General features: G+C 37.8%; 4 protein-coding genes across 4 annotated transcripts in view; 2 read left to right on the top strand and 2 right to left on the bottom strand.

The window, feature by feature from the left end:
- Positions 1–20,585, bottom strand: part of LOC115926134 (elongator complex protein 2-like) — a 33,907-nt gene extending 13,322 nt beyond the window's left edge. Inside the window, exons 1-8 of the mRNA XM_030990651.1 lie at positions 20,437–20,585; positions 18,520–18,696; positions 16,641–16,935; positions 15,528–15,659; positions 14,345–14,482; positions 13,490–13,585; positions 10,506–10,609; positions 9,024–9,143 (exon numbers count right to left, since the gene is read on the bottom strand). Coding sequence (XP_030846511.1) covers positions 9,024–9,143; positions 10,506–10,609; positions 13,490–13,585; positions 14,345–14,482; positions 15,528–15,659; positions 16,641–16,935; positions 18,520–18,696; positions 20,437–20,562 — 1,188 coding nt within the window. The 5' untranslated portion in view covers positions 20,563–20,585. The remainder of the gene's footprint in view (positions 1–9,023; positions 9,144–10,505; positions 10,610–13,489; positions 13,586–14,344; positions 14,483–15,527; positions 15,660–16,640; positions 16,936–18,519; positions 18,697–20,436) is intronic.
- Positions 20,586–27,022: 6,437 nt separating this feature from the next.
- LOC115926133 (carbonyl reductase [NADPH] 1-like) lies at positions 27,023–36,433 on the top strand. The gene is made up of 6 exons (XM_030990650.1): positions 27,023–27,226; positions 30,629–30,895; positions 31,480–31,586; positions 33,504–33,632; positions 34,933–35,077; positions 35,705–36,433. The coding sequence occupies exons 1-6, from the start codon at positions 27,194–27,196 to the stop codon at positions 35,909–35,911; spliced, it is 888 nt and encodes a 295-aa protein (XP_030846510.1). The 5' UTR covers positions 27,023–27,193; the 3' UTR covers positions 35,912–36,433.
- A 4,343-nt stretch (positions 36,434–40,776) lies between these two features.
- LOC755815 (glycoprotein-N-acetylgalactosamine 3-beta-galactosyltransferase 1) lies at positions 40,777–44,832 on the top strand. Its single transcript, XM_001191962.4, has 3 exons — positions 40,777–41,370; positions 43,245–43,945; positions 44,416–44,832. The coding sequence occupies exons 1-3, from the start codon at positions 41,121–41,123 to the stop codon at positions 44,527–44,529; spliced, it is 1,065 nt and encodes a 354-aa protein (XP_001191962.3). The 5' UTR covers positions 40,777–41,120; the 3' UTR covers positions 44,530–44,832.
- A 7,731-nt stretch (positions 44,833–52,563) lies between these two features.
- Positions 52,564–62,823, bottom strand: LOC115918790. The gene is made up of 5 exons (XM_030990649.1): positions 62,003–62,823; positions 59,855–60,028; positions 56,071–56,135; positions 54,437–54,581; positions 52,564–52,922 (listed from the first exon to the last, which is right to left on the bottom strand). The coding sequence occupies exons 1-5, from the start codon at positions 62,804–62,806 to the stop codon at positions 52,623–52,625; spliced, it is 1,488 nt and encodes a 495-aa protein (XP_030846509.1). The 5' UTR covers positions 62,807–62,823; the 3' UTR covers positions 52,564–52,622.
- Between the last annotated feature and the right edge of the window lie 9,266 nt (positions 62,824–72,089).

Raw genomic sequence — 72,089 nt, 5'->3', positions numbered from 1 at the left:
CAATACTTTGACATAAGCATTAATCATTGCAATAACAAAAATCTTTCAAATGCTGCATGGATATTCTTCAAACTGGTCATGAGGAATATCTTGGTTTTATTTTTGACGAAAAAATTATCAAAAATTCAAGGAATGCGATCTGCAAAGCACTTTCTCAAAAAGGTATACAAAGGATGCCAGAGACCAAAAGACGGTACCTTAGCAGCATCTTTGTTCCCGACATCAGCATCGACAGCCAATATAGGTTATTAAAGGCTCTATTAAGCAACCTGGGAGAAGTTGTGACACTGGACTGTACATGTATTTATAAAACAGATAGAAAGTGTTCTTTTTAATCTTAACAACGTAATTCTAATAATAGTAGTGAACATTCATAATGCGCCATGTCTGTTGTCAGAGTAAAATGGGAAATTTGTTCTTATTTTATTTGTTTTCCTATTTTCAAGGTCATCTAGACATTAGAGGGCGTTAGTGATAGAAAATATTTCGCTTGTCTGAATATATGCAAATTAGGGTGTGGTGCCGAGAATGCTTAAAGGTGTGTACGTGTGGACTTAAATCAGGGCAGTTGACTAGAAGACGAGGTTGTAGCTGGACGTGTGAGAGGTCTTGAACATGTACCCTTATGTGTGTTGTGGAAGTTGCTACCAGAACCTTGATTTTGTATTCGGCGCAAGCAGTCCTTTTCCTCAGGCGACACCGGTACGAGAGGTATCCTCCATGTAGCCCAGAACCTCGATTTTCCTGCCATTGGCAAAATTTTGTCAACATAACTGTAACAAGAAAAGACAACTCTTCCCGGGGCCCCGGCCAGTGTCTCCGGGCTCGTTCGCTTCGCAGCGTTCGGCCGCCGCAAGTAGCTTTCTATACATAACCTATGTGTGATAATGAGATTCAGATAATTTACATGTTTACAGTGTGCAAGAAGCACCACGTTAGAGCAAATTAGCTCGTATGTGTATCAAAAGTAATTATTCACGAACACGTGACGAAAGAGCCGTTCATGAAATATCGTTCTCCTGAGCGTCGTTCGATAGGGATAATTATATACGTTTATTGATATAAATGCTTTAACGCTTCATGCATACATTTTGAAATTATATGTAAAAGAACATTATATTTTGTGTTAATGAATTAACGCAGTACAACCTAGTAGTAATGATGAGAAACAAGTTATTATTGAAATTATTGTGCTAGAAATGACTTAATTTCTCTAACGAATTTTTATTGACATAACGAAATTCTTATAATGATTGATTAAGTTTGTGGGTCATCATCCTTCCGACACAAGTCTCCAGGGATCTATTCCTCGTAGAAACCATGTCGGTTTTGGATCTTCTGATATAGCAATTAAATCTATTTTTGCCCGGGTCAGTTAGATTGGTGACCCTAGTTAATAATGAAATGAAAGTGTAGTGGAAGGAAACCATGTTGGTTTTGTTATAACCGGATAAAGAAAGTCTGGTGAAATAACCTTTATTATTTCATCGTTTGCTTTATTCGAAAATGAGTATTAGAAATAAGCGTTGAAACCGTAGAAATTAAATATCATGTATTTTGAAGGATATATTGATAATTTCATTTATATCCGTAAGAGCGGACAAGAACGTTCTTCACTACTAACTAGTAGCACGCTGAGCGTCGTCAAATAAGCATCCAAGCATCGAATCGTCGAATTAGCATCCAAGCATCGAATCGTCGAATTAGCATCCAAGCATCGGATCGTCGAATTAGCATCCGAGAACCGCCGAGTCAGTATATCCGGGATCTTGAAGCACGTGACCGATTGCCGTAACAAGCGATTACGGGACATCAACCTTCACAAGTCTCCAAGCATCGAATCGTCGTAGGAACCATGTCGGTATTTGATCTTTTGATATAGCAAATACCAAGCAAAAGGCTTTCGCCTTATTTCGGACAATTGTCTTAATTTCGGACACTTTAAAAACTGGGAAGTTAACTTGTACGAATTACACTCGTGGGTATTGGAATAATTAAATGACTGTACGTATTTGTAATATTTGTGTAACAGCAGATTTATATGAATTGGGAAATTAACTTTAGACGGGATTACACTTTTGGGTATTGGAGTAATTAAATGACCGTACGTATATGTAATATTTCTGTAACAGCAGATGTCTATGAATTTAGATGTTGGTGTAGTTGTCAAATAAAAGTCTGTAAAACTCATTTATGAGAGTCGTTGTGGCTATTTTGTATATCTTGACAATAATTGGCGACCTTGCCAGGACTGGCGAAAAAAAAATTAAAATTGTTGGGATTACAAAAGGATATGATATTTAGCTGGGATTTCTAATATTTGAACGACTATAGGATATTTCTGGAACTTGCATTTAATATTTATAGTATGCATATGTTTATGTATAATATTTTCTTTGTATGTTACCTACTGTATAACAGGTTAGAGTTAATCAACTGGAGGTACATGCAGGATACCTGGTGACTGGTGCACGTTCGCCTTCCACATCGTCGCTCTCCACGCGCTGCTAAATTGTTTCTGGCTCTGGTGGTAAGTTCTCATTTGAATGACTGTGAGTGTTTGACATGGATGTCGAAAAGTTAGTAACAATTGGGGAATCTTTGGGTCTCACAGGTTTAGAATTAAGGGATTTCTTAAAGGTAGAACAGGACAGAGAGAGGGATAAGAGAGCAGAAGAGCGTGAGCGATTGAAGGAGGAAAAAGAATTGGCAGAAATTAGGTTGAAAATAGAAAGTGTAAAGCTTGAGCAACGAGGTAACCAGGATAGTAATAACAGTACTCATAATATTCGTCCCCCTAAACTTCCCTCATTTGTTTGTGGTAAAGACAAATTAGATGTTTATTTACTTAGATTTGAACGTTATGCGGTTGCGCAAAAGTGGCCGTCAAATGTTTGGGCTGTAAATTTAAGTGCTCTGTTAACGGGAAAAGCCTTGGACACTTACTCCCGGTTGAGTGAAGACGATGCTCAAGATTATAATGTAGTGAAGACAGCGATATTGCAGCGGTACTCGCTTACTAGTGACGGTTTCAGAAAGAAATTTCGGAGTTCGAAACCTGATTCGGGTGAGACAGCCGAGCAATTTATCATCAGGCTCAGGAGTTATGTTGATAAATGGATTGAGATGTCGGGACGCCAGAAGACGTTCACCGATGTAGTGGAGCTGTTCCTCATAGAGCAGTTTTACACTACCTGCTCGAAAGATATGGAGACTTTCATAAAGGAACGAAAGCCGAAGGGACTCAAGGAGGTCATAGAGATTGCCGACTGCTTTGTAGAAGCAAGATCGGGATGGCAGGGTGGGACTGGTAAGTCACACACCATTAAACCCACTTCTCCTCCTCTGCATGCAGGCTCGAAACCAGCAGGCTCGAAACCATCAGACAGGTCGCAAAGCCGTCCTGGGGGTTGTTTTATCTGTGGGAAACTAGGGCATCAGGCAAAGCATTGCACGCAACGGAAGAGGAAAGAGGTTGCAGCTGCGGGAGCTGAGATTCAGAGTGAATCGGACAGGACGTCGAGCATGCCGAAGCAACCTCAGAGACAGGTCCATGACAGAGATACAGATTCACTTCCGGAGTCGACTGGTCGGGATAAAAGAAGGGTGAATCGTCATGAGTCGGAAATGTACGATGTTAATGCATGTTTGGTAATAGTGTCTTGTTTCTCATGTACAGATGTAGAAGGAGAAGTCACTGGGATACAATCGGAGTTGGCATTGCCGATAGTTAGTGTTGCTGGTGGAGCTAAACCCCTCCAGCTTATGCCAGTCAAAGAAGGGATCATCAACGGCAAGCGTGTCAAAGTCTTGAGGGATAGCGGATGTTCCACAACATTTGTGAAGATGGGACTTATCAAGCCAGACCAATTTGCTGGGGAAGAAAGGAGGTGCCTCATGATAGATCGTACTATGAGGACGTTCCCCGTTGCTAAGGTAACGCTTGACTCTCCCTTCTTCATTGGTGAGGTGGAAGCATTGTGTGTGGATAATCCTATCTATGATGTAGTTCTTGGGAATATTCCAGGTGTTCGAGAACCGAAGGATCCGGACGAAGACTGGAATGGTGATACATGTCTAGCTGTAGAGACAAGAAATCAGCGGAAGAAAGAAAGCAAACCTATCCAAAAGTTGAAGGTACCAAAGCAGACTGACGTTGCTACCGCTGAAGAATTCCGAAAAGAGCAAGCTAATGACGCAACGTTGGGGCGTATACGAGAGCAAGCCGAATCGGGAGTAGTCAAGACGACTAGAAATGGGAACCGGTCACTCTTTCGAAGAAAACAAGGATTGTTATATCGCGAGTTCCAATCCGCATCAGGTGATGTCACCCATCAGTTAGTTGTTCCTTGTAAATTCAGAGGACAGATTCTGCGGCTTGCACATGAGTGTCTATTGGGTGGGCACCTAGGATCACATAAAACCGCAGAAAGAATCTTACAGAATTTCTTCTGGGGTGGTGTAAGAGCGGACACATCTCGATTTTGTAGGTCGTGTGATGTGTGCCAGCGCTCAGTGTACAAGGGTACGGTAAGGAAAATACCATTGGGGGTTACTCCCTTAATTGATGAGCCATTTCACCGTGTGGCTGTTGACATTGTTGGCCCTATCGCTCCTATGACGTCACGAGGTTGTCGGTATATACTGACGCTCATGGACTACGCGACAAGGTATCCTGAAGCTGTTCCACTTAAGAACATAGATACAGTGTCCGTAGCGGAAGCTCTTTTCAGCATCTTCACTAGAGTTGGATTTCCCCATGAGATGTTAACTGACCGTGGGACACAGTTCGTGTCAGATGTGATGCAAGAAGTGAATAGACTAATGTCAGTACGCCACCTTACTACAACTCCCTATCATCCGGCCTGTAATGGTCTCGTTGAGAAGTTTAACGGGACGCTTAAACAGATGCTTAAGAAGATGGCGGAGGAGAGACCCACTGACTGGGATCGATATATAGATGCACTCCTCTTCGCATATCGCGAAGCACCTCACGACAGCACAGGATTCTCTCCATTCGAACTTCTCTATGGACGAGAGGTGAGGGGCCCCTTGATGATCCTGCGGGAACTTTGGGCAAATGATGAAAGCACGGATGCTGAGACAAAAACCACATACCAGTATGTGATGGATCTGTGTGAGAAGTTGGAAAATACAGTCCAGCCTGTGAAAGAGCAACTGACGAAATCGCAGTCTGCGTATCGAGCGCAGTACAACAAGAAAGCCAAGGCTAGGTCTTTCAAGGTTGGAGATGAGGTGTTACTACTACTTCCTACAGACAGGAATAAGTTACTGATGCACTGGAAAGGCCCTTTCAAGGTAGTAGGTAGAGTTGGTAAACTCGACTACAGAGTTGACCTTGCTGGAATTCGGATGCTGGAATAAAATATCCAGCAGTAGCAGGTGTATCTGTCATTGAAGAAATTGACGAGGTCAATGATGACGAAGATGCACAGACGACAACCAAGATGAGGGTAAACGAGCAACTCATCGAAGTCCCCAGCCTGAGACAGACTCAGACAGTTGCTGATGTCTGCATTGGAGACACACTTTCTGAGGAGCAGAATAATCAGCTGAGGCGACTTATCGGTAATTATTCGGACGTTTTTACAGATGTTCCTAGCGTGACCAGTTTGGGTCATCACGACATCAAGTTGACAGATCCTCGACCGGTAAAGTCCAAGCCATATCCTCTTCCTCACGCTCTCCGACAGGTGGTTGGTGACGAAGTCAGAGATGCTCGAGCTTGGGGTGATTGAGCCCTCATCATCCCCATATGCCTCTCCGGTGGTTTTGGTCAAGAAGCCGGACGGGTCTAACCGATTTTGCTGTGATTACCGTAAGCTGAATATGAACACAGTATCAGACGCAGAGCCCATACCTGACCAAGAGGAAATCTTCACTGCGTTAGCGAAGGATCACTACTTCAGCAAACTGGATCTCACTAAAGGATACTGGCAAATTCCCCTTACTGAGAATGCCAAACCCCGTACAGCCTTTATCACCCCTAATGGCCTTTTCCAATTCAAGACAATGCCATTTGGTTTGATTAATGCCCCGGCCACCTTTAGTAGAGTTATGCGAACTTTACTTCGTGATCTTGATGGAGTTCATAACTTCATTGATGATATCTTGGTACACACAGTTTCTTGGGAGAAACATCTTGAGGTTCTGAAAGAACTCCTAAGTCGCTTACGCACAGCCAATATGAAGGCAAAGCCGAGCAAGTGTAGTCTTGCTCAAGAGTCTCTAGATTTCTTGGGACATAGGGTTGGTGGTGGAAAGCTCCAACCAATGACGAATAAGATTCAGGCGGTACAAGAAGCACCAAGACCCGAAACGAAACGACAGCTGAGGTCATTTCTCGGCCTAGCGAGTTACTATCGGAAGTTCGTACCTTGTTTCGCAGAAATAGCCGTACCCCTGACGAATCTGACAAAGAAAGGCAAATCAAACACCGTAGAGTGGGGAGAGACTGAAGAGAGAGCTTTTCGATGTCTCAAGAGCAAGATCTCAAATGCTCCAATCTTGCATCTGCCTGATGTCGACCGCCCATTCATACTTCGAACTGACGCCTCCGAGACTGGTATAGGTGCAGTCTTATTACAGGAGTTCGACGATGAAAAGTTTCCGGTGGCGTTTGCAAGTAGAAAGTTGTTGGATCGAGAAACGAGATACTCTACCATCGAGCGAGAGTGTCTTGCTGTAGTCTGGGCAGTACAAAAATTCGAAGCCTATCTCTACGGTAGGGAATTCGTACTCGAGGTTGACCACGAACCTCTTCGCGCTCTTCGTCGAGGGAAGCTCGCGAACGGACGTGTACTCAGATGGGCGCTTGCCTTACAGTCTTACAGATATCGCGTACAAGCGATAAAGGGTAAAGAAAACGTAGGAGCAGATTATATGAGTCGTATTTGCTGAATATAAAGGGAATGTAGAAATACACATTTTGTGTTGGTTAGTGTTAGAGTCCCAAAATATTTTCTGAAAAAGGGGGTAAATTGTCAGAGTAAAATAGGAAATTTGTTCTTATTTTATTTGTTTTCCTATTTTCAAGGTCATCTAGACATTAGAGGGCGTTAGTGATAGAAAATATTTCGCTTGTCTGAATATATGCAAATTAGGGTGTGGTGCCGAGAATGCTTAAAGGTGTGTACGTGTGGACTTAAATCAGGGCAGTTGACTAGAAGACGAGGTTGTAGCTGGACGTGTGAGAGGTCTTGAACATGTACCCTTATGTGTGTTGTGGAAGTTGCTACCAGAACCTTGATTTTGTATTCGGCGCAAGCAGTCCTTTTCCTCAGGCGACACCGGTACGAGAGGTATCCTCCATGTAGCCCAGAACCTCGATTTTCCTGCCATTGGCAAAATTTTGTCAACATAACTGTAAGTAGCTTTCTATACATAACCTATGTGTGATAATGAGATTCAGATAATTTACATGTTTACAGTGTGCAAGAAGCACCACGTTAGAGCAAATTAGCTCGTATGTGTATCAAAAGTAATTATTCACGAACACGTGACGAAAGAGCCGTTCATGAAATATCGTTCTCCTGAGCGTCGTTCGATAGGGATAATTATATACGTTTATTGATATAAATGCTTTAACGCTTCATGCATACATTTTGAAATTATATGTAAAAGAACATTATATTTTGTGTTAATGAATTAACGCAGTACAACCTAGTAGTAATGATGAGAAACAAGTTATTATTGAAATTATTGTGCTAGAAATGACTTAATTTCTCTAACGAATTTTTATTGACATAACAAAATTCTTATAATGATTGATTAAGTTTGTGGGTCATCATCCTTCCGACACAAGTCTCCAGGGATCTATTCCTCGTAGAAACCATGTCGGTTTTGGATCTTCTGATATAGCAATTAAATCTATTTTTGCCTGGGTCAGTTAGATTGGTGACCCTAGTTAATAATGAAATGAAAGTGTAGTGGAAGGAAACCATGTTGGTTTTGTTATAACCGGATAAAGAAAGTCTGGTGAAATAACCTTTATTATTTCATCGTTTGCTTTATTCGAAAATGAGTATTAGAAATAAGCGTTGAAACCGTAGAAATTAAATATCATGTATTTTGAAGGATATATTGATAATTTCATTTATATCAGTAAGAGCGGACAAGAACGTTCTTCACTACTAACTAGTAGCACGCTGAGCGTCGTCAAATAAGCATCCAAGCATCGAATCGTCGAATTAGCATCCAAGCATCGAATCGTCGAATTAGCATCCAAGCATCGGATCGTCGAATTAGCATCCGAGAACCGCCGAGTCAGTATATCCGGGATCTTGAAGCACGTGACCGATTGCCGTAACAAGCGATTACGGGACATCAACCTTCACAAGTCTCCAAGCATCGAATCGTCGTAGGAACCATGTCGGTATTTGATCTTTTGATATAGCAAATACCAAGCAAAAGGCTTTCGCCTTATTTCGGACAATTGTCTTAATTTCGGACACTTTAAAAACTGGGAAGTTAACTTGTACGAATTACACTCGTGGGTATTGGAATAATTAAATGACTGTACGTATTTGTAATATTTGTGTAACAGCAGATTTATATGAATTGGGAAATTAACTTTAGACGGGATTACACTTTTGGGTATTGGAGTAATTAAATGACCGTACGTATATGTAATATTTCTGTAACAGCAGATGTCTATGAATTTAGATGTTGGTGTAGTTGTCAAATAAAAGTCTGTAAAACTCATTTATGAGAGTCGTTGTGGCTATTTTGTATATCTTGACATCTGTCAAAAATGACACTCCTAGCACAGTTTTTCTAGGGGCTATAGTTTAAACTGCACCATCATTAATTGTTCTATCCAACTTAACCTCTGCTTTCCATGATGTCTTGGGTGCCATCATGGTCCAGAAATGGAAAGTTTTCTTGCGATCCTTCGGAGTCGTTCTTTGGGGGATAAAGGTAATGGTACAAATTGTACATGTATGTTTTACTACAAAGTGTTCCATCAGACTTACCCGTCCTTCCCCTGATGCCTTGGGCGCCTCCTTGGTCCAGAGATGGAAAGCACCCTGGTAGCCATGTGATAGGATAGCCTCACCATCCGGGCTAAACTGACAGCCATACAGCCCCAGGGTATTACCTCCTACTTCTCCCACTCGAACCTGTCCAAGGTTAAATAATAATAATAATAACTTCTACTTTATATACTTGTATATCAAAGTGCTTTACAATATTGATGCAAGTAAAACTAAACAGAGAAATGACAAGAGAACACAAGTGAAATTATCACACATAAGATAATAAGGTAAGGTAACAATTTAAGAACTACTGGTAGGTTGAATATGCCTTTTCCATTAGATTCGCTTTTAGTTTAAAAAAAAAAAGAAGTAATATCAGAGATGCAACAAATGGAGGCTGGAAGAGAATTCCACAAACGTGGAGCAGAGCATGAAAAGGACCTATCACCAAAGTATTTTGTTTTTGCTTTTTTAATGGTCAAGAGAGTTTGATTTGCAGAACAAAGGAGCCTATTTGGCCAATGACAGAGTCTTCTCATTCTACACTATATCCCAAGTTGGCCACCCAATATTAAAATGTGCATCTTCTTTTTTATCTTCATATATCAAATTGAAATCCAACTACATTGTACCACATACATCTGTAAATCTTGATGCACACCCCCTCTTTCTTTCTTTTTCTTTTCTCTCTCTCTCTCTCTCTTTCCCCTTTTACCAACATTTGTTCCTCCATATTCGTATAATTATGTATCCATTGAGGGTAGTCATGCTATCAAGCTTTACTTATTTTGTCAACCCTCCTGTTTGATTTTTGTTGTTGATTAGTCACAGTCAGCCTTACTTTATTCGACATTATATTATTTTGAAATGTGTAAAATTTGCAATGGTTTGTTTGTTATATATTTGTAAAAATGCAAAAGAAAAAGAAAATCAAACAGAAATAAATCAATCAAATCAAAATCAAATTATGGCTTGTTCACACATGACTCAGGAAGTGAAGGATTCTGTTTCTATTATTTTTTTATTTTTTTTGTGGGTTTATACTAGATAATTGGGAAGCAGGGATGGAGCTGCACACAACAAATTTTCCTACACGTACTCACTGTGTTTTATAGGATACAGAAATGTCAAGCATATTATGCTTACTGTACATGTAAATCCTTATAAAAATAATTCACTGCGGCTTACAGCATCACATGTTTATCCATAGGAGATTAGAACATTTTCTTGTAACATTCTTTCCTGATTGTTTGATACAAGGTGTTCTTGGACTATACACAAGAAATTAAATGTAACACATATATATATGTACAAACAGTCATTCGAGTGTCATGTATAAGATTAGGTACCTGCATACAAATACATGTAAACAATTCAATTGCAAACAAATTTTGGAAGATGTTGTGAAACAGCATATATGAAAAATCAAATATTTAAAAGGAGAGGAAATAAATATCCACTGATGACCCATGAACTGCCTTCATGGAACCAAAAGTTTATTCTCACCTCGTCGATCCACATTGCATTTTGGTCATCAAACCTCCAGATAATCATGGTCTTGTCCATCGAGGCTGACAATAGGCACAAAGGCTGGTGATATTTACCATTTCCTAAAAGTAAGAATAGAGATAACCAACCAAATAGATTGAAATATTTCATTGAGTACAGGAAGGATTTGAGCTGACATCTCCAGTCTTGTTTTTTAAAAATCTTGTTTTGTTTGACTGTGTTTTCGGTTCGGTTACCATTTCCATAGAGTAAATTCACAATGTGTAAGCTAAATGCATCAATTACATGTAGGTGGTTGCATCTTAAAGTGACTTGGTAACATTGTTGAAGGTTGATGAAAAAATTGCTTAATTTTTGTATAAAATGTTACTTACTATATTCCTTCTACTATACTAAACCTCTGACATGCAAAAAATCGTGAAAAAATTCTCAAACCACAGAGATATCTATGGTTTTCTTTGAAGGAGTCGATGTATGACACCCTCTAACAGTGATTAACAGTAAATTCTCCCAACCATTTTTGAATTTTCCTAACCGTTTTTTCCATGAAAAAAAGACATAAAACAGGCTATAAAAAATCTGTCAACACTTAAAGGTCTGGAATGGAATGTAGAGCCATTTTATTGCTTTGTGACGATTTCCTTTCACCTAAAATGTAATTAAATTATAATAATATAGTTGGGAGAATTAAGGAATCAATCAGATCAGTTTTTCCCAATTTGTACCATGAATAATGGTCCGTTTTCACTCAAATTTTCAGATTATCTTTAATTGTAAATCTAGCATTGAAGTCACTACCTTAGCACCACTATCTCTCATCTGAATAATGTTACCACGTCCCTTTAAGAAATCCACACAGAAAAAAAAATACTGGTTAACAACGACTACAACCAAACAAAAACCCCAGTTCATTTAATAACTTTGCCTCTTGATTACTGAATTCTTTCATTCTAATGTACATATAATACAAGGACTAACTGGTTCTTATGAGCAATGGGTTCAAGCCAAGCCATTTTGTTGTAAAAGTAGGTTTTTGTGAGATTGATATCCATCTAAGACACAGGGCACTTACTCCGTTTTGTGTCATGGTTGGTAAAATTCTCGCAGTGACGTAGCATATATACGGTTAAAGGGAAGGTTGAGTTCTGTTGCAGAGGGTGCTACACAAAATAATTTTTTTTGTGAGATTTTTTTTAATGACAAAATCATATTTGTTTGATCAAAATCGGTTCAGAGACGGCTGAAATATCCATAAATATAACGATTTCTAATACTTGTCAGGGTGCTACAAGAATTTTTTTCACCACTTGCCCTGTCGGGCAAGTGGGTTTTCAATTTACTTGCCCAAACAATATTTCCACTTGCCCAAAACTTTAAAGCGAAAAAGGACTCGAGGTTAAAGCATTTATTATCTCGTAATGATAAGTTAGTGTTTTAGATAGCAAATTAATGCACATACATGTACAGTGTAACTGTACTGAATAATAACCTAATATGTCAAAGAAAATGGTCAACAAAGGATGGTTGAAGGTTTAAAAAACGCATTTTATTGATTCTCCATAAATAATCAGATTCACATGAATCTCGGCAAGGTAGAATGGTTCAAGCAGGTTTAAGTTTTTAATATTCAGTCATGTAAAAAAGCATAATGACCCTGTTGTAAAAAATATGATACAAACATGTCATTAATGGTAGCCACATGTACCATGGTGCAACATCACATGATCAGCAGTATGACAAGGATTCCACATGATTGTGTATTGAAATTTGTAAATTCTTACTAAATAATAATATTGAAGATATTTTACGATAAATCTCGGATAAGTATGCGAAAACTAGACTAAACAACGTCGCTAAAACCATGAAAACAAAACAACAACGGCTTATATTCTGGGGTCTCGATACTATTATCAAAATGACTCGCTCGGTCGGATCTTGAGACCGCAGTAATAAATTGAAAACGAGACAAAAACATTCATCTGATTTATATGAGCAGCGAGTTTTAAATAATATGTTCACAATCATTAACAGTCATTATGAATAAATATCAAACATTTGACTTTTTGTACTTACTAGAAAATCCCTGTTGTTTATTCCATTCCGATTCGCACGTGTTCATTTCCCTAGAATAACGACGTCATATTTGGCGTGATTCAACCAATCGGCAATCAGAGAATAGCAAAGGCCTGTCGGTGCGGCCTGCAGAGCTAGAGAGAGAGAGCGCGAATAAGCTTGGAGCTGGTACGATCGCGCTAGCTGTCTCTAGCTAGCTCACGGCCGGCCGTGCGTGGAGGCGGAGCGGCATTCATGGCTTGAAGTGTCACTGTTGCATGCGCGCTGAGCTAGCTGAGCTGGCTAGCTGTCTGTGAAGTTTTTTCGAAATCGGAACGATCGCTTTTTTGCTTCTGGATTTTGACGACGGGTAAGAAGTTGACGGGTGAATGGTAGAGTTCTTGGACACTAGGAAATTACTGTAAAAGTATCACTTGCCCGAATCGGGCAAGTGATAATTTGATTTACTTGCCCGACGGCTCAATTTGGTTGCCCCGGGACGTCGGGCAAGCGGGTTTGTCGCGCCCTGCTTGTGTACCACCACAAATATTAGATAATTTGAACCAGCCGTTGAAAGCCGTTGAAAAAACAAAATAGCGCCTTTTATGTTGTATTTCAGCCAATGCCGATGTTGGGTTTTTTGTTGGCTTTTTCGTGTTGGTTATATTACGCACAATCAGCCAGCCCATGTATTATTATTATTAATTAATTAATTAATTAACGGTCACCATATTTTTTGGATCGTATTGGCTAAATTTCACACATTTTGGGGTCTAAAATTACCTTCTTAGCAATTTTAGGTCATAAAAGGGCACTAGTAATGTCATAGATAAGAATAAGAGCAATATCCATGCAATTTGAAGGCAATTGCGATCTGAAAACAGAACTCAACTATCCCTTTAATAAAATCTTCATACAGCTTTACGTACCCTTCCTGGATGGCTTTTGCCAGTGTACTGCATAGATCCACTGCTCATGACCAGCTAATACAGACTCCAGGCTCACAGCATACCTCTGCTCTGAAACTACATAGATTGTACAAATTGGTTAATGATAAAGTTGAGTACTTGATCTAAGTGCATGTCACAAGCCTGATTGTAATTTGAGTAAAATCGCATTGCAAAAGCCTGAATAGCAACTAGCATTGTAATTGTACATGTATCTGTAAACACTGCATTAATAATTGATAATAATAATTATAGGCATTTCTACAGAAATTCTATTCCGAGGCGCATTAATTATTACACCGACTGTAGCCCAGCTGCCATTACAGCGCTCCAGCATTTCAAGGAATTAATTCCTGCCAGGTACCCATTTTCCTCACCTGGGTCGAGTGAAGCAAATGAAGACTAATGCCTTGCCAAAGGACATTAGCGCCGTGTCGGGGATCGAACCACAACCTTCGAATTTCAAGTCAAGTGCTTAAACCACTCGACTACGACACTCCTATTAACTGTAAACACTGCATTACTCAGGTATGATAGTGAGCACTAAAAAAAAAGAATTTTTTTTCCCCCTCAACCACACCCCCCTTGAGTAAAAAACAAAGAAGAAGAGGAATAGGAGGGGGGGGGGAATAGCATCTAACAACATTCCCCCCTTTGAGTAAGAAAATTGGGGGGAAATAGGGAAAAATAGAGGAAATAAGGGGAAAATTGGGGAAAAAAATATTTTTAAAAATCAGGAAGAAAAAAAATCTGGTAACAAATATCTGGATTTTTTTTTAGAAATCAGGAAACAGATTTAAATTGGGTAATTATCAGGCCTGATTACTGAAATCTTACCTTGATGAAACACGGTGAAGGTATTCTTCTTGAGTTGGATCTCTGTATCTTGAGCAGCTTTGAGTCTGCTTGCTGATATCCTCCACACCCTGATGAAGCAATCTTGGGCACATGACGCTAAGAGAATATCACCATCATCTGAACACCACCAAAGCAAAATACAATCCATCTATTACTGGTACTCCATTTATAGTAAATGCAAAACAATACAGAACAGGGGGGTGTTTCACAAGTTGGACTTAAAAAATATGGAGAGCCATTTGTAGCCTTAAAATAAAATATATTCAAAAGCAAAAATTCAAGTATTTTAGACTTTTCATAAATTCCACATCAAGAACATGAAATTTCACATGATAAATGAAAATATGAATGATTTGAATCAACATTTTAAGCTTTTTAAAATAATTTTAGAAAATTTTTTTTCAAAGGTGCTAACGGCTTTCCATAATTGTTAAGTCCAACTTAGAGATAAGTTCGGCTAAGGATTTGTGTGAAACACCCCTCAGAATGGTTTACTGAACAATGCAATCCAGAGCTACCAAGTGTCACACATTATGCGTGACTAGTCTCGCATCAAGGGTCTGAAAAGGCTGTCATGCATGGCAACCATTTTTGTCAAGCATCAGGTCCAGACTGGGAAGAGAAAAAAAAAAGGTAGTAATTGCTAGACTACATACTGGCTGACCGCCTCGAGGCCTCAGCTAGCTCCTTGCAGGGCTCGTGTACGTATATCGCATGCACGTCGTAGCATGCATGCAGGCCGGTTATCACGTCGCGTCATGCGTGTGTGCGATTTTTCGAAACGTATACTATATGTACGCTATACACTGTACCCTCGTCCGCGCACTGGCACGGCGAGTCATTAAAAAGTTCACGCATAGTAGTGAGCACAATTTTTTTTTTTTGGTCCTTGAAAATTTAAAAATTTGCACCCCCCACCCCCCCCCCCCCCTTGATCGCCAGAGGGGGGGGGGGGGGGGGCCCAACCCTCCAAAAAGGTAAAAATTACGTGTTTTTACATGATTTTTTTTCTCAAGGGGGAGGGTGGGGGGGCAGGCCCCCCGTAAATCCGCCACTGGTGTAAACCCCGTCCCCTAATCCAGAGGAGGCATTAACACTTGGCCAAAAATGTCATCGCTCTCAGGTCATATTGTAACTAAACTTTTATTTTAATATTTCTTACCATCATGCGTGAAATCCAGTCCTCTAATCCAGTCCTCGTGACCAGAAAGACTCTGTACTCTGGTGAAGACACCATTGGACTCTGTGTATAAGTGCACCTTGCAGTCATCGCCACCCACAGCTAGCAGGGGAACTGTGTATTAAGTGAAATCAAAAGAAATTTATGTTGAGATGATCAGTCAGTATGACAAAACAATGCAGGCTTTGTGAAGTGTTGAATTTATACACTTTCGAGGGCCCTAAATAAACACAAGGTATGACAAGAATGAGTCAGCATACACATAAAGGTCCAGTTTTGTTGCATTATAGCTTTTGATTGATGCTGCATATTTTTCTATAAGAATAGAAATCCCTCTACAAGTACAAATTGGGAACATTATTTTTACAAAAATGTGTATAACTTTGAACGTTTGTCTTAGTTTCTATCAATATATATTCTTTTTAAAACCTTAAATGTAGAAATAGAAAATTACAAATCCTACCAACTTTTATTAGAAGGTTAATCAACTGAAGGGCTTGTTACATATCAAGGAATTGATAATAGCACTGATCGTGATCAAATCAATCTCTGTAGGAAATGTATGTACATGTATGATGCTCACTGATTTATGCTAATAAGCCTTCAGCAGTGATTCTCTTGGATCTAATGCATTTTCTGCCTTATTTTATCATCATCTTCAAATTGTTAATTTTGGGACGATCCCTTTAAAGCCCCACTGTACTACTTGTAGCTACAATGTACTTGCTCCCTCTATATAGAGGATAACCACCCGTCAGTGACCTTGCTCCCTCTTGACGCTACTTCACTGGAGGGCTTCAAGGGAGCGCTTCCACCAAGCATCTAGACCAAGAACTAGATAGTTTATTCCTTAGCACTACATCCTGACTTATGGATCCTGCTGAGTATCGTCGTAGAAGTAGAAGTAGAAGTATAGAAAACAATGCCTTAGCAATGCCCCTTGGTCCCCCATGATCCTCTTTTTCCTATGTTTATTGAGAGCTGACTTGATGAGATAACCACCTGTCAGTGACCTTGCAGGGTGGTCTAATCCCCCTGGCCAAACTAGTAGAGACAGCTTTAAAAAAATCAGTCCTGAACAATGATTGAACCTACCATTGCCGCTACTGATGACTGTCATTGCCACATCCACAGCAAAGCCCGATCCAAATGAAATGCACTGCTTCTCCACAAACACAAGCTCTCCTTCTGCTCCTCCTCCTCTTCCTTCTGTTCCTCCTTGCTCCTTTCTTTCTCTCCTCTCCCATATCCTGACAGTGGAGTCAGTGGATGCACTGACAATCAGAGTTCTGTGTGTGAAGCCAGATTCAGAGGAGGTTGGAATGGCAATGGCATCTACTGCTGTCACAGATCCAGTGTGGCCAGACAAGAAACTTGATAGAGCAAGCTGCTGAAGGATGGAAGGAAGGATCAATAAATGTTAAATGCATCGTTTAACAATGTTAAATCTGAGATGCACTGCCCTACATGTTATCAGTGTCTGTGCTATGGTGTAATCTTGAAGCCCTAAAAAAAATTGCGCTTCAAAATAACCAAGAAGTGCCTCCAAAAAAAAAAAACTTTGAGTGACCGGTTTTACCATACTCGTTTTCCCAAATAGACTGTAGTGTTATGAAAACCGCTAGGAAAACGCAAAATTTTATTTCAATTAACCCTGTAAACGATCATCAGATCGGCCGCTGATACCGATCCGATCAGGGGTGATCGGATAATAATTTCCGATCGCTAATCAATTGAAATGATCGGAAAAAAATCGGCAGAATTTTTTTAAAATTTTTAATGCCAAAATTTTTCAAGTTTTTGGCTATTAAATGCTCCAAAAAATTCATGGCTGGGATTATTTTGTCATTTGGAGTTGTTGTAGACCATTTATGTTGATATTTAGTGCCTTTTCATGACTTTGAAATTAATAATGTTGGTCTAAGAGCAGAGGCAAAACATGCGGGCCGCCATCTTGGATTATAATGTAGGTATTTTTTTTTTTTTTAATGACAAAAATTTTTAAGTTTTTGGCTATCAAATGCTCAAAAAAATTAATGGTTGGGATTATTTTGTCATTTAGAGTTGTTGTTGACCATGTTTGTTGATATTTAGTGCCTTTTCATGACTTTGAAATTCATAATATTGGTCTAAGAGCAGGGGCAAAACATGCGGGCCGCCGTCTTGGATTATAATGCATATCTACATTATAATGTAATGTAATGACATTTTCGTCATTTAAAAAAAAAAAAAAAAAAAAAAATTGGCCAATTTTTTTTGTCGATCTTCCGATCCGATACGGATCATAGGTGCGAGGGTGTCGCTCCGATCTTCCGCTCCGATCAGAGCCCCAACTTACAGGGTTAATTTCAATTTCCAATCATAAATATCTTGATTATCAGACAGGCGATCGCCTTGTAAAAGGCATAGGTTCCTGACTGATTATGATTGCAGCATGAGCTAAATCCAAGATTTTGTTTCAGAATCTGAGACAAAGTTACCCAATCCCTTTAAGCCCCATCCAGACATGAAGTGGTGATCACTCCAAAGCATCAAGGCAAAGTAAAATGGAATAAATGTGGTGCATTTTCATATAGAGGCCATTCTGGCGCATTTCCAAGATTTTCCCCTCATAAACTTGACCCTCAATGCTCACTTGTACAGTCAAACCTGCTTTGGTGACCACCTGTAATCAAAGACCACCTGTATACAAAGACCACACTTGTTGTATCCCTTGAATATTTTTTTCATGCAAACCTGTACTGAAGGAACCTGTACATAAAGACCACCTGCCTACAAGGACCACTTTTCAGGTTTCCCTTGAGTGGTCTTTAAAGACAGGTTTCATTGTATTTTAATTATGAGCAACTCTATTAGACATACAGTATGATATAACTTCAGGGCATCACTCCCCATTTTTCTGTACTAATCATTTATCAAAAGCAGTTAGTATCGGGGTAGACTTTCCCTTTAATCCCTTTGTTCTACTTCTTACCTCACTAACTGACCCACGCCAGAGAATAAGAGCACCATCAGTTGACCCAGATACAAGTTCCTCGTCTAAGTCCTGGACTTGCCCATGGTCTGATTCGCTGGACTCTATCCACCTTACACAATTGACTCGATCCTTGTGACCACTTAGTACGAAGGACATTGGAAGCATCCCATCAATCTAACAAAGAGAAAAAAGGGAAATAATCAAACTCAAATAAATTAAAAATGATAGATACATAAGTATTACTAATAAAAGTGTTAGAAATAAAATAAGCTGATTTTTTTTAAAACAAAGAAATGAATGAATAAATGAATGTTTTTATGCATGCTGACAAGATGTATTATAAGATGGGTAGAAGAATCCCTGCAATCTGATTGGTCAATTACCATGTAATTATTTTTACTGGATGCACGCGATATCGGCGATCGATACCACCGATATCCTTTAAAAAAAAAAAAAATGCTCAAATGAAATAGATCTGTGATGATGAGTTATTTGAAATATTTTTTTTTTTTTTTTGATAATTTTTTTTTTAGTGATAATTATTTTTTTCTTCATGTTTCTATTCTATTATTTTTTTTTTTTTAAAGTTTACAGTTTAATGTGCACTGACAATTTTGTTTTTAATTTCCCGATAAGTTAAAAATCATGCTTCGGTAAAAAAATCATGCATCCGGTTATTACCGGACGCATGATTTTGCCATGCATCCGGTAAATCTGTAAAATAACAAAATTTTGTATTTTTGACAATTTTTTGGGCCCCATCTTATAAAACAGATGATGCACAGGTTTAATTTGTGGGTTAGTGGAATTGTGTGCACGCGGTACCTTTGAATTTGGTCTAAACCATTCAAAGGCACGTTGTGCACACAATCCCTACCGACGCACTCAAACCTGTGCATCATTTGTATAATGAAAACAAATCTTGTGAGTGGTGACAAACGTATCAATCTATCCAATGGTGTTTCTGAACTTTCTCGATCGTGTCAATCAAATTAAACTTGATTCTCAATGAACAGGAATTTACAGGATGAATCATCTTCCATTTAGTATTTACTAGGAAAATACATTACATTTCAATTTAAAAGAAACAACAAAATGAGTGAAATATTACGAGGTAGGATACCAAAATCACTGATGAAAATAAAGTACAAACGATTTGTACAATACTACAAAAGTACAATCGAATTGTGAACTCTATTTTCCAAACCCCTCCCTGGACTTTGACATTGCTTGCTCTTGAAGTTTAAACAACACTTCAAAACCTTTTGGATTATGCGATTTTTATTATTCCATTTTGACAAATTGGTAATTCTCCAGATTCTGCCCAAAGTAGAAAAAAAGCCTGGAAAGAGGATAGTTACGCACTATTCATCACCTTCACGGCCACTGTAACCCTAACCCTAAACCTACCCCTAAAATTTTGAACTATTCTCTTTCCAGGCTTTTTTCTACTTTGGGTAGCGTCCGTCATTCAGCACTACAGAATGCGCTTGCGCACGATCTATGCTTACTAAATTTTTTGCTGTGAGCTGGCTGCATTGGTTTTGAAAAGGGTGGATTGATATCAGGTAAAATAAAGGTGATGTGGTTATTTGGCAAACTTATGGTAGGCCTAGTACCTATTTCCCACATACTTGCAGCTTCTTCTTCTACTTTTATGGGTTGTCCATCCTCCCGAGGATTTATCCCTCATAAAATGAAAGTCTCTGTACAAAGTCAATGTATTGGCATAGACTCCCAGCAAAATACAGCATAACATACCCCACGTCACAATACACGCACGATACGAACGCACAAACGCCCAACATAAAACTTACAGCACCAAAATCAACATGTGGGACAATGCTCAAGAGAATGCGAATGGCCTTCATTCAAATTATTAAACTTTCAATAGGAAATAAGTTATCAACTTACAGAAATTTTTGTTATCGCTACCGAGTTTGAAGTACCGATGGCAATCTGGCCATTTTTCCCCCATTGAACGCAATTTGGCACGCGATTGCACGCAATCGCGTGATATTCAGTTCGTAGAGATCCCATCACGTTTGACGTTGTATGGTAAGCCAAATGTGCCAAATCCTAGAGGGGAAAAAGTTTTTTTTTTTTTAATTAATTAATTAATTCATTCATTGATGTATTCATATGGAGGCTGGTAAAATCAAACAGTCATGGGTGTCGATCCCGGGGGGATGGGGGGGGGGGATATATCCCCCCCAATATTTCAGGTGGGGGGTGGCCTGTACAATCATCCCCCCCCCCCCCCAAAAAAAAAAAAATAATAATAAAATAGTTCATCATAAAAAAAAAACCAAAAAAAAATTAATGATGAGAGCCCGATGAGAGTAGTTAATGGTTATTACTCGCAAGATGACAATCAATATACACATTTTGGTATCTCATTTTCATAATACAAACATATATAAATAGAAAACGAGGTAAATGAGACGACCGTATATGAGACAAGAATAAATTGAATTCTCGCTCATACGGCTTCATCAGGAATTGATGAATTTATTCAATTTATTCAATCAACAGCATCATATAAATGCAGTGCGCCAAATGCAAAGCCGCAGCGTTAAAAAGCAACGAGCTTAGTAAATGTTCAGCGTGAAGTGCAAAAGTGCAAAAGAGAAGAAGAGAGTGGGAGACTGGGCGCGTAGCCAGGTGGTGGTGGGGGTCGTCGCCCCCCCCCCCCCCCAAAAAAAAAAGAGAGAGAAAGAAAAAAGGAAGAGGACGTAGGAAGAAAAAGAGTCGAGAACGGTACAACGAATCATCTTCCTTTCTCTAATAATTTAATGAAACGTCAAAGCTTCCGCGCTTCGTGCGAAAAAAAGGGGGGGGGGACTGAATTTAGCAAGGATTAAGAGTCGAGAATGGTACAACAAATCGTCTTCTTTCTCTAATAATTTAATGAAACGTCAAAGCTTCCGCGCTCCGCGCGGGAGGAGGGGAACTGAATTCAGACAAGGATTAATAGTCGAGAATGGTACAACGAATCGTCTTCTTTCTCTAATAATTTAATGAAACGTCAAAGCTTCCGCGCTCCGCGCGGGTAGGGGGGATCTGAATTCAGACAAGGATTAAGAGTCGAGAATGGTACAACGAAACGTCTTCTTTCTCTAATAATTTAATGAAACGTCAAACTCCCCCTCCCTGCACCCACCCCCTAGGAGGTGCTCACTACCGCCCCCCCCCCCCCCCCCCCCAAAAAAAAAAAAAAAAAAAAAAATCCTGCCTAAATGCTTGAGAGGATAATAACCCAGGTAGTAAGGGCATGTGGGACCCACATGGGTCCCATATTCTCTAAAATGTTATCTTTATTGAGGGTGACTTGAAAAAGTTAAAAACTCGGAAGGGAGGGGGTGCAACCTGCCATATACGTCCTACCTCTTGGTTGCTTTGATCCATTGCCAAAAATATTTTGGCACCTATCATCCCCCCCCCCCCCCTCCCCCAACTGAGGATACAAATCATAGAGATATTTAGTAGTATATATCTCTATGATACAAATCGACACCCTTGCAAACAGTGCCCTCTATTTGAGATGAAGAAGAGAGATACCGCTCGATAAATATGCTTTACGTTTTGTTAAAAATAACAAGGACTCTATGCGTGCAGATTCTACAGCTAGTAAACTGCAAAATCACAGTTATCAGGAATTATGGAAAGAAATTAGATGCATGAATAACAATAAATCACGTTTACGGTACCTACTACCAATGAAGGTGTCACAGGAGATGCTGAAAGTGGAAAACGCATTAAGTTATAGAGAACTGCTTAATTGTGTCAAGTGTCAAGCGTGTTAAGTTAATAGTGCTTCTTTTCATGATGACATGATTGTTGCCCCTGAGGAAATTTAGGAAGGTATCGAGCAATTAGACGTCAATAAGTCATGTGGTATAAATACTATAACTGCAGTCTGCAGAACATTTGAAGTATGCATGCAAGTTCAAAATTGTTGTCTCGACTTGCTGTATATTTTTCTGGTTTTCTAATTCATGGTATTTTGCCAGATAGGATGATATTTGTCATCTTGGTTCCAGTATAAAAGGACAAAGCTGGTCGCCTTGATAGTTATATATCAATTGCATTGGCCAGTGTTCTTTCTAAAGTATTGGAGAAATTATTATTGACTAGGTTAGAACTTCATATTTCTATGAATGATCATCAGTTTTGCTTTAAAGCGAAGCATGGAACTGATATGTGTAGTTTTTTTTTCTCTAAAAGAGATAATATTGCTAGTTATTGTAGAAGAAACTCCTCTATATTTTGGTGTTTTCTTGATGCCTCCAACAGGCGCGGATCCAGGATTTCTTAGGGGGGGGGGGCCCAAATTTGAAATTATGCGAGCCAAATATTGGTACGTAATAGTGACCAACAGTGACGTAATACGGGGGGGGGGGTCGGTGCAGGGAGGGGCGATTCCCCCCCCCTCCCTCCTCCGCGAAACGCGGAAGCTTTGACGTTTTATTAAATTATTAGAGAAAGAAGACGATTCGTTGTCGAGTTCTCGACTCTTAATCCTCGTCTGAATTCAGTTTTCCCCCTTCCTCGTGAAGCGTGGAAGCTTTTACGATTCATTAAATCATTAGAGAAAGAAGACGATTCGTTGTACCGTTCTCGACTCTTAATCCTTGTCTAAATTCAGTCTCCCCCCTCCCCCTCTTGCGCGAAGCGCGGAAGCTTTTACGTTTCATTAAGCCATTAAAGATTCGTATTACCGTTCTCGCCTCTTAATCCTCGTCTAAATTTAGGTTCCCCCCCCCCCTTCCCGCGCGAAGCGCGGAAGCTTTTAAATTTCCTTAAATCATTAGAGAAAGAAGACGATTCGTTGTACCGTTCTCGAAAATAATTCTCATCGGAATTTAGTTCCCCCTCCATCCCGCGCGAAGCGCGGAAGCTTTTACGTTTCATTAAGCCATTTAAGATTCGTATTACCGTTCTCGCCTCTGAATCCTCGTCTGAATTCAGGTTCCCCCTCCCGCGCGAAGCGCGGAACCTTTGGCGTTTCATAAGATTATGAGAGAAAGAAGATGATTCGTTGTACCGTTCTCGATTTTTAATCCTTGTCTGAATTCAGTCCCCCCCCCCCCCTCCCCTCCTGCGCGACGCTGTGACGTTTCATTAAATTATTAGAGAAAGAAGCCGATGCGTTGTACCGTTCTCTATACTGTTAATCCTTGTCTGAATTTCAAAGATGTTCTTTGTCTGCTCCTGTTTCTTCCTACGTCCTCTTCCGATTTGACCGCCCCCCCCTCCCCCCCCCCCCTGGCTACGCGTCTGCGGTCAGATAAACACATTTTGATACCTTGTCTAACCCCGCAAGCGGTCAGATAAGCATTCAGGGGCCCGTCTTAGGGCCCCTGGTGGGGTCGAGGCGGCGGAGCCGGCACTGGAAGCTCAGGGGTTTTAGGCGTTTAATTAAGGTCAGATGAGCATTTTTTTTGTATACCTTATTATTTTGTGACACTGGCAGGTCACTATTTGGCGTGGGGTCCAGGGGGCGGAGCCGCCAAAAATCAGGGGTTTGAGGCATTAAATTACCGTCAGATGATCATCTAAGGGCCCGTCGTAGGGCCCTAGGTGGAATCCAGGGGGCAGAGCCCCCGGAGGCTTAGGGGTTTTAGGCATTAATCACGGTCAGATGGGCATATTTTGATGCCTCATTATTTTTTAACACTGGCAGTTAACTATTCTTTCATTCTTGCTCTCATTCTACATTATTTCTCTTTAATATACTTTTTCAAAAAAGTGGGGGTGGGGGGGGGGGGGGAGCTCGGTGCTCCCGATCCCCGCCGTACCTCGGGCACTGACATGTAGGAATCTCAAGAATCATATTTCTTGCCTGGCTGTAAATTTAGGAATTTGTCATTTTCCAACAAACACATACAAACGTATAATTTACTAAAAAGTGAGGAAAAATCTCGGAAATTATGTCATATCAGCATTATTTGTAATCCACCGTTGTGGAATTAGAAATAAACCACGTTTGAATTTGATTTCCCCCAAGCCCCCCCCCCCCCATCGGTACGCCAGTATCTCCTCTTTTCCTTTTTTCTTTCCCTTTCCTTCCTTCTCTCTTATTTTTTTGATTGGGGGGAGGGGGGGGGGGGGGTCAACAGCCTGGGAGGCAAGGCCCTTTCGCCCCCCCCCCCCGATCTCCTTTTTCCTCCTTTTCTTTTCTTCTTCCTCTTCTTTCTTTCCCTTTCTCTCCTCTTTCCCTTTCCCTTCTTTTCCTTTCTTCTCTCTTTTTTTTTTTTTTTTTTTTTTTTTTTTTGCGGGGGGGGGGGGGGCAAGGCCCGCTCGGCCCCCCCCCTGGATCCGCGCCTGGCCTCCAAAGCATTTGATACTCTCTAAAAAAAATCAAGTGATCACGGACGTCACTCCTCTGGAGAGTGAAAATGTAGTGGAAATAGAATGAACATTCACTCTTTTCTTCTTAGAGAGCACTCTAAAATCAATCGATTTTCACTCCTAAACAAGTGATCACGGACGTCACTCCCAAGAAAGTGAAAATAGAGTGAAAATTCACTCTTTTTTTTTAAGAGAGTAGAGTGAATCATGGATTGGTACTTTACAAAATGAGTAACAGGGGCATTCCTTCTTATTTAAAATAGAATATTGATATATTGGTATTGTCACCAGACTATGATGGTGAGATGGGGTAATTGTTTTCCTGGCACCTTTCAATCATGATGGTGATGGTGTTCGGCTTCGAGGTATATTGTCTCCATACTTAATTAATTTGTATATGGATGGATTATCTGTAAAATTGAATAACTGTGGTACTGGCTGTTTTGTACGTAGTACCAAAGTTATTCATTTAATGTATGCTGAATTGCTGATGATCTTGTTATTTTAGTCCATCAACTGAAGGTTCTCAGAGCTTGCTCAATGTTTGTTTTCAGTTTTGGTATAGACAATGGTGTTAAATATAATGCGAAAAAGAGTCACGTTATGATTGTGAATTGTAAAAAACTTATTGTAAGTTGCAATTTCCAGACTTGTATTTGTGTGCGGTGCTAAACTTGATGTTTGTAAAGAGACTAAGTACCTATTATTTTACTGAGGACCCGTGTGATGATAGAGATATTTATAGACAGTGTCGTAAACGTTATGTACAGGGTAATACATTGTGCAGAAAGTTTCATATGTGCTCTCGTAAAAGGTAAGGTTGAATTATTTCGAGCTTATATTGTACACCGTTATATACTGCACATGGAGTAGGTATAACAAGAGCAGTATAAAGAAGCCCACGGTAGCTTATAGTGATGCCATGAGGATGCTCTTACGAATACATAGGCACTCTAGTGCAAGCAAAATGTTTGCAGATGTGAATATACCTGCATGTCCAGCTGTTGTAAGAAATCTAATTTTAAAGTTTATTCAGAGAATTAACCTCAGACTTGTGTAAGTTCTGGTTCAGTAGCTTGTTGTCACATGTGCCAGAGAGCTATAGGTTGATTAAAGTGGATTAGTTTTTGTTTCTCTTATATCTATATGGTTCCCCTCTTACTTTTGTTCATTGTTGAATGTTCCCCTCATATTTTTGTGCATTGTTTTATATATCTACATGTAAATATTTTATATGGACCTCTGCTCTTGCAGCTGAGTCTGGAATAAATTTTGAATTGAATTGAATTGAACTTTTAAAAAAACAACAGCAGAACTTAGGTGTAGTATATGGGAGGGGAGGGGGTCTTATTATTATTTTGTTTTAATCTTATTTTCTCTTACAGGATAGGATGTAATATGGTATGTGCTCATCAACTCACTATCCTAGGAGAGGTAGTGGTCTGTGGCAGGTTACACGCCCATCAGCACAAAACATCACCAACAAAAGAGAAAAATATAATAGTAAGACAAAACGAAACCAAGCCAAGCCAAGCAAAGCCAAGCAAGACAAGGCAAGACGAGGCAATGCAACTAGACAAGGCAAGGCAAAGCAAAGCAAATTGCAAAACAAAGCATGCAAAGCAAAGCAAAGCAGAGCAAAGCAAAGCAAAGCAAAAGCAAAAGCAAAAGCAAAAGCAAAAGCAAAAGCAAAAAGCAAAAGCAAAGTAAAGCAAATTAAGAAAAAGAAAAGCAAAGCAAAGCAAAAGCAAAAAGCAAAAAGCAAAAGCAAAGTAAAGCAAAGCAAATTAAGCAAAGCAAAGCAAAGCAAAAGCAAAAAGCAAAAGCAAAGTAAAGCAAAGCAAATTAAGCAAAGCAAAAGCAAAAAGCAAAAGCAAAGTAAAGCAAAGCAAATTAAGCAAAGCAAAGCAAAGCAAAGCATGCAAAGCAAAGCAAAAGCAAAAGCAAAAGCAAAAAGCAAAAGTAAAGTAAAGCAAAGCAAATTAAGCAAAGCAAAGCAAAACAAAGCAAAGTAAAGCAAAGCAAAAAAGGCAGAACGAACAAAATAATATCTAACAAAACAAATTTCTAATGCACTGCCAAACAAAATGAAATAAAAACGGAGTGTGAGACTAGGTGAGGGTTCTAAAACAGTGGGAGGCACGGTCCATATTGCCCCTTCCCAATTACCCGTCGAAGACTGACACCCTTCTCCATGATCAGCGGGTAGAACTTGGTTTTGAACATCGCATTAACGATTGTCAGATCACATGATTAGAGTAATTGTTCTTTTCCGCAGGAGCCACGCTTGTAGCTTATAATCTGAGGACAACACAAAATGGCATCAAAACACTCATCAAAAGTGGCAGTGGTAAGCAATTATTTCACAATAAATAGTATTTACAGTCTGTCTTAGGAATACCTATTCGTCGTTCATGAAACAGTCGTATTGATGACAAGTATCTGACAATCCATTAAAACGCTTGTGGAATTAAATACACGTATTTCAATGGGTTGTTGGCGAATTTGTACTTATGACGGTTTCGTGGAACCATGAAGATTCTTACCTATAGACATTTTCTTGTTTCCGTTACAGTATAACCTACGTCGTCATATTCATTATCTCAATGTGTAGTGCTTTGTTGTTGTTGTTGTTGTTTTTTGTCAGCCTCTGTGTGATGTAGATTATGTGGAAGTTAATTGCGACACAATATAATGGTATCACAGATTTTCGAGGAGATGACCTTCAATGACCTCTTCTCGAATGTCCCACACCCTCTCGACTATTCTATCAATTGTCTGTGTATCCGGTGGTTTGAGCCTTTGCCATTAGTATATGTCCCCTCCCCAATCTGTAAAGATTTGTCATTGACACTGTCCATATGATTGTGTCTGGCACATTGTCTATAGCAAAACTGAAATGTGGCAGACACTAATTTCTGTTTTTCATGCTGTGTGTATATATAACCCTGTAATTTATTTTGTCTTTTGTTATTGTTTTTATTTATCTTATTTTTTTTTATTGATATGTACCTTTGTAAAGTACTCCATTGAAAACCTGTTTTTATTGAACGGGCCATTCTTTTTAAATATGTGAAATAAAGAAAAATAATAAATAAATCTAAAACATACATTAGAACTTGAAATGTACATAAAGTGTATTTTGACCATCGGTGCATAATATCTCGAAAAAGGTGAATGCAACAATTCATCGCTGTAATTTTTACTCTGTGGACAACAATATTCTTAAATGGTCACACGTCCATAGTACTTCGTGACAATAACAGCCCTTGTATCGAAATGGCAGACCATACATTTTGCTAATAATCTCGCGAATATACCCTCCGAGGGTTGTACACTTGACTGGGTCTGACAATATAACCAAGAAGTAAAAGAACAAGTGGAGATATACATATTACGACTTTAATATGTGCAATTATTCACATACAGTTCTTTGTTGATTAACCATTACGTTGAGTCTGGAAAAAAGACTCCACATGATTGCGCTATTACGCCTACTTTAAGCTAGGAAGACGATAGATGAAAGTGCCATTTGCAGGCCAAAAGAGTGAAAAGGTTAAATTCCAACGGCATTTGAAAGACTATACTAATTTAGAACTTCCCTAAACAAAAAAAAAAAAGGGGGGGGGGGGGTAAAATGTCTTCAAGCGGGAAAATAACGACTATAAGTTGCCAAGTCAGTTAGTAATAGTCTGATTTTTAGACCATTGTTTTGAATGGTCGTATGTTTTGTGCTGCACAAAGATTCAATCAGTTTAAAGTTGGCCATTACAAGAAGTGGGTTATTGATGTAGACAAATGCTCATTTTATGTATGTTATTACCAAAAAAAGCCAGGCAGTCACTCAATAGTGTCTGACAGTGAAGTCTAGCAAGTAAACGGGTTTCATTGCATAATTTGAATATTTTGGCTACACATGTATAACGCGTCTAATTAATACTTATGAGGAAAATTGGTAAAAAAAACAAGAGAAATCATTTGGGAATTTGTAAAAGCTTTGATGATAAATGATATCGAGATCGACCCTCCCAGTTTAACATGTATGTGTGTCATATCAGAAATCTGCAAAATACAGACATACGTATAATAAGTAAAAGTTCGACTTTCTTAATATCTGTGATAGAAATGACGTTGTTTTTAAAGGAGAACATGTAAAAATAAGTTGTCCACATCATGGAGAAAACTTCTTGTTTTATCAATTATCTATGTTATTCTTTACTTGCTTTGTAAACGCTGGTTAATAGTTTTTACTATAATTATGGAGAGCGTATACTAAATGCTACAGTGACAGTGATGATGGTGATGGTGATGATGATGACGACGACGAGGATGACGATAATGATGAGGATGGTGATGATGATGATGGCGATTATGAAAAATTACCGGCTCGATTAATAATGCTCATTAGGCTCGACCATAAACTATTTCATACTCCGATGATCATTACGAGCTGAACTTTGGAACAAACTGCCTTTAAATGTCAAAAACTGTCAGACTGTTAACCAATTCAAAACTTGTCTTAACACACTTTATTCAAAATTGCTTTTGATGATTAACTTACTCTGTTCGCATTTACGTATATTTCATATATATTGTAATTTGCAGGTTTGTTTGCATTTTGTTTTTGTTTTGCTTGATATGTAATTGTTTATCATTGTTATTTGTAGAGCCTTCGGTGGTAAGCGCTTTATAAGCACCGTTTGTATTATTAATTATTAAGTTTTGTGTACTGGTGTGTATACCATTCTTTAGGTTTACCGGTTCACCATGTACACGGGTAGTCCTGAGAAGGACTCTTTGGATTGAAAGGGGATTGAATAGAAAAGGGAGTGAGAGAGAAGTTTTCTTTTGGTTTCATCAAATATCGAAGACTACTTGATATTGCCGGGAGAGAAGTAGAGAAAATTCACGGAGAGAGAGAGAGAAAAAAAAGGAGAGAGAGAGAGAGACGGAGAGAGGGGGGGGGGGGGGGGAGAGAGAGGGGGGCGGTATTCTGTCGTGAGTGGAGTCTTGAAAAAAGCGGTCCATGGCGAACCAGGTTATGATTGAGAAGATAATTCAATTAAATTTATTTTGCCAAGCAATAAAAAACGTACAGGGTAAAACAAAATCAGTATACAAAGTTTCACACAATAACAATTACTAACATAGATAAACTCAGAAATACACATAATCAATTTGCAAACATGAATAATACAAGGGAAATTGCTAAGGCTGGTAGCCTCAGCCAGAAGGTCGCCCTTTCCCCCTATATGCGGCTGACCACATATTCATAATCAAATATAAAAAGTTTAATGATTTAATTTAAGCTCTAATAACAAGTTAAACAAAAAACAATTACATGTAAAGTAAAATGAATCAAACAACCGTTGAAATATGTAGCTAATATCAAAATAGGTCCATCAAATATTGTTTGTATTTACGTTTAAAAGTGTTAACTGATTTCAATTCACGTATTTCACGAGGTATAGTACTCCATAAGCAATGTACAAGTGGCAAGTGAAAATTATCAGCATTTCTAGTACTATAGAAAGAGAGAGGGAGAGAGAGAGAGGGGGAGGGAGGGAGAGAGAGAGAGAGAGAGAGAGAGACTCGACAATCCGAACACTGTTCGTCAGGACTCGACTACCCACATGGTGAAACCGCAAACTGAATGTATATAGGCCTAAGTTCTTAGCTCAAAATACAACATTTTAACTCCTAAAATACTGATGAACTATTGGAATTATAATTCATTATCTGTTTAATTCAGGTTACAGGAGCTAATAAGGGTATTGGTTTGGAGATCGTTCGAGCTCTATGCCGCCATTTTGGACAAGATGGCATTGTTTACTTGACTGCGCGCAATATTGGGCGTGGTCGAGCCGCTGTTGAGCTCCTCCAGAAAGAGGGACTCGATCCCAAGTTCCATCTTCTTGACGTCACTGATCAATCAAGCATTGATAAGTTTCGGGATCATCTGGAAAAGGAACATGGTGGAATTGATGTTCTAGTCAACAATGCCGGTATTGGTACACCTGTATGTAGAATCACGATTCTTGTACATGTTCTAATTAGAAATAAATGAGAAAGTTTTGCTTCTCTATCGCAAATGATTTAAAGTGGTACATAAATACCATCACATACGTGATTTTTGTTTTGATTGAGAGCACTTGTCAGAAATTTGAAATCAAAATACCCCCCTCTTTACAATCATGGATCCGAAAATGAAATACATAATAGAAAACCCTTAATGTTAAAGAATATAAATCAATCACTGCAATGTAGATGCATGTATCTTCTTAAAATGTTTGTGAAGTTCACAAAAAACTTTCATTACCACCAAAATGTGATTCCAGAGAACTTCATTTTATGACGAAATGGGAAGGTACGTCATTGTTGATCAAAACATAATGTGAAGTTTAATAGTATGCATGGATAGAAATATGAATTTCAACAAGAATAACGTTGGATTCGTGCTTTTCACGCAATTTTCGAGGTCCGCTGAAAATATTCGACTGACGAAATCAGATGTCCTCTCCCACTTCTGGCTGTAATGCCGGCGAACAGTACATGAAAGTACACCTAATCTTGAACTTTACGTAACATAATTTTCTTTTTCAGAATCACTTTCCCCTGTACGGAAAATCACTCTGGGTTATGAAGACAAATTTCTTCGGAGTTCTAGCCATCTCCCAAAGTCTCATCCCCCTGGTTCGGTCTGGTGGAAGGTAAGTTTTTCGCCGACAAAATAGGGGTTGGAAATCAAAGGGTTTCATAAATAAATAGAGTTTAATTCCGGGGGGGGGGGTATATACATATTAGGACATACGGGGGTGTGCCGCTCTAATGGATCATTTTTTTCACAAAAAATCCCTAAACATGGGTCCCATTTTTCAAAATGTCAAACATTTGCAAATTTTCCGCGTGTTTGCCATGCAAACATGCGAACACCCGAAAAACACCCGAAAAGGGGTTTTTCTTTCGAGAAAAATGCCCCTAAACGATCCTTAATAATTGGTAGGGGTTTTTCAAGGCTTGAGCGGCACACCCCCGTCCAAACCAAATCTGAGTATCCCCCCGGGATTTAATTAAGTCTTGATCAAGGGAGAGGGCAATTTTCTAAACGATTGAACCCTTCCACCCCCCCCCCCCCCCCACAATTATAAGGATCATTATGAGAGATTGGTTGAATATGAGTAGCGGTACAGCTAGGGTCGTAAATTCTTCGGGATTCTAGGGTTAATTCGAGCGAATTTATCTGGATGCATCAGCTTTTAAGTGCCTAAAGTGGTATGTAAAATTTGGTCAGTGAACCTTATCAATTCAATTCAATTCAAATCGATTCTACCCCCAGATATTTTTAATTCATTTTCTCAATGCAAAGGGACCACCAAAATACGAGGACATAATACTAACGCATCTGATGGGCCATTCAAATATCTGAAGTCGGAGGGGGGGGGGGAAGCTCATTTCCGTGCCAGAAAGAGGTTTCATGGAGGTTTTCTCACTCTAAGAAAAAAGGGTGCAAAAAAGGGTGCAAAATAAGAGTTTGCACCCTTTACATAAAAATGAACCCTATTGAAGGAAAAGGGGTTCAAAAAAGGGTGCAATATAAGATTTTGCACCCTTCCCACAAAAATGAACCCTAACGACTAAAAAAGGGTGCAAAATAAAAGTTTGCATATTGCATGCATATTCACGATTACTGTCCACGTGTTCACTTAAAAATACATTTATCATATGATTTGTTAAGCAAATTATGACAATGCACATCAATTTTGTGATTTGTATTTTCCTTCGGCAATCATTAACCAATAGATTATTTTGTCTGATCATGTTACAATTACATACACGTTTTAGCAATATATATATTGATTATATGATTACTAACCAAGAAACATCATGCATGTTTAATATGTATTTGTGTACGAGCACATTGTCTCGAGTATTCCTTAAAGGGTGCAGGGTTGAACCCCTTAAGGTGCTGCTATTGTATCGGGTTGCACCCCTAAAGGAGCAGGATTGAACCATTAAGGGTACCCATGTCCCCTGAAAGGTTCAATCTGGCACCCTTTTAAAGGGTGCAGGATTGCACCTTTAAAAAGGGTGCAGGGTTTAACCCCTAAAGGTGCTGCTATTGTTGCATCGGTTTGAACCCCTAAAGGTGCATAGTTGCACCATTTTTTCTTAGTGTGGAGCAGTAGGAAGTCCCCCTATATACAGACCCTTCTGAATCGACTTATTCAAGTTTCAAGTTTATTTGTTTTTACATTTCACAAAAAAGAATTCACATAATTGACAAGATTAGAACATATGAAATATACTAAAAGTGTCACATTATATAATTAATTCCTTGAAAAGACGTCGAAATTAATTTTATTGAATAGAGGGTTATACAGGGTGAAATGTGAGGAGCCTATTAAAAAGCTCAGCTTGTAGATTATAGGTTCCCGTAAATAAAACTAAATTTGATTGCAGTGGTTGTAATGGTGAAGGACGTAACAATAAATAGGTGGGCAAGAAGACCTTGACATAAGATGATGTACAACGTGACACAAGCAAAAGTAGCAAAAAATAGCAAATACAGCAAACAAATTAATTTGTTATCAAAGAGTGACACGATAATCACCATTTTCTCATTGTAGGATCGTTCATGTCGCAGGCACAACAGGATATATGGTGTTCAGGAACCAGTTCAATGATGACATCAGGAATCGATTTCGAAAAGCTAAAGACGAACAAGATGTTGTGGATCTGATCAATGAATTTCTAAAGTAAGTTCAGCGGTATATTTGGATGGAATGTAGTATGTTGGTGAAGGATCCTTATTCTCATTCGAGAGGGTCTAAATTCGATGCTTGCCCGGTGCCCACATCTGTCACTGGACAATGTATTTTATCCACATTTGTCCCTCTAGGACATTGTGAATTAAGTGTGTATTTAAATACCATGGTAATACTTGGTAATAGTAAATACGGGGCCCTCAGGAAAGCAGTATTTATATTAAGAAGGCTTCCCTGGGTAAAACATTATCATGATCATAATATCTTTTTTCATATTATTATCTTTTGTTAGACCCCATTTTTACTCCTCGATTCGGTCTAAACGTTGCTTCTTTGTCACAATCATTATCATCTTCAACAATCTTTTTTTTTCTCTTCATTATTATTAATATTATCGTTTTGATTATTATCATTCTATAATTATTATTATCATCATTATGTTTACTAGTAATATTATTGTTATTATTATAATTACCACTTTTAGCATTATTATTGATATTATTGTTATTATTAATAATAATAATAATAATAATAATAATATTCCACTTATATAGCGCTAAATACAAATGTCTCTAAGCGCTTTACAGATATATACTATTACCCCGGTCATTATTAATATTATTACTATTATTAATTTCGCTTCTAATTAAGATACAAATAGCATCCTAATAAAAGAATATTATGTTATTTGACATTAAAAAAATCAATGAAAAACTAATACCTTTGAAGAAGAAAAAGTAGATAAATTGCAAATGAAATTGATCTATGTTATGTAGAAATAGAGAGGCGGGTCCGCTGAAAAACAGGGCTTTTAAATTGTAGACCCCTCAGAAAAATGATAAGTGAGAAATGTTAAGTACTTATACAAACAAAAGGCCAACAAAGACAGCATTCATAGAAACTCCTTATGACTATAAACAACGTAAAGTTACAGATTATTATGACGAAGAAAAGACAAATTGAGTGAAGTGAAAACGAAAGAAATATGAGCCGCATATGTATTGGAGGGAGAGGAGAAAGAAATAGAGAGATAGAGAGAGAGAGAGAGATAGATAGATAGAGAAAAAGCATGACATAAAGAACGCACAAAATTCTTGTGGAATTTAAGAAAACAACAACAACAAAATTGAATAGCTTCAATAATAATAATAATAATAGTGAACATTTATAATGCGCCATGTCTGTCTGTCAATATGTATGAATACTTTAAAAAAAATTAATTATACTTCACTAATCGTACGGAATGTTGCAAATGTTACACAATTTCCGACTTGCACAATAATATTTACAGATTCTGCAAAGAAGGGACCATTGCAGAGAACGGATGGCCGGATGAGGCCGATGGGATCGCCAAAGTAGGCGTGATAGCATTGTCCAAGATACAAGCTGCGAAACTGTCACAAGATAAATCGAGGCGGGGTATACTTATCAATGCGGTATGTCTTCAGCAAGAATATTATGTTCATAACTCATAGCATGTGACGATATACATTAAGAGAGCATAGACATGGGTGCGGGGGGGGGGGGGGACCACGATCTTAACTAGATGGAGGAAATGCTAGCTATAGCCAATAGGAGGGAAAGTTGGAGCAGGCCCTAATTTCCATTTACCCGATTCCTTTGTTCCCGTTTCTTCTCCCTTCTTTCAGGTCACTTTGTCTGTCACTAATTTTTAACTCTTTATGATTTATGGGCCTACTTCTTCTTGGATCAAATTTCTAGAGTGATTACAATTTTACTCCTATTTTTCTAGCCCCCCTTCCTCCGCCCCAAGAAAATCTGCAACATACATGGCCACATATCGTTTTTTCAAGGGATTGTGAAAGAATCATAGCGTAAAGAATTCTCATTTTCATTCAAAAAAAATAATACATGTTGTTTTTGCAAGTCACTCCATTTAATATGGACTAAAGACAGGTTCATTGTCATTTAACGGTTAATTTGGTTAATTCTTTCTTTTTCTCATTCGCATTCGAAACATCAGTATCCTTGCAGATTTATGTTTCTGTCTCTGGGAGTTTTATTTCTAATTCAACAAAATATACTTCCTCTAATTTTTGCAGTGCTGTCCAGGCTTTGTATACACCGATATGACTGCTCACTTGCCTGAAGATCACTTTGGAGGTAACAGGGTTACTACCGCAGAGGGCGCGGATACACCTGTTTTTCTCGCTCTCCTCTGCTCTGGTACAAAGGGGCCAAAAGGAAAGTTCCTATTGCGAAGAAAAGTTTATGATTTTCTTCATACTGATGTAAGCATTAAGATGTAAAAATCTGTGAGATTATACAACGAGATGCTTTTAGTAAAAATGATCTGTAATTTTCTAAACAGGTGAAGTCATACTGTGTTAGAAAAACTATCGCACCATCGCAGATCAGCTGTGTACCGTAAATCGCCGCTTCCCTAGCTGCGCATATGGAAACGTTGTATCATCAGCTCAATCTCGTGACTTGCGTGCATAGAATAATTTAATAAGCATTTTTGCATGTTAAAGTGAATTTTTCTCAAACGTGCGTTTCTTTCCAACATTTGGGTGCCCGGGAATTACTGGGTAACATTTAAAAAAGTATTATATACAAAAATAGTATGCTCTTTCTAGTCTGTACTTTTGTCAGAATAGCATAGTCTTTCAGCTCGATGTCGTTTTTTTGTGTTGGAGAAGAGCAAAATAATGAGTTTCAATTGCACTTCGGCCGTTCTCCCAAGCCCTCACTCGTTCTGGTATTCAACTTGTTTTGATTGGTTGTTTTGATTTTGGGTTTAACCCCCCCCCCCTCAATTTTTTGTTATTAAAAAAAAGGGTTACCTTACCCCCCCCCCCCCCCCTTGCGAAATGTTTCCTCAAAAACTGGAACAAAAAGCTCTTAACCCCCCCCCCCCCCCTTGCTTATTCAGCGGCTGGCTGAGTCGTTCCGAAATTTTCGGCGCGATTTTCAAATTTTACCCCCCCCCCCCTTTAACATTGATGATCAATGTTAAGGATAGATGACCGCGCCTCTAGCTCAATATTGCTTAAAAATCCAATTTTTAGAAACGTTTGAATTCGGTCGAGATGTGGAAAAAATCTCTTTACACTGGGTGTTACAAAGTTTTACTTCGTGTTCTTCTAGAGTCGTGTAAAAGGGCAATACAAGTAGAAATTTGCCAAAAAAGAAAAATTGAGAATGTTGCTTTTCCATATTTTTCAATTTTTTTGAAAAAAAAGTACATCAAATTGAATGAAGAAAGCAGATTGGTGAAAGTTTCAATGAAATCGGAAAAATGTGAAAGTTATTTAAAAGTTGAAATCACTATCTGTAAGGGCACTTCAACTTGACCGAATCTATAATTTATTTTTTGATGGAGTACCAAACAACTTTCCAATTTAAATCAACACATAATTGTGTCAAAAAATTGTATGACTGAAGATGGCCTTTTAATTTCACAGGAACTATAACAATGTCATATTCGTGATATATTTTGAGTAGTATCTCAAGGGAGAAGGCACTGAGCATGAAGCCCCCCCCCCAAAAAAAAAAAAAAAAAAAATCCATCTGCTAATTAAAGGGGCCGTTTAAACAATGTTAAATCTGAGATACACGGCCCTCCGTGTTATCAGTGTCTGTGAAAAAAAAAGTGCCCGAAAAAAGTAAAAAATCTTTGAGTGACCGGTTTTACCATACTCATTTTCCCCAATAGACTGTAGTGTTATGAAAACCGTTTGGCAAACGGTTTTCAAAATTTGTAATTCCTATCATAAATATCTTGATAATCAGACAAGCGATCGGTTTGTAAAAGTCATGTGGTTCCTGACTGACCTAAAGGTTTATAATTATCATTGCAGCTTTTTTCTCAGAATCTGAGACAAAGTTACCGGATCCCTTTATATTGCGAATTTGGGGTCCGCATAGACTAAGTGATCTCCTCATTCAAAAAGTCATAACTTTCTAGTTATACGACCAATTAATTTCAAATTTCCGCCATTAAAATTTTATACTTTCATACAAATGAACTTATTAAAAAAGCTGGATTGCCCTTGAAACCTCTTTTAAACGCCTTTGTGCATGTATGTATTCAGAATGTGAAATGTAACATAATGCTGCCATGTTTGTTAGTTCTTGGAGTTCTGTTAACAAATATGTAGTTATGTAAGTCAATATATTTGGTTAACAAAACCTACAACGCAATTTTGTTATTTATCATTTTATAAATGTTATGTTTATTGTTTTAATGTAGCTATTTTGTTTACGTACGTTGTTTTTTGTTTCGTTTTCTTTTATATCATTATTTTTCAAATTTGTATTTAGAATGGAAATAAACATTAAATTCAATTATAATGAAATTTCTGAGTTATTATTGTATGGAGGTTGGTGCTTTGAACAGTTTCGATGCTTTTCTTTCAATTCTTCTCTCGAATATGGATACAAGTTCCATGAACAACATATGCCCAGGGGCGGCGATCCCGGGGGGGGGGCGGGCGGATACGTCCCCCCTCAATTTTTTTAGACGGGGAAATATAAAAAAGCGCAACAAAAATGTATAGCAAATACTGAATAATGACTGCAACAAATTCTTAGGCTCTGGAGGGCCCAAGAGTGCAGCGTTTAGACCAATACAATTGTAAAAAATTCTCGCTCGTTCACTACGCTCCCTCGCATAACATTCTTATAAAAACAAACTTTAAAAAACGGATTTCGTCCCCCCCCCTCCCCGGTCATGAAAAGAAATCGTCGCCCCTGCATATGCCCACCTACCAATTGAGTGGGGGAATGAAACGAAAGAGAACAAGCGTGAAAATGGAGAAAGGGAAGAGAGGAGGGTAAAAGACAGGACAAAAAAGATGATTGGAACACCTTCCGTACCGTGTTCCGATGGTCTGGGTGCGGGTTGTTGGCATTGATTGTTGCTTGGAAGGACAACAAAATGGCTTGCCCGGTCTAGCAACATGTAATGTTTGCGATATGTCTGCGGACTGTTGAGATTCAGCTGTTTATGACGGGTAAGGGGAGTAGATCGCATCAGGGGCCCATTTCCCGAAATCGTCCAACTTCTTGACTAAATCAGCGTAAGCTTCTCGTCCGCTACGTATTTCACGAAGCCCTCTTTGCCAAGATCAAGCACAACACCCTGGCTGAGTAGTTATGACGCCTCCGAACCTGTCATATCCCTTTGATAACTGTTTTAGTCGATGGGCAGCGCCATCAAATGTCATTTATTGGGTAAGGCGTGGATCCACGAACCCCCCCCCCCCCCCTGGCAAAAAAAAAAAAAAAAAAAAAAAAAAAAAAAGATTCGCTCGAAAAAAATGTGTTTCTTCTGCCCCCCCCCGCTTATTCACCGGCTGGATGATTTCTGCTAAATATTAACTCACGAATAGTGCACAAAAAAAAAAATAGTGCTCTTACCCCCCCCCCCTCCCCCCCCCCCCCCCCCCCCCCCCCCCCCCCCCCCCCCCCCCCCCCCCCCCACCCCCCCTTTTTACCTCTGGCATTTTAACTTCTGACATTTTAGCTCTGGTATTTAAGCTCTGACAAGGGGGGGGGGGGGACTGAATACAGACTAGGATTAAGAGTCGGTGCAACGAATCGTCTTCTTTCTCGGATAATTGAATGAAACGTCAAAGCTTCCGCTCTTCACGCGAGAGGGGGGGGGGGGTAATTCAGACAAGGATTTAGAGTCGAGAACGGTACAACGAATCGTCTTCTTTCTCTAATAATTTATTGAATCGTCGAAGCTTCGGCGCTTCGCGTGGGAGGGGGGAACTGACCCTAGACAAGGATTAAGAGTAACAATAGTACAACGAATCGTCTTCTTTCTGTAATGATTTAATGAAACGTTAAAGCTTCTGCGCTTTGCGCGGGAGGGGGGGGGGGAATAACTAAAAAAACAATTTAGCTCCTGGTTCCGGGTTGACCCTGCTGGAAAGAACACACTCATTCACAGTGTGAATCACAGTGTGAAATCACAGTTCACACTGTGAACACAGTGTGAAACACAGTGTGATTCACACTGTGAATGAGTGTGTTCTTTCTTTTTCCGGTTATCCACACTGTGAACGACAGTGTGAAACGAATCGACCACAATGTGAAAACGCCCCGATTTAAGATTGTGGAGCACACTGTGATTCACACTGTGAATGAGTGTGTTCTTTCCAGCAGGGGATAGGATTAAATTTGTAGACATTGGGACATTGGCATTAATATATTTGTCGGTAATTGGTGGCCTTTACAGTTTACACCCCCACTGAAAAAGGTCTAGTGACACCCCCCCCCCTCCCACTTTTCTCTTGACGTCAGGGTCTTGTTACGTCAGCATTCAGGACTAGAACCGTGCTAAAAACACTAAACACATCTTCCACCTGTTGCCGTGGTAGATTAACAATAACCCAATCATTTAAGTACTACACATCTGACGTCGAGTATACAAATAATCCAAAAATAATTATAATTTTGCGAGTGCATTTGTGAAAATGCACTGCACAGCATCGGATAATGAACGAAACTTGTCAAGTGACCAGTTTTTGTTTAATGATATATTTCTTATATTCTTTGATATCACGCGCTGTCGGTCTGCAATGATGACCCCACACGCTTTTACGTTGCAATAATACAGTATTTATGTACATCACCACCTGTTGCCGCCGTAAGTCAACAGTCAGTATTATTTCAGCTGTTAACGATTTCGACTGAGCTTCAGTTTAAACTAAATTTGTGAACATATTATTCTTGTTCACTCTACTAATAGTTGTTAACAATTCTTGTTTAGATATGGTGCTGTATTAAACGCCGCAAAGAAGATGCTTCAGTTTTTAACGTGTGGATGACATCAGCTGTGAGCAACAATGATCCTGAGCGTTTTCACGGGTCTCTGTTTTATAAGGTACGAAATGTGAAGCGCATCGCCCTAATTATGCCATCTTTTGACGTCGTATGTTTTCAGATGGGCTTCGGGAGCAAACTTTGCATCTGTACACAAACTCTTGCGAATCGTCATTGATACACAAGCGTTACTAAACGGTACGAGATATAAGATCGCATATATGTCTTTGGTGACGTGGAAGAGATGATTAATTTGAACATTATATTGGTATCGATCGTTGGGCAAGAGGCCTTCCTTGTTCGACGGTATACACGTACATCTATACGTAGAAGCTGTGATTCGTGATCTACAAGTGTTTGTCCTCTTCCGATTGATGATTTTAAATGCTTCATGCCGTGTCGGTACTTGAAAACGACTAAACAATTTGGCAGGGATTCAAATTTCTGTTTTGGGATCAGATCAGATCAGATAGCCGACCACCATTTCTTCTGGGTGTGATAAAATCACGTATTAGGCCGTTTTGATTTTCGTGTTTCTACATTAAATGTGATGTGACTATGTATTGGTCGTTTTCAAGCGCGTTTGAGCAAACGAAAAGGTGTTGATGAACATTATCATACGGATTCGCAAGTAGAAGATTAGTGACTCCTCAAAGTGGATCGGAGGGAATTACAAGAGACATGGGTTTTTCACAGCTCAGAGTCTTTCTGGCCTTCATATCCGGTGCTATATTCATGTTGTTCACCTTGACTATGATTAACCAACAAATGTTCGTCTTCCAGAGACATCCTCATTCAACTTTGACCGCCAGGAACCAAGCAGTAATTCAAAAAAATGCCGTCCCTTTATCTTTACACGCCTTAAAAGCAGCTCCGAGAACGACCGTGACGGATTCTGAGTCGAACGGTATTGCTGAAAAGAAGTTGTCAGGTAAGTTCATAGGTTCATCAAAAGTTTCAGTTCGCATCGTCGTCCTCTTAAAGGTAAAGACCAGTTATGGTCATGCGATTGCATTGTGAAAAAAAAGTGGAATCGATCAGAAAAGGTTGATCATCTAGCATCTAGCATCTGCAAGGTTCTGGAATCATCAAAATGATAAGAAATTTGGCCCTTTCTTTGTAAAGTTACAAGCACTATACACAGAAAGATGTATATGAGACTACCCTATATCTCTCTCAGACCATGAGAGAAACAAATTTACCAAATATATGAATTAGTAGGCGGTTTCCCGGCAAATTTTTTATCATCATGTATTAGTCAAAACATATTCTTTCACATGATTGGTAATAAGAGCTTCCATTTCATTTTTTGAAATTGGAGCGTTTCTAATACTGGTCTTTACCTTTAAACAACCTGTTCACTACTATTCAAATGTATGGATGTTTCTTTCCTGGGGACCTCGTGGTGACGAGGTATTCCATTAGACTGGCGAGGTATTCTGTTAGGCTGATATTAATGAATGATCTACAAAACGTGGAATCCAGTCTGTATGCATTACTTGTTGCTTTGTCAGGCAATCCTCGGAAAATCCTATACGTTGTCAAGAACAAAATTATTTATTTAAAAGGTATTCATACAATTTGCATATGTTAGTAAACCGTTCTATTGTACTTGTCTTTAAAATGACGCCGCGTATGGGGCATTCCCTCTCATAATTATATTCGCTCGAAATGTCGATAATCAGAATAATCAAATTAAAAAAAAACGAAACTCGCTCGGGATGCCTTGGGAAGGGCGGCGCTACGGATGGCTTGAACAACTACACGTACAAGACATGTACAGGTCCATGATGGTCATGATGGACATTAGCGTAGTTACAAGGGGACAAGGACTCATGAAACCCTCCCAGTCGCCTCCAATCGAATGGCGAAAGAGGAAGAAAAGGAAAAGAGAACGTGAAAATGAAAACAATTTACAAGGGAAGTAAAAAAGGAGATGGGGGTTCCCAAGTGAAATTTCCAATAATATTGCTTGAGACCATCAGTTGAGTTGTGATCGCAGGACCCGCTTATCAAGGTAGTGTTTCGACCTGACCGGTCATATTCCGGGCCAAATGTTCGTCTCAGTCCGCATTTAAATCCCATTAATGGATATTACATGGGGAAAATTTGATCAAATTCACATCACATTAAAAAACACAAACCAATATGAAACTCAATTAGAGAATAACTATTTTCGATGTATCCTACTTTAAAACACAGTCATGTGTCTGGTCACTTCATGGGTATCTATACATCATTGCGCAGGGGAAGAATGGCTTAATCCTCTATCAAATGTTGAGACAAGTTTATTTCAAATTCTTAAAGGTACTATGTCCCATTTGCAGGCCGAAAAAATGAAAAGTTTAAATTCCACGGCATTTGAAAGATAATACTAATTTAGAACTTCCCTATAAAATAGGGGGCTTGAAAATGTCTTTAAGTGGGAAAATAACGATTATTAGTTGTCGAATCGACTTAACAGCTATAGAGCCAGTGAGTAATAGTCTGGTTTTCAGAACATTGTACCGAATGGTCGTACGTTTTATGCTGCGCAAAGATTACAGATCATTTTATGTATGTTATTCCCAAAGAAGAAAAAGGCCAGTCTGTCACTCAAAAGTGTCTGACAGTGAAGTCTAGCAAGTAATCGGGTTTCCTTGCATATTAATTTGAATATTAGGACACTGCTAACGTTTAAATTTCACAGATAGGAATTAAATGACATATATATCATTCTTGCAAAATTCTACAAAAATTGATGTTGGCTGCAAAAGGGACAAAGTATCTTTAATGTGTTAACTTTAGTTAATTATCATCCTCCAGATGTTACACAACGGACACGCCTGCGTAAGGTCCGCCTGCTGTGCTGGGTCTTGACCTCCCCCAAAACATTGAAAACAAAAGCGACGATGGTTGCCAGAACTTGGGCAAAAAAGTGTTCTCAGACGCTTTTCATGAGCTCTCAAAAGAGTACCAGTTTTCCCGGCAACGTCATCGGGCTAGAAGTGGCCGAAGGTCGAAATGCCTTGTGGAACAAAACTAGGATGTCCTTAGAGTACATTTACACGCAACATTTCAACGATGCTGATTGGTTTTTCAAAGCCGATGATGACACGTACGTCGTCGTGGAGAATTTAATGGCGTTTTTATCACGGCAGGATCCCTCGGAACCGGTCTTTTTTGGATTCAGTTTTAATAAGACACTACCGTATTTTAAGGTTGAATCAAGGCAGATGGATTACATGAGCGGCGGAGCTGGGTATGCGATGAGCAGGGAAGCACTCAGAAGGTTTGTGGAAGTAGGACTCCAGGACCGGACCGGGCAATGTCCTGACAGCCACCTGGACTGGCCGGAGGATTTGTGTCTAGGAATGTGTATGGAAAGCCTCGGTGTTCGTTCGAAAGACCATCGCGATCGGTATGGACGATTTCGGTTTCTTCCAATATATCTGCATTATTTTTTGGATGACGGTATGAGTCCTCTCACATGGCTTCATGAATATTCCAAGTACAACATCACAAGGGTATGTATGTTACATGTACATGTTTTTTGCCATATTGTTACTACACGGACCAGGGCTACTATAACTGCTACTACTACTACTACTGCTACTACTACTACTACTACTACTACTTCTACTACTGTTTATGATATTACAATTATTACTAGACAATAATGATGATAATAATAATAATAATAATAACAACAATAGTGATAACCGTAAAAATAATGCTTATGAAAATGATAAATAATTATATTCTTAGTAACGTCGATATTAATGATGGTAATAATGATAACAATACAAATGATAATAATGATGATGATGATGATGATGATGATACTACTAATAAAATAATAGTAATGATAGTAAAAATAACGATTTGAATAATAATATAATAATGACAATAACAATGATGAAGATGATGATGATGATCAAGATGATGATAATCATCATAAAAATGAATTCTTTGTTATCTTTTAAAATTCCTCCAGGGGCAAGACTGTTGTTCAGAATCACTCATAAGCATCCATTATGTCAATCCGGGGGACATGCTCGTCTACGACTTCCTTATACACAATGTTAAAGTAGGCCTACTCGATGGATAAACAGGCCTCATACTTACATGAACCTCATTTTATATATCCTAATAACTGGATCTATACAACTGATGTATTGTAATCCAGAGGTGTCGTGGTTTAGCGGATACATCACCTGATCTTAAATAGAGTCACTCGTCAGTTTCCAGGTGCAGAAGGTCATAATTCCCTGGCACCAGACTTGGTAGAAATACCATTAATGGGTGAACATGTCTGCGCACAGCAAACCCGTAGGCCAATCAAGAAATACCCCAAGTCTCTTGGAGAGTCTTCGGATGATGCAAATGTCACATAATTACTTTCCCATATGGGGAAAAGCAGAGCATTACATTAAGCCTGTTGGTCATAAAACTAAATGCTAATCCTGGTGATTGACAACTCCTGTTATTTGGTAAACCCCGAAAGGTGTCGAATTCCCCATGAGAGCTGACTTCTACATTGTGTCTTTAAATCACATGATTCGCGGTTTTGAGTTCCTCTGCGCCACCCTTTGGCAAGACAGGAAATCTAAATTTGCCACTCTCCACCCAGGTGGTGTAAATGGCCATTCCTGGTAGAAGGACGTTCTTAGAATACCAGAGCGCCTTGTCAAAGTAGCTCGGCTAACGCTGGGGTAATAATTTAGTAGTAGCAGTCATTTTCGAGATTTATTGACGGCTGTATGATAGTCTCCCTTTATAAAGGGACACTTAGCAATGACAGAGCCATACATACAGAATTTGGCCAACTTGGTTTCACTGGGTCACAACATGGCGTATATTCTTTTGTTGTGTGCTTGCCCAACAAAGCAGTAGTCGCCATATTATGGGTAATTTTACTAATGCCCGAACAAAATGATGTGTATCATTTGTTTTATAAGTTGATGTACCAATGACTGGTCACGTGTTAGGCTAAATAAATGCCTAGCCACGTGTACGCTCTCAACCAATAATTTGATTAGGATCCGCGTTATCATCCTATAATACGATAAAACGCTCGGTGAAAAAAAAAGATAATTAGCATAGACAAATTAGGGAAATAGGTTTGAGTAAAAGTGGGAGATAAAAAAAATGAACATACATAACTTCATATATATCCCGGTGCTCCTTGTTAAAACATATATATTATTTCAATGTAATTTTTATTGTTATTGTTGTTGTACTGTACTATTGTATATATTATTGATTATAACCTGCCGCCTAACCCACTGTGTTGACGGGCCTGGTTTTTTTGTGCATGAGCTATAAAGAAGTGATTTATCATCAGGATTATCATCTTGTTTTATAACCAAAGAGGAATTTCCTAAAAAAAAGCTAGGAGTGTTATCCACTTGCAAATTGTCATGATACAACGTTATCACTATTATTTTTAATTAATGCAATTCTTGATCAGTCTGTTGTCGGTGTGAATCGTTGTGTCTATCGTTTGTGTGACTGATGCATATAATAGGGTCCAACTGTCACGAAAGATAAGATAAGATGGATTCAACTCAAACAAGGCAATCATCAGAGACTAATTATTTTAATGACTACAATGTTACACACAGCAGGGGCAGAAGCGTGGGAGACAGAGGGCCATGACCGCTAACCCCCCCCCCCCCTGGGATCACACCAAACTCTGGACTATTCTTATAATGTTGTGCATGAACATACTTTATGATGTAGGTCTTTTGCCTTCAAATTGAACGAACAAATATTCATCAATTAGCACTTATATTACTACTGTAATTTGAAGAGTAGTCCTTTATAATAATTACCCTACATAAATCTCATAAGATTTATGAGGTATTACTCGTAAACTTTGTTCCCTGTCAGGGCACACAGCGTCTGGATATACAGTTAGCAACTTAATTATTCGTACCCTTACCAAGTTTTGTAATTTTTGTTTAAAGGCCCACTGCACTACTTGTAGCTACTTGCGCCCTCTTACAACAAACAATGCCTAATTGGTGACCATTGGTCCCCCATGATCCTCTTTTTCTTATGTTAACTGAGAGGTGAGTTGATGAGATAACCACCTGTCCAGTGACCTTGCAGGGCGCTCTAATCCCTCCTGTAAACTATGGCAGATAAGCTTTAAGTATGAGGAAAATGTTATTTGTCTCATTCATGAGAATGTGACATATTACAGCTCATATATCTAAAGGTATTCAACAAAGGCTCCAAGTCAACTAGTCCACCTTTCATTCTTAAGTTACGAAAAACACACAAAACATCCAATTCACAAGGGGTATGAATAATTGAGTTGTTAACTGTACATGAAGTGTAGTGTATTCACGATAGTTGCACAATGCAAAAGAAATTGTCATAACTGTTGCACTAGATGGCGCATTAAGTACAATCAAATAAATGATAGCTGATGCCAACAGTATTTTTACTTTTTTTCACGGCAGATTGTCTTTTTATTTGTTCTAAAAAAACCACGAGTGCATTACAAATTTAATACCTTGTACATGTACATTTAACTTGTGTAAATTGTCTATAAAATAAGTACTGCAATCAACTAGTACACAATTTCAAATTGGTACACAAACAACTGTAAATATTCATTTACATAAATCATTTTTCTTATATATGTCTGATAAATGTACACGATAGATTGTCCTTTTTCCTACAATAAGTTTACCTTATAAAGTTATTAGGATAGTATTTTGCACAACACGAGCAACAAATTGAATACTATAAACTGAGGCTAGCCTTTTGAACACAATTCAGCAAAATATAATACTGATAGAAATTAAATATTACACATGTTTATACAGATATTAATGTAGTACTATATGATCAAGCAAATAATGATGTTTGAAATTTGTTTTCAATATCCTAATTCCTAAACATAATATACAGTAACCATTCAATTTTGTACAAAACAATGTTTCACCTAGCAAGACATTAGTCAAATTCACTAGTTTCTGGAACACAGAAATGAATAACACCAATAACTGAAAACTGTAGACTACCTGACTGCCTGGCAGTATCCTGTTTTTTTTTTCTGTGATTTTGTTGTTCTTGGGTATTTTTTGTTCTTTGTTTGTCTTCTCCTTTTCTTTCTTTTTTTTTTTTTGGGGGGGGGGGGGGTGCGGGGAGGGGTCGTTTTATGTGGGGGATGTACATGGTATCACCATCACTTTTTTTTTCATTTGAAGTTTTACCTTAAGATTTTTTGTTTTTTTGTTTTTTTGAGGCTGCCATCCTTGTCAAGCTTTGCTTATGATTACGGTATCCTGCACTTTTCCAACAGAATAGTTCAGATAATACTTTAAATTTATGATGATATGTTATGGAAATAATAAGTTTCGTTATTATATGTACATATATTATGTAAAAAAAACATTTTGACATGAAGAAATTATTGTTTGTTTATGTTGTATTATACCTAACATTCATATGTTCTTTGTTATTCACTTATATTTTATTTGGAAAAAATGCAGAAATAAATCAAATCAAATCAAAAAAATCAAACCATGTTGATATTAAGTCATGTGTATGTTTTGGCCTTATCAAAAAATGTTTTCAATGGCTTGGTAAGTCTTCAAACCTGCACCGCCCCCCCCCCCCAAAAAAAAGGGGACCCTTGTGCTGTAACTTTCATTACACCAATGGATGTAATAGATGTTTATAAAAAATACAAATTTAGTAAACAAATATGCAGCAACATTTCATGGAATACTCTCTGCTTTTGAGCTATCTGAATGAATCTCGGTTCGCATAATCATTATTTTACACAACAAATCATGTCCAAGTTTAAGCAAGAATTGTTATAACAAATTTAAGTAACATGAATCTTTTCTAGGGTGAACAATAGTCATAATGACAAAATTTTTCTTAGTGTCAATATGTTTCATATACAAACTTTGTTCAAACAAAACTGTGATTTTGGAATTTACCTAATTTACCTATGGAACTTGCTAAATCATATCAGTAAATGGATAATTGAATTATATTTTTCCATAATTCATTGTGATCTTGATAAACTAATTAACTTATAACTTGTAGAGGTCTTGCCTACAAAAAATATTCAAAACATGTTCTCACAAGACATGATAATATTGCACTTTTATCTTTTTCTACATAGGCCTATATACGATGTATATATAAATATAAGTGTAATATATACTTAAACAATATATACATGAATAATATATAAATAAACAATTTAATACAATCGTTTTTAGATATCCTTTAAATTACTTCATTGCTTTTGGTTGATGGGATATCATCCGAATCAATAGATAATGAAGATGGAATGCATAGCTTAATAACCTTAAGTACTTCAGCCTAATTGACTTTAACCCGTTGAATTCAAAGCCTCTGAGATAACTCATGATATAATACCCTTTGGGAATGCACATTGAATGAAAACAAAAATCGCCTTCAAAAGATTTTTCTGTTTTGAATATTCATAAATATACTTACTCAAAATCCACAGAACCTCATTGAAATATTGAATTTTTATATGACCTGAGAAAGGATACAGCTTAGTGATTCCACATTCAAATGTGATAAAAAAATCAGAGTAATACAAACTATTATTACCTATACAAGGCATTTCAGCTCCTAAATAAAAAGTCGTATTTTGCATGCTGCTCCGAATATCAAACCGGAGCGGTGAATATTTGCCATATCGCCCTCTTCAAAGTTCCCCTTGTAGACCACTGTACTAAATCAGAGGGCAATATTGAGCCATATTTCATTCTTTCTTGTCAGTGCGCTTGTATTGTGTAGGCGTTAAAGTGTACGCGCGGTAACAATCATTGTTACGTCACAATTACATACCTGCCTGAATAACCTGAAATCAGATGGACCGGCATGCAGACGGGAGTAAAAATCATGCTTGATACCAAAGTTGTATATCAATAATTTGTAAAAATATGCAGGCTTGTTTAGGTAATAATAATCATATTGACAGGGCTTCTTTTGGGGTACATCAGGAATATTGACCGCGCTCAGACCATATGACCATATTGCCCTCGTCTTCGACTCGGGGCAATATGATTTTAGCTTGGTCAATATTACTGATATACCCCTCAAGCCCGGTCAATATAATATAAATATTCGTAAAAATACTCCAGCAGGATTTCACACCATACTGTCAAGTCATACCAGACATTTTGAACGCATCAAAACTTTCGCAAACTTGCAAGTGCTCCAGGTTTGCCAAAATGTTATGCTGGATAATTATCAAATTGCAACACTGTACAGTTAACTCTGCATAAATCAAAGTCACACAAGTTAATTTTCCCTAAAGCCAAATTTTTTTTAATTTTTTTTTTTTTTGGGGGGGGGGGCTATGGAAAACATGTGTCATTTACACTTCCTCAGTCAAATCTTTAGAATTATTTTTGTTCAGTCCAGCACATTTGACTGATGCAGAGTTATTAACTGTATTACTTCATTTATGAATTTTCTTTCATAAAAATGTTGCTGATAATTTTGTAATAATAAGGGTTAACATTAACAGAAGTGTGAAACATTCTTTAAAAAATGTACAAACGTGCATTCATCACGATATAATGTTGTATATTTACAGGATGCCTCTTGCATGAAAAGTTGCAATTAAACAAAATTATAAAAACATAAAAAGTTACAGTGAGCCATACTTTTTGCATGGTATAGTGGTTCATTCTCTTAAAATTCAGTCAAGAGATCAATGGTTCAAATTTAGTCAATAACTAACAACCTTCGCCAAAACATCTGCATCTGCCACTCTCTACCCAGAAGAACATGTACAACGTTAGCTGATATGTCAGCATCACTGTATGACAGGCATGAGAGACTATGTAGAGGTGTCATGTTCAAGTGGATATGTCACCGGACTCGCGATCACAAGGTCTGCGGTTTGAGTCCCGCCGCGGCACTAATGTCCTTTGGCAAGACATTGATCTACATTTGCCACGCTCAACCCAGGTGATGTAAATGGGTACCTGGCAGGAATTAATTCCTTGAAATGCTAGAGCGCCGTAATGGCAGCCGTGCTAAAGCCAGGGTTATAATCGGGAGCGCCAGGAGTGTCAAGTCTGACAGACATGCCATACAAGAACCCACTATCATAAAAAAGTCACTATTATATTATCTCCATCAAAAACATATATTCAACTGTTTCATTTGAGTTCTGGTATTTGCCTTAGAAAAAAACATTTGATCCAGATTGATCACTAATTCACTACATGTAAATTGTTCACAAATGAATTGCAAATCTGGAACCCCATTTCTGTTAAGAAGAGCACTGAGATCGATGTCAAAATGTGACCAATTTGAATTGATCGCAAGTAAATATAGAGCAGGGCCCTAATAGGTGGGCATTGTTTCAAAATTGTTGTAAGTACATGTACATGTATACATAACACACATCCCATTTATTGCATGCTTCCTAATTCTCTCTATTACACACATTTCAGTAAGATGCCGGTAAACTTATAATTACAAATGGTTTCGAGAAATGGTGCTGTGATTAATTGCAACTTTTCATGCATTTAAAGTGACTCGGTAACATTGTTGAAGGTTGATGAAAAAACTGCGCAATTTTTGTATGAAATGTTACTTATTATATTCCTCCTACTGTTCTAATTTTCTAACTTGCAAGGAAAACTGAAATAATTCTCAAACCACAGAGATGTTTATGGTTTTCTTTGAAGGCGTCACTGTGCGACACCCTCTGACACTAAATTCTCCCAACCATTTTTGGATTTTCCCAACCGTTTTTCCATGAAAATAAGACATACATGTAAGACAGGCTTTTAAAAATCTGTCAACACTTAACCCTAATAAGGCCGGGCTATTTGAAGTCTTAGTAGGGCCGGGGGGGGGGCCATTATGGCCCCCCCTCAAGATCTCGGCCGCGAAGCGGCCGATCGCCGCAAAAATTTGCACGCATGTCAAGTGAAGTGTAAAGAATAATATGATCATTTCAATTTTTTGAAAAATTCACTCATTTGCATATTTATGGTAATTTATGCAAATAAAGTCATAAAAATCACATTTTTACCAATAAATCATATATTATTCATATTTAAGCATTCTTTTTCACTAGATATATTCATTAGACCATTCTGAATAATAATAAGACAAAAAAAAAAAAGAGCCAGCTTATTTCTTATGTTATCCCTTGTTTTGATAATTTCTTATGTATTTCATTGTTTTTTTAACTTATGTATTTCATTGTTTTTGTTGTTTTATTTTATCTTTTACTACAATTCAACTATTTTGACTCCCAAAACAACCACCTAAGCTTTAAACAAGACCCAATAACCCATGTTTGATCTGCTTTTAGGAAAAATGACTTTGCCATACGTTTTGTACACAAATCACGAAAATGAGCGATTTTCAGGCTGACATGCGAAGACAAAAGGTCACGTGACCTTGTAACCGTAGGTCCGATTTTCAAAAAAATTATTTTAAAAGTTGCGCAAGACTCGAAAGAAAAAAGTCAGCGAGCGGCGGGGCGCCATCCATATGCGTTCCCGAGCAATCGAAAAAATTGTGGAGGGGGGGGCCATAATGGCCCCCCCCCCCGGCCTTATTAGGGTTAAATGTCTGGAATGGTATATAGAACCAATTCATTGCTTTGTGACGATTTACATTCACCTAAAATGCAATTAAAGAGTAATATTATACATGTAGTTGGGAGAATTAAGGAATCCATCAAATCAGTTTTTCCCAATTTCTATCATTAGTAATGGTCTGCCGTTTTTACTCAAACTTTCAGATTATCTTTAAATGTACATCCAACATTGAAGTCACTACCTCAGCACCATTTTCTCTCATCTGAACAATGTTACCAAGTCCCTTCAAGCCCAGATTACACTCCAGGGGGGGGGGGGGGTGTTTCACAAAGATCCTAAGTTGGACTCAACAATTATGGAAAGCTGTTAGCATATTTGACAATATTTTGTTCAAGTTATTTTAAACGGCATAAAATATTGATTCAAATCATACATATTTTTTATTATCAAGGAGATTTCATGTTCTTGAAGTGGAATTTATAAAAAGTCTAAAATACTTCAATTTTTTCGCTTTTGAATATATTATATTTTAAGGCTACAAATGGCTCTCCATAACTTTTAAGTCCAACTTAGAGTTAAGTTTGACTTAGGATCTTTGTGAAACACCCCCCAGGATTCATCCTTACCCCGCCCCACCCCCTTCACGACCCCAACGGCCTGCCTCTGTATCAGAGTCTGGTCCTAGGTCCTCCACCCTACTCCAGGAATGAATGGTCTCCATCTCCTCCTGGCTCCCAACACCATCAGGGAAATCATCCTGCATGACGATGGGGGCGTACTGGATGTGGTTCCTGGGGTGTCGCCAGGACTGGACCTTCTGGTACACCGCCCACGCCCCGACCAGGATGCTTAGGAAGATGAGGATGATCACTACAACGATGCCAGACACCGCCCTGGGGGTCATCTCAAACTCATGCCGCTTCTGTAGTGACATGATCAAAAGATGAGGTTTAGATTTATGGTAGTGATAAAAGTTGACCAGATACGCCTTAAGTTGTATGACACTTGCTACTGCAACAACTGCAACAATATATACTTGCTTATTTATGATTCATTGTCAGAAAAATACTTATTGTACTTTATATTATTATTGTTATCGAAAAACTGTATGCTTACATGAATGCAGAAGAAAATCAAATCAAATCAAATAAAAACTGCTCTGCTTCTATTTCCTACACTAATATAACTCTTAACTCTTTCCCTGGACCCAACTCTATACTTAACCCTAAGGCTTAACAAAAAAAGATGTTGTATTGCCCTTTGCGACCGACCCACAATTTTTGGAATCTATGGTCGGCTTTAAAAACAAAACAAATGTTTAATGAATAAAATAAAAAAGTATTCAAGTAAAAAAAAAAAATGAATATATCAGCCTAAAGAGGGGAAAAAAAAGAAGAAGATTTCGGACCTAAACCTTACATAAAGGGCAATACAACATCTTTTTTTGTAGGCCTAAGTCTTACAACCAACAGCTTAACCCTAAACCTATTCTAAAACACAATTGCAATCATTACCCCCAACCCTATGCCTTTGACAAAAAAAAGTCCAGAGCAATTGTTGCAGGAGCAAATGTAGTGGCACGAAAATACATGTCTAGAATGCAAAGTGCATAATTTGATATAATCATATATTTATTGAATAGAGGTACATGTGTACATGAACAACCACATCACTTAAATATAGAGCATACATGTACATGCATGTACTACATTGATGAGGCTTAATATTACTTTTAATTTACAAACACTACTATTACGTACATTATTTGCATTCCGGACACGTCTTTTCAAGCTTCTAACATTTTTGCTGTTAGTGTTAAAGGTCATGTGTCCCTTTTGCAGGCCCCCCCCCCCCCAAAAAAAAGGTTAAATTCCAACAGCATTTGAAATACAGTACCTGTACTAATTTAGTACTTCCCTCAAAATGAAAGGGCTTGAAATTGGCTTGAAAATGGCTTTTAGTGGGGGGGGGGGGGGGGGGGGAATAGACCATTAGTTCTCGAATCGACTTAAGTTATTGCAATCACCTAAAAGTAATAGTCTGATTTTCAGACCCTTTTACAGAATGGTCATTCGTTTTGTGCTGCACAAAGATTCAATGATTTTCAATCAGTTTAATTTTGGCCTTTACAAGTAGCGGGTTATTGATGTAGACAAATGCTCATGTACCTGTTTCAGCTCACTATATGTTATTACCAAAGAAAAAAGATGTCAGGCAGTCACTCAACAGTGTCTGACAGTGAAGTCTACAAGGTTAGCTGGTTTCCTTGCATAATTTGAATACTGAACACTGCAAATGTTTAAGTTTCTCAGATTGGACATACTGTACATGACATATTCATATTTCCTGCAAAGTTCTACAGAATTTGATGTTGGCTGCAAAAGGGACATACATGTAGTATCTTTAAAAGGTGCTTTCGGTTTACAAAATACATACCATGGTAGGAGAACTACCACTGGAATGGGAGTTCATTATCTGCTGTGAAGTTGAGCCCTTCTGTGCCGTGATATGGGCATCAAACATGACATGGAGGGTCTGGATCTCTGATGCCGTCAGCTTGTTCAGTATCGCTTCAAAGGTACTGGAAAATCAAGGACAGTAGAAATTCTCTATCAATATTCCAAACCCATGCCTATTTACAAAATAAAAACCCATTTATAGGTTATATATAACTAGAACAGTATCCGGTACTTTGCAATCAAAGACTTTCTGATCTTGCATAATACAGTGATTTTCACAGCAAGCAAGCATTCAGAAAGTCCATGAAAACTTGTCATGAGAGCCTCAGTAATTTTATAAAATTGTTTATAGATATAAGATAAAAAAGACTATATCAAATGTGAGCTGTTATTCAGAAATGATTAGTAATCCCCATGGGGATAGGAATACAAAACTGGAAGACTGATAATTTTGCAGATCCGTTCTGTTGCACAAAGCAATCCTTCCCTCAATCGGTGTCTATAAAAAACACATGTATCGCAAGCAAAAAACCGTGCAGTGGGGCAAAGAAAGCAGCAGTGGTGTAACGGGCACAGCATAATAATCTACACTATGATGTATTGATCCAATAGTCCTTTACACAGAAGTGCTTGCTTTAAGTAAATATTTCCCTACCCCATGTATATTTTGAGAAAATCGAGTTGATGGAGTTAGGGAATATAGGGCATACATACATGTACACATGTACTGTACATGTATATGTTTGTTTACAAACAAAACATGAATCATTGGCTGCCCACAAGTAGTCCAGAATCTGGCCGGTTCTGTATTCATTACACATTGATTCAAGCCGTGGAAGATGGCATTATCAAGTATCAACAAACTCATAATTATGCTCCCCAGTTTCACCGGGCGTCCTAATTTAAAGATCACGCCGTCTTCAGCTGGCAGCAAGTAAATAGTGGGAGGTCGCATTGCATTGGTGTGGTGGAGATCAAAATTTAATAGGCCAGATTCTGAACTAACTAGGAAGGCGGTAACAGCTATGTATTTTCAATTGCATGGTGTTCTTGCAGGCACGGGTAGGGCAGAGCTCGAATACAATGATTGGTGTACTAGAAGAGCAAACATAAAAAGGAGAAACAAGCAAACAAGCTGACACCCTTGAAATTGACAGCTGTTACTTCTATTTTGCCATGCACTTTATAGATCTGGAGGGTTATGGAATGGTTTACACAATATTTGTACAGGTGTACATGTAGCCCCCTGGGGCCATATGTATGAAACCTATTACTTAGCCAATGTAATTACTTGACAACTAGTAATTTTTTAAAAATATAGGCCCTAGTTAAGAACAGTGGCTCATGTGCCACAAATGTTATTTCAAAATGTCATGTAAAATCAACACATACATGTACAACTACAAAGCTCTATGATCTTCAACTTATTCAACCGAATAACTGCTGTACACTTACATGTACATGTATCTAAATATTAAAGGTTACAAACACAACCCTCTTCACACCAAACTAAGATATTGAACAGAGGACATATTATACACTCAATGACATAAAGCGACAAAGCAACACTAAACTAAGATTTTGAACAAAAGAATCTTCTAAGATTCTTACCTCACAGGACTCATCCACATGTCTGGGCTACATCGGACTAGTGATGCCACGGCGTCGGACTGCATCTGCAAGGTCAGACAGAAAATAAAATAAAATTTAGGAGGGCTACTTTAGTTCATTTAGTTCATTTAGTTCATTTATTTTCCACAATAATAAAAGTACAAAGATGTACATTACATATAACAGATATATACATGTATATACAATAACAACAACAAATACCAAAACAAAATGTGAACATTTACAGTAACATTGATAAAGAGCATAAGTGATTGATTAAAGTGTAATGATATAGAACATGTTATTATTGCGGAGGGAGCCAACTGGAAGACAGGAAAATAGTCTTAAGTGCGTTGGCACCCATCATGATCAATTAAATATAATCTTAATACATTAAATAACAATTGAATAATTGCGTTAAACAAAAAAAAAAGCAAAGTAAATTTGAATATAAAGAAAGAAAGGACGGGTTAAGAAGCTCTACTAACGTTGTAGTTGATTACGGTATGAATTTATCAAGTGTTTTTTTAGTTTGCGTTTGAAAGATTGGAGTGACACTGAGTTTTTTATTTCATTTGGTAAAGAACTCCACAGTTTTGGGCCGGTAAAAAATAAAGTAGATTTTGCATAGGATGTACGTATTTTGGGGAAATGAAAATCATTAGAAGACCGAGTTTGATAAGAGTGAATACTTGCATTTATAGGAAATAGATCAGTAATATAACGAGGGAATAAGCGATTTTTACATTTATACATGAACATACCAGTTTGTAGCTTACAAATATCGGATAGGCTTAATACATTGAGCTTATGAAATAGCGGAGCAGAATGAGAGTTATACGAGGATTTTGATATCAGGCGAATGGCTTTTTTTTGTAGTTTAAAGACTCTATCAGAATATGACTTAGGACAGCCACCCCAATTTATATTACAGTATGATATGTGGGGTAGGAAAAGGGTATTGTAAATAGTAAGAAGAATTTTTTCGGGTAATAAATTGCGCAGGCGATATAGGATACCAACAACTTGAGAAATTTTAGAACAAACATCTCCTAAATGATATTTCCAAGACATGGATTCATCTATATGAACACCTAAAAATTTGGTATGATTTGTATGTAATAGTTGGGATTTGTCCATATGGATTCTTATATCATCAATATTATAATTCATATTGCTAAAAACCATATAGTTAGTTTTAGACATATTTATAACTAACTTATTACATTTTAACCACTGATATACATTTTGTAATTCTTTATTAAACGTGGTATTAATAAGGGGAATATCTTTATGGGTAAAAAAAATACTTGTATCGTCGGCAAACTGTATAAAACTTAGGACATTTGATGAACACTGAATATCATTTATGTAAATTAGAAATAATAATGGGCCGAGGATAGAACCCTGTGGAACCCCGCAAACAACATTGAGCATATTTGAGTCTGTAGAATTAATTGTAACATATTGTTTTCTATTGCTAAGATAATTTTCAATCCATTTGTGGGGAACACCTCGTATGCCAATATGATATAATTTGTGCATTAAAATATTATGGTCTATTGTATCAAATGCTTTTGACATATCTAAAAATACACCGACTGTTGTTTTTTTAATTTCAATGGAATTTGTAATATCTTGAGTGAATTTTGTAATTGCTAATGATGTTGACAGACCCTCTCTAAATCCATATTGAGTGCTATTTAATAAGTTGTTGGAAGATAAAAAATTGGAAATTCTACTGAAAACACATTTTTCGATTATTTTTGAGAAAACAGTAAGTACAGAAATTGGTCTATAATTCGACATACATTCTTTTGACCCCGATTTAAAAACTGGTATAACTTTAGCTACTTTGAGATTATCTGGAACAAGACCTGTCGACATTGACATGTTAAAAATTTGACTCAATGGTTTACAAATAAACGGTATTACTTTCTTAACTACTTTTACATCTATGTGGTCGAAACCAGAAGAAGTATCATTTTTAAATTTGTCAACAATGGATATAATTTCACTTTCAACAATCGGTTGAAAAAATATTGAAGAAGAACAAGGATTTGAAAGATATTTGGAGAAATGTTTATTACATGTATCATGGGGATCATCCAGTTTCTTTTGTAAATTGGGGCCTATTGAAATGAAATATTTATTAAATTCGTTAGCCATTTCCCTTGGGTGAGATATGTCATTATTGTCATTTACAATTTTGGAAGGGATATTTTTTTTAATTTTAGTTCTATTTAAAACCGCATTAATTTCTTTCCAAGTAGCCTTGGAATTCCCTGTAACGGCACAAAATTTGGATTGAAAATATCGTTGTTTTGTTTTTTGTATTGCCTTTGTGCATTTGTTACGGAATGACTTGTAAATTCTTTCATCAATTACTGTTCGGCGTGATATAAATTTTTTGTATAAAGTTTGTCTTTTTTTACACATTTTTTTTAGTTCTTTTGTGAACCAAGCCTTGTTCTTCCGATTGTTCATATTTTTTGATTTTTTGAGAGGGAAACACTTGTCGTATATATCTAGAAAAATATCCACAAAGTCTTTAAACATGTCATTTACATTTGTCACACGAAGATTCCAGTCAAAATCCCTTAAATGTCTACAAAATATTGCAATATTATAATCATTGACTACACGTTTAAAACTGTTTACATTGTCAGAGTTGGAAAATATACAACTTGGTGAAATAACGCTAAATATGGGCAAATGATCACTAATGTCTCCAAAGAGAATACCACTTTCCCTGACCGTATCAGGCTTATTTGTAAACATGTTGTCAATTAATACTTTAAAAGCACGGGTGGTATTCTGGAAAGCAGACTAACTTTAGTCCATGGTTTAATCCACCGACTAAGTATGGAATGCCAAGTGTCCATATGAATATATTTTTGAATAATTTAATATGTCCCTAAATTACCATGATAACATAATTATATCATAGTAATATTGTTGTTTATTAATTATGTTATTACATTTTATTTTAATTTAGAAACAGATAAAATTATTTTAAAACATATTCATATGGACACTTGGCATTTCATACTTAGTCGGTGGATTAAACCATGGACTAAAGTTAGTCTGCTTTCGAGAATACCACTCATGCTTTTTACTTTAGAGGGCTACTCCTGAAGCATCGATCTAATGCCCTTGTCTCATTAAACCTTATTTATCTTCCTCACACCACTTGCAATCTTTCGTCCATCTTCATGACAGGTTGTAATGCCCTATGAAAATTACTAGGTTAAGAATACTAGACTAGATATCCGTTAAAAAATCTAGCCCTCTCTGAGAGAGTAAATTTTTTTTCTCCTGACATGGGTGACAGTGATGGAGATTAACCATGTGTTTCAACAACAGCAAAAATCATTTTGCAATCATATCCAAAATATAAGAAAGGAAGAAAAAATCATTCACTGCCTCTATACAGGGAGGTGAAACAAAGGAGGCGAAACTGTTGCAATATATTCAAAAGCATTCGTGAGTTCTAAAGCGTAGCAATGGGATGTGTAACATTCCACTTGGCTTTGCGGTTCCATACTCCGAACTGCGCTTCCACTGTTCCACTGGATCCGCCACTGTACCGTTCCCCATTTACCTCACCTGGGCGGAGTGTGGCAAATGTAGATCAATGTCTTGCCAAAGGACATTAGTGCCGTGACGGGATTCGAACCGCGGACCTTGTGATCGACAGTCCAGCGACGTATCCACTCGTCTACGACACCTCTACTGCTGAAGTGAGCGAGTCTAGCCAGATAAGGATCTTTGCAGACAATACCTTTGCCACGGTTGGTCCACTCAGCACACTCCAAGCAGTGATGGTATCAATCACACACCTCTCTAGACCCAACTCTCCAGCTGCTCTGCTGCCCTCTGTAGTGCATGTAGAGTTATGTAAAATACTCAAATGCTGAGATACTTGATGTGCTGAATCTGGGTCCCCCACCAGCAGCTGTAGATGGTAAATATTCAAAGAAGAAAAACAAAATATGTTTATTTACAGGTACAATTAGGCTATCCTCAACCAAAGTAGTGTGCGTTACACATGCAGTAACATTGAGTATCAAGATGATGCTCCTAGCATTGTCGGAATAACATTAAAAAAACATTAAGTATACAAGTACCGTATGTAGTCTCAAAGCATACCGTAGATTTGAGGGCAAATTGCCTGGATTTTGGAGTTAAACATTTTATATAGCAAATAAAAAGTGAATTTAGTTATCTGTTAATAACAGATATGACATTGATCGATAAAGACTTTTAATAAAATAGTCCAAATATTTTTAGGATTTAGACTAAGGACTTCAGATAACAGTATAAGAGTTTAGATCACAGGTGAGATGAAGTAGTCACATAATTTAATCTCAATTCAATGATTTAACAAGTGCTGTTTATACTGTGAAGTTCTATATTAGACATGCAGCATGCCCCAAAATATATTATATTTTGTTCAATTCAAAACAAAAGGGCTTGAAAGTGTCTTTTTGTTGGGAAAAAACGACCGATAGTTATCAAATCGACGTAAGAGATTGCAATGTTTTTGGTAAATAGTCTGATTTTCAGACCCTTGTATCAAATCGTGTACATTTTGTGCTGCGCAAAGAGTCAATCAGTTTAATTTAGCCATTACAAGAAGTGGGTTATTGGTGTAGACAAATGCTCATGGACCCTTTTTAGCTCATTTTATGTATAAAAACATTTTATTACCAAAGAAAAAATGAAGTCAGTCAGTCACTCAATAGTGTCTGACAGTGAAGTTTAGAAAGAAAACCGGTTTCTTGCATAATTTGAACACTAGGACAATGTGAACATTTTAATTTTATAGATAGGACATAGGTGACATATTCATAATTCCTGCAAACGTCTGAAAAGTTCTACAGAATTTGATGTTGGCTGCAAAAGGGATGCAGTATATACCTAGCTTTAAAGTGACTCAGTAACATTGCCTCAGATTCTGAAACAAAATCCTGGATGTAGCTTATGCTGCAATCATAATTAAAAACCTTTAGGTCAGTCAGGAATTCTATGACTTTTACAAGCCAATCGCCTGCCTGATTATTAAGATATTTATGATTGGAAATCAAATTTTTTTTTTTTTTATAACACTAGTCTAGTCTAATGGGGAAAAATGAGTAAGGAAAAGCCGGTTACTCAAAGATTTTAACTTTTTGAGGCACTTTATGACAATTCTAAAGCACAATTTTTTAGGGCTTCAATATTACACCATTTCACAGACACTAACACGTAGGGCAATGCATTTCAGATTTAACACATAACCGGTTCCTTTTGGGATTCTTAGACTTGTTTGAAATGTTATTCGGGATAATGCTATTCACATTTATATTTATATTGCGAGAGCTTCCAAAGAGACAGGGCATGGTGCCTCATGTCCTAGTGACTAGTCTAGATATAGCCTACTCCTTCATCATCAATTGTCACTAAAGTGCCACTTTTTACATTAAATTAATTCTGGTGTTTTTTTAACATGTCATTCCCCATTGGTGCATAGCCTTCAGTATCACGAGTGAAAAAAGGTTTGAATTAAAATTTGGTAATATAAAACGTTGACCAATTTTGCATAAGTGGACAATGTACGTAGACTGCATAGGGATGCTTGCAATTTATATTGGGGAGAGTTTTAACACACAGATCCGAGTGTGCGATCAGACACCCTACCATTGCCATTGGTATTCAAACATTTATAGAATAACTAGAAGAATAAAGCTGAGCTAGACTTTGCTAGAGGGTGTCTTAAAATGTTTTCCTACACTATATTAATGCTTCTTCTTCGAACTATGCTTAGAACTTGTACGATGAGTAGCTCCAGGGAGCTCCGACGCTGACGCCAAATGCAACGGACTGCGTCGGAGCTCCCTGGAGTTACTATGAGGGCTTCTGCCCTCCATACTACAAACAACTGTATTACCTTGCCCCACCCTGCAGGAGTGAATGGATTACAAATGGCTCCAGTGAAGCAGCAGAAGTCAAACCACCAAAAATCCACTCGTTCTGGCGATACCTCTCTCAAATCATCCATTTCATAACAGACTGGCAGATTTATCGATCGGTTGGTAGATATACGAGTCCATCTTGATCTCAACCACTTTTCTGTCCTCCCTCTCTCTGCCATATTTGCACATTCTCTCGTGATGTTGCAATTAGGCAGCCATCCATTCGCAAAGTTTGCGTAGTCTGCCACAACCTTCTGGAGTATCCTGCTACCTTTATGCCCATAGCAATCTGGAAATCCGATTTCGCTCTTGCAGTGGGACGTGATCATTTGACGAAACTGTGAATTATTGAAGACAGAAGAAGGAATGACCGCCACAGTACTGGTCGGCTGACCTGCAGAGGCCCTAGCTGCTTCTCGGGTACCGCCGCCTCGGCCTCGCTCCTGTTCCGGGCGACTTGACCATGGTCCGATCTCTCTCGCAATGTTCACACGGAGCTGGCTCTTGCACTGTACACGGCTGCCGTCGGGCTGTGTGTTGGGGTTGCTGCGGCGGGATACTCTAAAATTGAGCGCCGATAATTTTGAAGCAAACTTGGCAAATAAATAGCCAGGTTCAATCGAATCTGTCACATTTGAATAATCAGGACTTAGAGCTTCATATGTGATCGAAACATTCATTAAAATTATAAAGCTTATTGTGCTAAAATAGCTGAATTTAAGATACTTTGCACGAAATCTTCCGTAAGCCATCTTGTCAAATCGATCGGTGACCCTCATTATTTATTTATTTGTTTTCCTGAGTACGCTAGTCTCACATTCAATGCCATAGTTTATTTGCACCAAAAAATCTTTTCAAAAATCTACGAAGATTTTACATAAATAAAGTAAATAAAATAAAAGTAATTTATTTGATTGATATCTAAGATTAAATCGGAGTATTTAATATCTTTTAAAGCTTTCTACATTATAAAATGTAAGTAGTATTAGTCACAATCAATTTTTAGGTCTATTGCTATAGACTAGTAGAACTTATGGAAAGCCATTTATGATTTCTTTTCTGTTCTCATTATTTTTTTTTTATTACAAGTTAAATACATGCAAACATAATTGTCATTTTCGTAATACATGTATAATCAAATTCAATGCTCAAATATTTAATAAGTGCCTCGTTATGAATTAATTCCATTCACCTGACTGTTAAAACGTCGCACTGAGCGTCGTTTGTCAAGAAACGAAAACTCAATCAACAGGAAAATCTATCGTGAAAAAGTGTCTCACTCTATAAGTCCAGTAGTAGTTACCTGCGGGAGGAGATTGAGAAACTTGACAACAAGGTCAAGTGACTATTTTAATGGATGTAAAAGTTAACATAGCTTCCCCATCATGTAAAGCCCCCATAACACCAAACTAGTTCTCACTACGTTCTGGAAGCGTCCTAGAAAATCATAAAACGGGTTGTGGTCGGGGCAGAATGTGTACAAAAATGTCCACAATATTACAGTTCGTTCATAAACGGCCCCCGATACGTTCATCTCGTCTGTACCCCGTCCACAGTCAGTTCATATCCAGTTCAGATCGGGTAAATTTGTCATATCCAGGCAGTCCAAGTCAGTCCGTAGTTGACCCATTATTAACTCGTTCCCAATACGTCCAAACCCATTCTAACAATAGATCGCCATATGTTAGACTCTAACAAATATTGGGCCAAAATTGCCCAATTTTTACCCAACATGAGGGCGACTATAACTTTTTCCAACCAACGGTTGGGTAAATTAAAGATTTTGCATGATTTACCCAGTGTTGAATAAAAAGAAAATATCCAACTTTTTACCAACAAAGATTTACCCAATAAGAAATTCACCCAATTCTCCACATAATGTGTAGCATATTATTAAACACTAGTTGGGCAATTAAGTTGGATAAAATATTATATGCTTTTAGTTGGGCAATTAAGTTGGATAAAATAATTTATGCAAAAGGACATTAGCCGCCGCGGCGGAACCCGAACCGCGGACCTTGTGATCCACAGTCATGTGACATAGGCCTCTCCACTCGACCACGATACCTGTAATATAAGAATATAATATTATTGTTGTATAATAATGTTGCCTGACTTACGTTTGCCCAGTTACATCTGCCCAACTTATATTGAACATGTCATTGGGTAAATACATGTAGTATGGTTGGGAGAAAATACCCCAAATGTTGGACAAAATGGCCCAACTCTATTTTGCCCCATAACATTACTCAATTATTTTATCGGTTACTACAAGTCATGGTTGGTAGGAAATAACCCTATACAGTTGGACGACATATTCGTCCCTATTTTCACGAAGTGACGGTAGTGATGAAAATCGTCACGCAAAGTGAATGCAACGTTTTTTCACTACCGTCACTTCGTGAAAATTATGTTGCCCAACATCGATTTGCCAAATAACACCTACCCAACCTATTTTTGTTTACCTTTCATGGGGTAACGTCATATGATAAATGGTTGGGAGAAAATAGCCCAACTGTCGGACAAAATTTGCCCAACTTCGATTTACCGAGTAACATCTGCCCAATTTTTTTATAGTGTAGTTATAACCCGTCCAGAGACAGTTCAACTCCTCCTTATCTCGTTCTTAGTGCGTTCGAACGTGTGCAATCCCGTTTTGGCTCGGGAGATAGTAAAATAAACACACCGCGTTCTCGCCATTCTTCATTCCCGTTCAATTTCAACGCTTCACGGCTTTGCAGATCAAGACATTCAAGTCAATTAGCCCCCGGCCATCACACCAAACTAGTTCTCACTACGTTCTAGAAAATGTTGCCTAACGGGCTCAAAACTGCGTGCGAACGAAGTATCAACTATTTACGATCTTTTTTAAGAACTTCATGGACGGACTCGGACTGGCTCGGACTGGCTTGGACGGGAAGGGTGCTCTTGAACTTTGAGCCTGTTCAAAATTTTCCCCGTCCTGCAGTACGAGATGAACGTACTGCGAACGGAATTGCCGTAGTATGAACGGAAATGCCGTATACTTCGATCTAGCTACTAGGAACGTGTTACAACGTGATGTACGTGGTCGAGCATCAAGTAGGAAGAACGCGATGGGTTTTTATAGCACTCAAACCAGGACGGGATTGTACAGCACGATATGAGTGCGTTCGCGAACGCACTAAGAACGAGATGAGGACGAGTTGAACTGCATGTTTGTGAAACGAGGTGGTTTGGTTATAAACTGGTTAGAAGAAGTTCCGAAGTGGTAACAATGGTTTGGACTGCTCGGACACGTCAAATTTACCCGATCTGAACTTGATATGAACTGACGGGCACAGACGAGTTTGACGTATTGTGGACTGTTAGTAAACGAACTAGGATCGTATTAGAGTCAATAATAGTCCACTCCGAGCCCGGTCCACAAAGTCCTTAAACAGATCGTAAACAGTTGCTATTACGTACGTTCAACTCCGCTAGCACACATAATATTATGAGCCCGTTTGGCAACATTTTTGAGAACGTAGTGAGAACTAGTTTGGTGTGATTAGGGCTTAAACAAAGTCTGCCGAGTCACAAATCAGATAATCAGTTGGCCTACGACTTCGGTTTCTTCCAGAACAATTTAAGATCCTAAAAATAGCTGATGAGTTAGATGCATGGTCGTGATCAAACTAAATAATTATAACAACTATTCATCCTACTTTCTCTGAATTTCACCTTATATCTGAGGATGATGTTCTCAATGTTATCAAGGAAACTAATCTTAAACATGTCGAATAGATCCTGGTAGACCCCTGGATCCACCAAGGCCCATTCATATAGCTCCGTTTAGTCTCATTTCACAACGCCCCCTATCGTCAGGGTCAGCAGCCATACATGTTAGCCTGGAATTGTACAAACAAAATCGTTAAAAAATTATTTTTTGTTTAAACGAAAAGCACATCCACCCCGACGTACGTTATCACCAGCTCTTTCATTGAAACCCTCATGTCCCATTGACTTTTGAAAGTTCACCCGCCGTAATTTGATCAAAATAGGTTGCAAGCTCGTCATTGCCTATAATACACGTGTGAAACAAGTCGATCTTTGGACTCAGTTTGCCAAGCGTTTTTAAGACTATAGGTCAAGCACACGAAGGATAAGAAGCATGAATTATCATAGATCACTTCTGCTTGGTTCATAGCTCATACCCCATCTTGATGCCCCGGCTTGATGCCGAGCCTAGCCCGATATGCATGCTGAGCGTGCAGCTAGCGGATGCGCCGTACAGACTATACGTTATGTCGTTATCTCTCTCTCTCTCTCTCTCACAGATTTTGAGAAGTCCGTACTGCCGCCGTACTGGGACGGGAGTGCATGGGACTCAATGTTTTTACTTTTCATAATGAAATAATCCTGAATGAGCTTTCAAAACTAGCAGGGATTTCTGAAATCTGATCGCGGGATTTCATCAATTTTTCTATGTTCAACTTCAAGATATTTTATAACCCCCTTTTTTAATTTCAAAGAGATGAGAGAAATAAACACCCCCTTTTTAAAGAAATCTCCGGGTGAAAGTCAAATACACCCCTTTTTTTTACATTTCTCGGGCCGGGCTTTGTCGCACGAAAAGTACCCCTCTACCGGACATTTTGGCAACACGCATGCGGTCATTTCGAGACCTGAGTGGGGGGGGGGGGGCGGGCTTGCGAGAGCGGCCAAAGTATGATTGAAACTGGCCTTTTGCTCTTCTCCAACGCAAAAAGAGACGACATTGTGCTGGATAAATCTATTTTTTCCGACAAAAGTACAGAAAATTTGCATGTGGTCTTTTTATATTATACTTTATGAAATGTTACCCGAGTGACTCCCGGGCGCCCCAATGCTGGAAAGAAACGCACATTTTAGAAAACTTCACTTTTTCATGGAAAAATGCTTATTTGTTCTATGCACGCAAGTCAGATTGAGCGGATGAAACAACGTTTCCATATGCCCCCCCCCCCGGTTATTCAGTGGCTGGCTGAGTCGTTGCCAAATTTTTGTGACCAAAAAATAAATAAAAATGTCCTGTTACCACCCCCCCCCTTGAAAAAAATCCTGCGTACGCCACTGATAGGGGTCTAGACTCTAGATAATGACAACTTGACAAGCACGCTGGACCCACACAAAATCTTAATATTAAATAAACAAATCCTAGTGTTGATGTTTTTGGAATATTTTTTATTAATAAGTTCCAGGTTTACGTCTAAATGAAATAGGATTTGGAGTTGTTTGATTATCAATGGTCACAGATAATTTTGGTCGAGGCCGGAATAAAGTTGACAAGCACCGCGTACCGATGATGCAACTGAGCGAACGGATGGCACTGATATTGATAAGTAAAGCCATCAGAGTCCACATCTACTAAAGATTTTAACAAGAATTAATTCACTTGGATTATCAAAAAAATCATGCTTCGTAGATTATTTTAAGATGTAACGTTAAATCTAGATTTAAATTAAATCGATGATTGGTGAATTAGATTCATGATGACGATCAAATCTGCCATAAAACTTGATTAGAAAGTTTGATCTTGATGCAGATGAGCACCGAAATTCCCCGGGGTGGGCCTGCCGGAACCCCGGGGCCCTAAATGGAGTACAAGGGTGAAATGACGGCAAACCGCAGTCAAACTACTTCATGACGATGAAAATCAAAGTGCAAATTCAAGAACAATATTTTATTAGTCTTTTCCCCAAAAATCTGTTGAGAACTGTCTCAAAATCTAACAAAATTACCGTAGATCACGAAGACTAGTTTGCAGCTTTTTCGAAATTGATGACTAAATTCACTTAATCTACTCATATTTCAATCAATTACTCACCCATTCTCAATGAAGTAACTCTTCTCAGTTTGTGCGAGTATAGTAGCGTCGTGCATAAATCTGCATAATTAAAGTGACGCAATATGAGGTCAAATATATTATCACATTTCTTAAACGACAAATTAAATGCAGATTCATGAGGCTCTTATCCAATCAGAAAGCCGCCTCAGGTGCTTATTTTGTCTTTAAATGATCCAACAGACAGTCAGACCGCAGCCGGTGCGAAAACCCTCTATTTTTATTCAGCACGTATGCAAGAATTTAAGTGTTTTGCATACGTAATGAGTAGTGCAAACGGTTTTTCTGATCGGCAGTTTTTGCCTTTATAATTGTTCCTTTCTCATGGAATTGGTCTTATTTTACAGATAAGACGTTGCACTTTCCGTATACTTATATAACAATCATGTTATATATATTTTGGGAACAGATATTTCGCCTAGAAAATGGTTATTTTTTAAGAGTAGGGCTGATTTTCACATAGAAATCATTCTTGCGTCACAAAGATGTTATAATCAGCATAAAGCATAGATATTTTTCTTTACAATGATATCAAAATTATTATATTTTACGCTGTACCAGAGTCAGGAACCAAGAAAAATCACGCGAATATTTATGAATAATTAAAAGAAGTAGTCAATTTTGCCGACGTGAAAATGGAGAGTTCTGATTGGTCAAATACGTCAACTACGTCACTTATGTTCCGCTTTTGTTTATTAACATTCTGAATACGTGCCTTCACGGTTGTTTCATCGCAAAGCATGCCGGGACATAATTCTAGTACATTTTCACCTTCGCCGTGATATTGGACTACTTCTAGCGACCACAACTCAGCGACCACTCGTGTGCACCGAACCGTGACCGTATGATAACAATAGAATCGTTTGTTTTTAAATTTTTTATTTATATGTTTTATTGATCATTCATAATCACATTTTTACAAACAATCATAGGAGAAATTACAGTTAAAACAAAAAGAAAAAACTAAAAACCAAAACAAACAAATAAAACACAGCAGCAATAATTTATACGATAGTATAAAACAATGTAAAGCTAAAGTCCTAACTCAGCCGCGGGGGGCTCGGGGAAACGGGCTCCTGCAATTCCAGCATGAACAACCCGATAACACACATTAAAAAAAAAAACGACCAGGTGACCACGAGCAGACTTCTGCAAAAAGGGATAAAGACCGCTCCCCGAATCCCCTGCGGCGCATTCCTTGAGCAAGAGATGGCAACGAATAATCAGAAACGGTTATGAATCTACATCAAAACTTCAAAGATCAAACAAAGATTGAAAGATCCAATGTACATTCTATATATAAACATACACCTTCTTATATGTACATTACATTCTACATAAGAAAAAGTTAAACATCGAATTTCCATTTTTTTAAATGGAAGGAAAGTTTGTTTCTCTTTTTTGCAAGGAAATACTCAGTTTCTTTATGTGTCTTGACAAATGATTTAATGCAATCTTAGTAGGTAAACTACTCTTGAATTTACAGGTGTATATAAAATATTTTAAGAGCAGGAATAAATATGACAAGAATTTGTCAGAAGGGGTACCAAAGAGCTTTTCAAAATTGGTTAAATCAAACCTTGGATCAACTTTGAGGTGAATTAAGGTTAATAATCCATTCCAAAGTGGTGTTAATACCTTCTCACATTTACAAAATAAATGAACTATTGTCTCTTCTTCTTTGTTACAAATAATACAATTAGGGGAGTCCTTCCTCTTGATTTTATACAAAAATGCATTCAAAGCGATAGCTTTATGAAAAACTTTGAAATAAAAGGAACGTAGACGAGTATCTATGGTGCAACGAAAATTATTAACATGAATCTTGTGGTATTGTGAGTTTATCATGCCAATAATCATATCGATTTTGAGGATAACACTGGTTACAAAGTACTTTGTATGCATAACTGGGTATTTTTCTTGTACTCATCAACTTAGTAATTAAGGTGTCAAAAACATCATTATCCTAACCATTTGGGTTTCAAAGCCACTCATTGGGTATATTTTTCAGCAAGAAATTATACTTTCGTCTGTCCGATTGAGGAATATCAAAATCCAAGATTAATTCCTCAAACAATTTATAACCAGAAAAAGGTGGATTCAATAAATCATCAACTGATCGAATATTATTTTGATACCAGATACCATAATAAAAGTTACTCTTAGATTATGAACGAATTTGTCTATTAAACCATAACATTTGGCAAGTGCCAATATCAGAATATTTACAATCAATGATATCCTTCGTAGCCTCTTGTCTAAAAATGTACCACGAACGTAAACATTCTGCAACTTGAGTATTACCCAAAGCATTCAGAATACTTTCAGGAGCATATGATTTCCATAAAATATCTGTTTCTTCATGAAATTTTTGAAGAAATGTTAATTCAATTGTTTTCCACATACTTTGAAAGTTCCTATCAACTAAATATTTTACACATACCATTTTTTGTGCAATTGAAAACATATATGGATCAATCATTCGGAGGCCACAGGACTCTAAATCATTACACATCACTTTTCTTTTAACTCTATCCTTGCCTCCATTCCAGATAAATTTATAAAATATACTGTTCAGCTTCTTAAAAAACTTTTTGGGAATCTTGATACAAAGAACAGAAAAAAGATACAATAATTGTGGTAAAACAAGAGACTTAATAACACAAATTTTACCAATTAAAGATAGATTCCTCATTCGCCAACAGTTAACTGTTTGTTCAATTCTTTTCAATTTGTCCTTATAGTTAAGATCAAACATTAAGTTAACATTCAGTGAAAAGACTATTCCAAGGCACTTAAACTGAGATGTTTTCCATAAAATTCCTCTCTCAGCAAGTGGAAAATCCTGACAACCTTTTTTGGACCCAATCCAAATAGCTTCCGACTTAGTCGGGTTAATTTTACACCCTGAATGTGAACGAAATGTGTCAAGTTGTTGTTGTTGTTGTTGTTGTGTTTTGAGTTATTGGCGATTAGTCAGTGATTTGACTATTGTCGCCAAATTACTTTACGGCACGTGTTATATCTCTCAATTTTGGATTTTTTAAAAAATACATTTATTTCGTTTTATATTTATCTATCTTTTAAGATAGTATCGTAAAATAATATCGTAAGCAAAACATTCATGGGCTTTGTTAGTGTTTCTTAACAGTACGTGCAGATTATTTGTTATATCACATACACACCATACATAAATATGTATATAAGATAGCACCTACACAAGCTTCTATATTCAGTAATCTTATCATACCTTTTATCATTGTTGTTACTTTTTCTTATTTTATTTTCTTAATACATTATGTTATTATATTTTTAATGTACTGAGTGTAATTTAACATATTTATAATATCGTATTATGTTTTACTGTTCTTATTTTATTTTCTTATTACATTATGATTGTTATTAGACCCTATATTTTTAATGTACTGAGTGTAATTTAGCATATTATAATATTGTATAATGTTTTACTATTCTTATTTTATTTTCTTATTACATTATGTTATTATATTTTTAATGTACTGAGTGTAATTTAACATATTTATAATATTGTATTATGTTTTACTGTTCTTTTTTTTATTTTCTTATTACATTATGTTATTATATTTTTAATGTACTGAGTGTAATTTAGCATATTTATAATATTGTATTATATTTTACTGTTCATCAAGGGAGGTATTACTTCCTGATAGGGAACCGTTTCGTTCTGAGAAAGAACCGTACAATAGCTTTTTGTATACTGGACTCACTCTTTTTTAAGTATTCCATAATTTTTTCAGGTTGGGATTCGTTAATTTCTGTTAGAAACATAGCCCTTTCTATAATATAGTTAGGGCAATGTACTAAAAAATGTTTTACAGTCTCTATTTCACTGGGGCATCTATTACAGAAACCAGTAGCATGAATTCCCAATCTGAGGAGATCCTGGTTAAGTCCAAGGACTCCAAAGCGGAGTCGATGTATTATTGTTGAATGTTGTCTCTCTAATGAGCATATATATGGTTTATTAACATCTTTTTGATATGTTTTCAAATACGAGTTGGTTTTGTTCCACCTTTCTTGCCAAAGGAGTTTGGAACTTGTAGTAATTAAGCTTTTCATTTCTGACATATTTAGGTTATTATTGACTTCTATTTTCTTTACTAATGCGGCCTTTGCGTGGAAATCCGCCATCTCGTTCCCTTTTATTCCACAATGTCCAGGTATCCACTCTACATATA

Source organism: Strongylocentrotus purpuratus, unplaced genomic scaffold (assembly GCF_000002235.5).
Source record: "Strongylocentrotus purpuratus isolate Spur 01 unplaced genomic scaffold, Spur_5.0 spur5_scaffold_19, whole genome shotgun sequence".
Lineage (NCBI taxonomy): Eukaryota > Metazoa > Echinodermata > Echinoidea > Camarodonta > Strongylocentrotidae > Strongylocentrotus > Strongylocentrotus purpuratus.
This window is presented reverse-complemented; position numbering and strand designations above follow the sequence as displayed.

Excerpts from the sequence above, each read along its gene's own strand:
- LOC115926133 (XM_030990650.1), top strand. The coding sequence starts at position 27,194 with ATGGCATCAAAACACTCATCAAAAGTGGCAGTG. Across the intron at positions 30,896-31,479 it reads ATGCCGGTATTGGTACACCT|AATCACTTTCCCCTGTACGG; the intron begins GTATGTAGAATC and ends TTTCTTTTTCAG. Across the intron at positions 31,587-33,503 it reads CTGGTTCGGTCTGGTGGAAG|GATCGTTCATGTCGCAGGCA; the intron begins GTAAGTTTTTCG and ends TTCTCATTGTAG.
- LOC755815 (XM_001191962.4), top strand. The coding sequence starts at position 41,121 with ATGGGTTTTTCACAGCTCAGAGTCTTTCTGGCCTTCATATCCGGTGCT. Across the intron at positions 41,371-43,244 it reads TGCTGAAAAGAAGTTGTCAG|ATGTTACACAACGGACACGC; the intron begins GTAAGTTCATAG and ends ATCATCCTCCAG. Across the intron at positions 43,946-44,415 it reads CCAAGTACAACATCACAAGG|GGGCAAGACTGTTGTTCAGA; the intron begins GTATGTATGTTA and ends AAATTCCTCCAG.
- LOC115918790 (XM_030990649.1), bottom strand. The coding sequence starts at position 62,806 with ATGAGGGTCACCGATCGATTTGACAAGATGGCTTACGGAAGATTTCGT. Across the intron at positions 54,582-56,070 it reads ATGTGGATGAGTCCTGTGAG|TACCTTTGAAGCGATACTGA; the intron begins GTAAGAATCTTA and ends TTGATTTTCCAG. Across the intron at positions 52,923-54,436 it reads GTGGTAGTTCTCCTACCATG|AAGCGGCATGAGTTTGAGAT; the intron begins GTATGTATTTTG and ends ATGTCACTACAG.